Genomic DNA, 72,089 nt, shown 5'->3' with positions numbered 1-72,089 from the left:
GCGACCGCCGCTCTGGCCGGCGACCCGCCTCCTTCCTAAGGGGGCGGGTCGTGCGGCGTCATAGCGACGTCACATGGCAGGCGGCTAATAGCGGCGGAGGGGCGGAGATGAGCAGGATGTAAACATCCCGCCCACCTCCTTCCTTCCGTATAGCCGCTGGCGGCAGGTAAGGAGATGTTCCTCGCTCCTGCAGCTTCATACACAGCGATGTGTGCTGCCGCAGGAACGAGGAACAACATCGTACCTGTCGCGGCAGCGTAATTATGAAAAAGTCGGAGCCTGCACCGATGATACGATAACGACGCTTTTGCGCTCGTTAATCGTATCATCTAGGATTTACACACAACGATGTCGAAAGTGACGCCTGATGTGCGTCACTTTCGATTTGACCCCACCGACATCGCACGTGCGATGTTGCAACGTGCAAAGCCGCCCTAAGGGGAGCATGATACTTTGTGGCTAAATACCTGACCCAAGCGTGTCATGACATCTGACCCATATGTGATAGACTTAAGGGGATGATAACCTGAAGAAATGTTCTAATCTTCATCCTCTAAAAGGTGCTTTACACGCTGCGACATCACTACCGATATATCGTCGGGGTCACGTCGTTAGTGACGCACATCCGGCGCCGGTAGCGACATCGCAGCGTGTGACACCAAGGAGCGACGATCAACGATCGCAAACACGTCAAAAATCGTTGACACGTCGCTCCTTTCTATAATATCGTTGATGGTGCATGCCGCTGGTTGTTCGTCGTTCCTGCGGCAGCACACATCGTTATGTGTGACGCCGCAGGAACGAGGAAAATCTCCTTACCTGCGTCCACCGGCAATGAGGAAGGAAGGAGGTGGGTGGCATTTTCCGGCCGTTCATCTCTGCCCCTCCTCTGCTATTGGCGATTAGTGACGTCGCAGTGACGCCGAACGCACCTCCCCCTTGAAGGAGAGATTGTTCGGCAGTCACAGCGACGTCACTGAAAAGGTATGTGCGTGTGACGCTGCCGTAGCGATAGTGCTCTCTACGGCAGCGATCACCAAATGTCACACGGACGGGGGCGGGTACTATCGCGCTCGACATCACTAGCAATCGCTAGCGATGTCGCAGCATGTAAAGCACCCTTAGGCTATGTGTCCACGGGAGACTGTAGCTGCGGATTTTTCTGCATCAAAATCCGCAGCTTTCCCGCAAAATCCGCACCTTTTGAAAGGTGCGGATTTGCCGCGGATTTACCGTGGAATTGCCGCGGATTTTGGTGCGGATTTTTTTTTGTTTTCCCCAATTTTAAAGCCAAAATCCGGATGAAAATCCGCAACAATAATTGACATGTTGCAGATTTTTCCGGATCAAAATCCGCACGAAATCCGCTGCGGAAAAATCCGCAGCGTGGGCACAGCATTTCCAAAATGCCATAGAAATGGCTGGGAAGTGTCTGAGCTGCAGATTTTCGGGAAATCCGCGGTTTTTCCGTGAGAAATCCGCGGCAAAATCCGCGCATTTTCCGCAGTGTGGGCACATAGCCTTAAGATCATAGGTGGCCATACAGAGAAGAGATGTCAGTAACTGGCCTTAAAGGGAACCTGTCATCAGAAATTTTGCTTTAAACCTAAATGTTTCCCCCTCTGCATTTCCTGGGCTGCATTCTAGCAAGGTTCCTGTTGGTTTTTTGCTCCCTTTTAGACCAAATATAATACTTTATAAAGGTGTACCTTTTGGGATGCAAATTTTCTAAATCGTCCATGGGGGCGGGCTCTCTGGTGTCCGTTATGTCCATCCTGCCGATTTACGACGTCCCCCAACGAGATTATGGGCGGCGCTGTGATTATCATTGCAAGTGCCGACCCATAATCTAGTGCACGCGCTTTCCTCTCTGCCTCCAGCGTTCTGCGCAAGCGCTGGCCGTAACCGCTGGTATCCTGCTCCGATCCTCCCATCTATTTCCTGTTACAGGGAAAGAGGGGACGTGCGGTCATCTGGCCAGCGCTTGCGCAGAACGCTGGAGGCAGAGGGGAAAGCGCGGGCACTTGCGATGACAACACAGCGCCGCCCATTCTCGTGCCTGCGCAAACGTCACCAGCGGTCACACTGTGCACGCAGTGCACAGTCCCGCTACAGTGGCACTGCGCATGCGCCGGACCACGGGCTCACTGGGCGGCATCCTGGAAGTATGAAATGCTGCGTTGGGGGACGGCGTAAATCGGCAGGATGGACATAACGGACACCAGAGAGCCCGCCCCCATGGACGATTTAGAAAATTAGCATCCCAAAAGGTACAAGTTTATAAAGTATTATATTTGGTCTAAAAGGGAGCAAAAAACCAACAGGAACCTTGCTAGAATGCAGCCCAGGAGCTGCAGAGGGGGAAACATTTAGGTTTAAAGCAAAATTTCTGATGACAGGTTCCCTTTAATGAGTAATAGGGGTAATGACATTAACCCCTTCACGACCATGGACGGATATATCCGTCATGGAGCGTGTCCCGTTAACACCTGACATGTGTGCCTGCTAGCCGCGGGTGGAATCGCTTCCACACCTTAACCCCTTAAATCTTGCTGCCAAAGTCTGGCAGCAAGATCTATATGCGCGCGGCCATGTTTTTACTTACCGCCGCCCCCACCGGAAGTCACGTGCGTGATCACTTGACTATCGGTGGTTGCCAAAGTAGCACAGGGTCATGTGATGACACCTGCAGCTATGAAGTTTCACTTTCGTTTTCCCTCGGCCACGAGCAGAGAGAAACAGAAAGTGACTGAATCTGCTGTTTACAGCTGTATAGCTGTGATCAGCAGATAGTGCAGAGCGATCGGACTGCTGATTGCTATAGCCCCCTAGGGGGACTAGTAAAATATAAAAAAAAAAGTAAAAAAAAGTTTTAAAAAGTAAAAAAAAAAAACCAACAAAAAAACCTAAAAGTTCAAATCAACCCCCTTTCCCCATTGAAAATTAAAGGGTTAAAAAAATAAATAAATATACACATATTTGGTATCGCTGCGTTCAGAAATGCCCGATCTATCAAAATATAAAATCAATTAATCTGATTGGTAAACGGCGTAGTAGCAAAAAAATTCCAAACGCCAAAATTACGTTTTTTGGTCGCCGCAAGTTTTACGCAAAATGCAATAATAGGCGATCAAAACGTAGCATCTGCGCAAAAATGATACCATTAGAAACGTCAGCTCGAGACGCAAAAAATAAGCCGTCACTGAGCCATAGATCCCAAAAAATGAGAACGCTACGTGTTTCGTAAAATGGCGCAAAATGTGCGCCACTTTTATTGGACAGGCTTGTGAATTTTTTTTTAACCCCTTAGGTACAAATAAACCTATACATGTTTGGTGTCTACAAACTCGCACCGACCTCAGGCATCATACCCACACATCAGTTTTACCATATAGTGAACACCGTGAATAAAACATCCCAAAAACTAGTGTGCCATCACATTTTTTTTTTGCAATTTTTCCGCATTTGGAATTTTTTTTGCTGTTTTCCAGTACACCATATGGTAAAACTTATGGTTTCATTTAAAAGTACAGCTCGTCCCGCAAAAAACAAGCCCTCATATGGCAAGGTTGACGGAAAAATAAAAACGTTACGGCTCTCGGAAGAAGGGGAGCAAAAAACAAAAACGCAAAAACTGAAAGTGCCCTGGGGCTGAAGGGGTTAATAAAAAAAAAAACACCCCTCCTGTATCTCCCCCTCCAAATTTCCCCCTCACACACCTCGTGGATCAATGCAAACTGTTTAGAGACCGAGATGACCGTTACAACCTAAGAATTGCAAGAGGAGTGATGACATGAAGAAAAGCTCCTGTGCACCTCCCCGGAGATTGTAAAACGCTGTACATAGGGAAGGAGCTCAGTACTCAGCTCTGATTGATTACATAAATTAAAAAAAAATCTTGTTTCACCCCTCAGGGAACAGTGAAAGCTTTATAGGGAGAGCTGATACTAACAATCTATGAATTGTACAGGGGATGATAACATGAAGAAATGTTCTGATGCACGTTCTCTAAGGTCACAGGGATCTGCACAGGGAAGAAATGTCAGTGCCGTATTAGCCTTTAATGAGTAAGAGGGGTAATGGCATTAATAAAAAATCCTGTATCCCTCCCACCTCGGGGGTCAATACAAGCTGTACAGAGGCTGAGATGACCGTGACCACCTAATAATTGTATGTGGAGTGATAACATGAAGAAAAGCTCCTGTGCACCTCCCTGGAAATTGATAAACGCCGTACATCAAGAGGGATGTTAATACATGGCTGTGATTGTATGTATTAAAAAAAATAAATCTTGTGTTCCCCGTCAGGGATCAGTGAAAGCTTTTGGGCGTGCGATGTCGGTGGGGTCAAATCGAAAGTGACGCACATCCGGCGTCACTTTCGACATCGTTGTGTGTAAATTCTAGATGAAATGACGAACGAGCGCAAAAGCGTCGTTATCGTATCATCGTTACAAGCTCCGACTTTTCCATAATTTTGCTGCAGCGATGGTACGATGCTGTTCCTCGTTCCTGCGGCAGCACACATCGCTGTGTGTTAAGCCGCAGGAGCGAGGAACATCTCCTTACCTGCCGCCGGCGGCTCTACGGAAGGAAGGAGGTGGGCGGGATGTTTACATCCTGCTCATCTCCGCCCCTCCGCCGCTATTGTCCGCCTGCCGTGTGACGTCGCTATGACGCCGCACGACCCGCCCCCTTCGGAAGGAGGCGGGTCGCCGGCCAGAGCGATGGTCGCAGGGCAGGTGAGTGCATGTGAAGCTGGCGTAGCGATAATGTTCGCTACGCCAGCTATCACAAGATATCGTACCTGCGACGGGGGCGGGGACTATCGCGTGCGACATCGTAGCATCGGCTTGCGATGTCGCAATGTGCAAAGCCCGCCTTAGAGTGAAAAATTATGGTAACAACCTATGAATTGTACAGAGGATGATAACTTGAAGACAAGCTCCTGTACACCAGCCTTAAAGCCACGTCACACACAGAGATAAATCTTTGGCAGATCTGTGGTTGCAGTGAAATCATGGACATATTGTTCCATTTGTACACAGCCACAAACCTGGCACTGATTGTCCACAATTTCTCTGCAACCACAGATCTACCACAGATTTACCACAGATTTATCTCTGTGTGTGATAGGGCCTTTAGGGTTGAAAACTTGTTTTTTTTATTCTTTTTTCTGCATTAGTAGCCCTAACTTATTTATTGTTGCACTGATGCCCTTTAAGGAACAATTATGGCACATAATGAGCATTGTTAAAGAATAAATCTGAGGAAACCCTTGGGTGAGTTGAATAATTCTCACTTTCCGGTCAGTCGGTGCATTGTTACACCTCTGCTGGACCGCGGCCAGTCGGCTCTATCCAGCTCAGAGACTTTCTGTTTCTTCCCCTGAACATTCCATTCGGAATTCTTGTAGCTTAGAAATAATCTTAAGGCTCCTTGAATTTACAGTATCGCACTTAATGCAAAAGTAATTTTTAAGAGGACCGTAGGCGTCGAGATACCTTCCCGTAATTGGACGCACCGGGTCCTCCAGAGTTAGGCTAGCTTCACATTTCCGTTGTTTTGCATCAGTCACATGCGTTGCTTGACGCATGTGACTGATGCGTTGTACAACAGATGACAAAGAAAAGAAATCATTGTCGGACTCCGTTGTGTGCGGGGGTCGGAGCGCGAGGGGGGAGGAGCCGTGACGCTGAGGACGTCAGTGCCGCAGGGACTGCAGGGCTGGGGACAAGTGTGTGTGTGTGTGTGTGATCGTGTACACATGCAGAGTGCGGGAGGGGGCGGAGCTGAGAGGGAAGTGTCGGCCTCCTTGCATATGTGTCCAGGGTAAATATCGGGTAACTAAAAGCAAAGCTCTTTTTGCTTGGTTACCCGATATTTATCTTGGTTACCAGCATACACCGCTTAGCGCTGGCTCCCTGCACACGTAACCACTGTAAATATCGGGTAACTAACCAAAGCGCATTGCTTGGTTACCCGATGTGTATCCTGGTTACGTGTGCAGGGAGCCAGAGAGAGCATGCGCAGCAAAATCCTATGGATTGCGCTGCTCAAAAAACGTTACATGCTGCGTTGCTCCCGCCCGGCGGTCAGTTAAAAAACGACTGACCGCAACGCAGCATCATCAGTCGCAATCCGTCACTAATAGACGTCTATGGGGAAAAACTGGATTCCTGCAAAATATTTTGCAGGATACCGTAATTCCTCAAGGCTACGGATTGTGACTGATGCAAAACAACGGAAGTGTGAACTTAGCCTTAGAGATGCTCTATCTAATGGTTTTCTGATCTGATCTTTTTTTTTTACACTAGAGATCCCTTTTAGGTCTGTAAGAAATATAATTAGTTGTCAGATCCGTGTAAAAAAAAATAAATAAATCTCGAGTTTTGTTCATTTTTGACTATCTCCATCTTTCGTGGGATCACTGCATGTAATTGTCTATATTTGGATGATCATTTTTACGGCAGCTCCATAGAGCAAGATTACCAGTTACCACGGCCTCACCCAGTCTTTTATGGCAGTGACATGAATATAAGTTACTACAAAGTTTTGTTTCTTATATCTTTTCTAAGTCAATGAGGGCAAAAAATAATCTTCCGATCAGTGGTCTTTATTATGATGGTTCTTGTTATTTTGACCATTGCTTCTTCCTTTTTGACGATTATCTCTTGTTGCCTTATCATATTGTCAAAGTGCTGGGAATTAAAATTAAATTATTAAAGGACCAGTCCAGGCGGTGGTTTTTAATGCTGCCTCTACCAATCAGTAATCCATGTAAAGTGTGTGTATAATACAGGAGGTAACTCGGGATCAGTACAGGATAAGTAATGTATGTACACAGTGACTGCACCAGCAGAATAGTGAGTGCAGCTCTGGAGTATAATACAGGATGTAACGCAGGATCAGTACAGGATAAGTAATGTAATGTATGTACACAGTGACTGCACCAGCAGAATAGTGAGTGCAGCTCTGGAGTATAATACAGGAGGTAACTCAGGATCAGTACAGGATAAGTAATGTAATGTATGTACACACAGGGACTGCACCAGAAGAATAGTGAGTGCAGCTCTGGAGTATAATACAGGAGGTAACTCAGGATCAGTAATGTAATGTATGTACACAGGGACTGCACCAGCAGAATAGTGAGTGCAGCTCTGCAGTATAATACAGGAGGTAACTCAGGATCAGTAATGTATGTACACAGTGACTGCACCAGCAGAATAGTGAGTGCAGCTCTGGTGTATAATACAGGATGTAACTCAGGATCAGTAATATATGTACACAGTGACTGGAGCAGCAGAATAGTGAGTGCAGCTCTAGGGTATAATACAGGAGGTAACTCAGGATTAGCACAGGATCAGTAATGTAATGTATGTACACAGTGACTGCACCAGCTGAATAGTGAGTGCAGCTCTGGTGTATAATACAGGATGTAACTCAGGATCAGTAATATATGTACACAGTGACTGCACCAGCAGAATAGTGAGTGCAGCTCTGGAATATAACATGGGATGTAACTCAGGATCAGTACAGGATAAGTAATGTACAGTTGAAATCAGAAATTTCCTTCCACTCTCTATAAAGACACATCTGCAGGTTATTCCCCTCCGCGCTCTATAGAGACACATCTGCAGGTTTTTCTCACTATCCGACATGAAATCAGAATAAACCTTTCCTGTTTTAGGTCAATTAGGAACCAAAATTATTTATATTTGGCAAATGCCAGAATAATGAGAGAGAGAATGTTTTAAGGGTTTTAAGGCATAAATCCCCATTAGAAAGGAGTGACAGGGTGCGAATATGGCCTACGCTCTAATCATTCCCCATGGGACTGTAAGGTGGTGCTGGACTCATGCATCCCGCTCCTGAAGACCTCAGTTGCAAAGAATAATATACATAATGTTGATGTGTTTATGCTTATGATGCACATGTGGCCATCCAGTGGCTGGTTTTAGGTACTGCTCCATGGCAAGATATTGGAGATTGCCTAGTGACAGGAGTAGTAAGACAGTGACCAATTAAGAACACTGGCAGGAGTTTGGGACAATATATAGACAGGCAGGGGCAAAGTTTAGTAGAAGTAGTGTAAAGAGAAGTGTAAGAGAATTGTTAGTGTGCAAGCCATCAAGTGCCTAAGGTTCGGGGAATGGGTGTATGTGGCAAGACCCAAAGCCAGGAGCACAAATTGTAACGAAGGATGGAACATCGGGGTGCTTTACCCATCGTAGTGAGTACCAGACCCTAACCTGGGTAACCTCGGTCGCAACGGTGTCTAGCAGTACTAGTCCAATAGCGGAGGGCTGGCATAGACTTGGTCGAGACCCAGTGGACAAGCTGTGCCTGATGGCAGTGTAGGTCAGAAGACCGTTAGAAGGAACGGTGCCCTAGGGGCCGAAGGTGACCACTTTACCCCCTGCACTATGGTGCCAGATAGTGAGGAAGATGACAGTGTAACAGCAGCAGTAGTACCACGTGCTAAGTAACAGTTAGCAGTACAAGTATGCTTTGACGTAAAGTGTACTGTGCCTACAATGTTGAGGAGTTGTGCCCACAGTAATGATGTGACTGAAGTACTGTACGTAATGGTTAGTAAAAGACTGTTCAACAAGAAAACTTAATCTGTGTCCATGAATCCCTGGCGGGAATCTCCTGGATTGTTCGCGGACCTCTGTAGAGTTATGGCTTCCAAACACAAAGTCCACGCACTCCACCAGGAACCCCACACACCAGCCTTTTCCACTTGCTTTGTGGAGAGGACCAGTATCCTGGCCAAAGAGAGAGAAGGGCCGATTCACAGCGGAAGGATTGAGTCCGGCCTGCTACCCCTGCCGCCCCTCCACAGGGCTGCCAAGCACTGTGCTCGGCATTTTTTCATCATCTTCATAGGCAATGAATGGAGCGGCAGTCAGGAATCAGACCTACAACTCCATTTTGTTAAGGTGATAAAATTTGCTCAGTGGTCGGACCGGGTCATAAGTTATCACTCATCCCACCAATAGGTGATACCTTATTTTTACTGGACAATCTCTTTAAAGCTGCACATATTGCCTGATACTTTTTCATAGAAACTGCTTTTGGTGAGGTGGTCACATCTGGTGAGTGGTAAAAGCTTATTTAAAGGAGTTATCCCATAATTTTTTTTTTAGATTCCCTGTAGTCAAATAACCCCTCTAAAGTAGCCTGGCCATGTCTTCAGATTCTCTCTATCACTCACATATTTCCTCCATAACTGTGTCTCCCTGCTGAGAGGGAAGTGGGCGGTCCTTCAGTGCTGAGTGACTACCATGATCTACACACATTTCCCACAAACCCTTGCTTCTTCTCCAGACTATCCGCTCTCCCCCATCTAAAGCTAAGTTGGCTGCTCCTCCAAACTTCTCTGTGATCTGCTTATGGCCACCGGGCCGCAGACGACAGGAGACATGGTGGTGTGGATAGTTTCTAATACTATATTAATAAAATATAAATCTTGTGTTTCTATAACACCCTATATAAAGGTTTATCATCCTCTATCCTTCAATTTTGTATATGTTTTAGACATATTTCCCCTGTGCGTCTTCTCCTGGCTACAAAAACTGTATTTGTTGCCCATAGCAACCAATGACAGCGCAGTTTTCATTTTACCAGAGCGGTTTTCAAAATGAAAGCTGAGATGTGATTGGTTGCTGTGGGCAACCGAGACAGTCTCTCTTTTTAGACAGCATAGATAACGGCCCAGGGGGTTTTATGTTGTATGTATAAGTAGGAGGTGCCAATTTTATCAAGTCACGCTTAGTGAGTGGTGCTCTTGCTCATCTTCATGTATCACACAACCTAGCAGCAAAGTCGGCGAGCAGGCAGGCTGTTCCTCTTTTGACAGCAGTGCCCATGTCTGTCCTGTGCCATGAGGATACTGAAATCACAAAAGCCATCTCAGAGCAATGAAAGGTGGAGATACCCAAGATAGAAAAATAGCTGGCATCTACTGAGCATGTGCGACCTGTTATGAAAGATCTACAGGACGTATCCATGGGCAACCAGGTGTCACGGAGGCGACGGGGTAACTGGAACAGGGACCGCTAAACTGTCCCTCAGACTAGGGACCTTGGGCTGCTTCTTATCCCAGAGGTAGGCCTGATGGTACCCAGGTCCGGACCGCCAGTGTGACCCTAACTTGTGTCCCAACCCTGATCTAACACCACCCAGGAGACGGCCAGGAGTGGAGAAGCAAACACCACAAATACCACAGACAGGGGAAGAACCAAAACACATGCACACTTGAATCAGACACAAGGGAGAGAGAATACATGCCCAGGAAGAAATAAAACACAGGAAGAAATTATCTATCAACAGGAATCTTTCCATACCACACAGGAAAGCACCACCAGGCTTTGGATCACTACAATAGAGACCAGTATCGCTGAAGCAACGCTGAGCTATATTCGGCGAGGAGCGGCCGGATCCAGTACCTTAGGCCTAAGACACACGGCATGAAAATCGGAGTGAGTGGAATGCGATAAAACATCGCATTCCACTCGGACCAATATTAACCTATGTGCCAGCACTCATGAGCGATTATTTTCTCAGCCCTAATAGGACCGAGAAAACAATCGCAGTATGCTGCGAGTGTAATGCGATCCTTGTTTCTCTCGCACCCGTTTAAGTCTATGGGGCAAGAGAAAAAACGCACTGCTATTGCAGGGCACCGGTGAGCCGTGAGTGCAGGGCGAGAATGGCAATAGCCGGCTACGGAGAAGAGAGGGAGATAAATCCCTCCCTCTCCTCCGCAGCGCCAGCCCGCCCCTCCTCAATGCCGACATTCCCCCCCACCGCCCTCCCCGCAGCTGTAGTCCGATCGCATGATCGTACCTCAGTCGCAATGACACTCGGCTCCTGCTGTGCTGCCAGTGTGAGCCGAGTGTCATGCGAGGATCGCAGTAGTCCCCCGTGTGACCCCGGCCTTATAAAGAGTGAAGGTGGCTGTGACTGGTCAAAGCAGTCTGAGCTCCTAACAGCAATTCACAAAGACAGCAGTGAAGCTAAAACAGCCGACGTCCGAGTCAGGCTAAGCAACTAAGAGACCTCAGGTTGCATGTCAGACTCTGTGGTGTGAATAGAGTCCGATGCCACCATGACACCCAGAGAGTGCAAAACTGAACACCGCATGCCACCAGGGAGGCAAAAGCCTCTGACATGCCGATATTCAGGGAGCGATATCCGGAGCAGAGAGCACTTTTGGAAATTGATTGCATTGACATCTTCAATTATTTGAGGATTTTAGGCCACTGAGCTGTGATTCATATTGGGGGAATAACCCCTTTAATTTACATTTTCTTTTCGGGGCAGGAGCCTGGCACTGTAAGGGCTTGTATGTTAGGTTGAGTGTCTTTAGTACAGTGTGTTTACGACATGGGCACATCCACTAAACTATTTGCAGAATGTGGGAGAAATCGAGTGGAATTTTACAGCATTTTCTATCGGTGACAGAAGTGTCTGCAGCCAATAAGCGGAATAAATAACCACCTTTATCCGCATGGCAGGGATGAAACACTGGACATCTTCATCGGTGTCAGCCATACGGACCTCATAACAGAAGCAATTACACAGGGTTTTATATATACACATGTAGCCATCCACCACTCATGTAGAACTACAAGGTCAAGCATGTCGTACCAAACTGGCATGCTGTGAATTCTAGTTCTACAACACCTGCCGCGATCTCGACGCGGGCTGCACTGTAACGCCATGAATTGCTAGGCAATAGGAGACGAATCTAAGATGCTTGGAGCAGATCAGCTTCCTCCAGACCCCCTCCTCTTCTTATCAGGAGAGTGGAATTTTCCACCGTCTTTGTAAGTGGTGGAAAACAGTAGCAAAGACAGGAGGCTGCCGTGTGATACAATGGGCACATTTATAGCCGAAGAGCCTGGTCAATTCATATAGACAGTGGCGGCAGGATGCAATGACAGATTTATGTGCGGTAGTCTGATGTACCACCATATTAACATTCACCGTGCTGTATATATATAGAGATCGGATCCTAGGATATAAACTAGACTATCCATAGCAAAGTGTTCGGAATGTCAGTGCGTCTTATAAAGTATCGCGCCATTGTTGCCACACAGCACTTGTCAATACATTCGTGAGCGCAAAAATAAATAATTAGCTGTGCCATTAAAGCAACCCTCGACCCAGCAATTAAAATGTGACTATACATCCCTGGTACCCTCCATTGCCGTTCTGCTACCTCCTCGGCACAGATCTGTGTACCATTTCTCCTGCTTCTTGGCCGCCATGGCTGCAAGCGGAGTCCAATGTTACGTCTAAATCATGCCTTCCCTGTTGTAGGATACTAAAGGCCGGGGTGTTGTGGTTTACCCCTCCTGATTAGGGATGAGCATACTTGTGGTAGTACTTGTTCGCCAGGTTCTGTCGAAATTTAGTTAAAAATTTAGTTCGGAACTCGAACTTGACCCCATGTAAGTCAATGAGGACTTTTGTGCTGTAAAATGGTCGTAGTAAGGGCTAGGATTGCAAGAGAAATCAAAATGGGGCTAAGAGCAGGACAATTGACCTGCAAACAAATGTGGATAGGGAATAAATTAAAAAAAAACTAAAATAACGTGGGCTTCCCCCTATTTTTACTAACTAGGGCAAGTAAAGCAGACAACTGAGGGCTGCAACCCTCAGCTGATTGCTTTACCTTGACTTGTTATCAAAAATAGAGGGGATCCCAAGCCATTTTTTTAAATTATTTAAATAATTTTAAACAAATGGCATGGGTTCCCCCCATTTTTGATAATTAGTCAAGTTAAAGCAGACAGCTGGAGACTGTTATTATCAGGCTGGGAAGGTCCATGGTTATTTGGTCCTTCCCAGGCTAAAAAGAGCAGCCTGCAGCCACGCCAGAAGTCGTGCATCCATTAGATGCACCAATTCTGGCGACTAGGCTGGCTCTTCCCAATTGCCCTGGTGCGGTGGAAATTGGGGTAATACTTTTGGTGTTGAAGTCAGCTGTGAATTCTGTGAATTGGCAGCAAGCCAAGTGGTTATCAATTGAGAGGCGTCTATCAGCCATATCCGCATTGTAAGATGCACCTTCACTTTACCCCCAGTTTTTTGGGGAAAAAAGTGCGTCTTACAATCCAGAAAATATGGCATATCAATATCACCTCTTACTTTTCTAACAATTTTACCCATGCAGTTATCGTTAATACCGCGCCCGTCCTCAATAGCTCCAGTCATTTATTGACGGCCATGTTCCCGATGATGGAGTTGCAGATTTTCCCTCAATTACTGATTGTTTTCAGCTAAGGAGAAGGGGAAAACTATTGACTTATCCAATTATTTTGCTATACTCCTGTTTATTTTTAGGCTTTGATAATCATTGTATTTTCTCTTCTAAAGGTAAGGAGTCAAATGAAAGGAACCACTTCACTAATAATTTGCAAAGAATATATAATAGAATAAGCTAAAATAAGGAACAAGAGGCTGAGGTTTATTCTTAAAGGGTTTGTACATCTTGGCAACCTTTATTTTTTTATCTTAAGGCCCCGTTACAGGCAAGGACGTATAACGATATATCACCGGGGTCACGGATTCCGTAACGCACATCCGGCATCGTTAGCGACGTCGTTGCGTGTGACACCAACGAGTGGCCGTTAACGATGGAAAAATCGTCCATCGTTGACACGTCGTTCATTTTCATAAAATCGTTGGTTGTTGAGGACGCAGGTTGTTCGTCGTTCCTGCGGCAGCACACATCGCTACGTGTGACACATCATGAACGACGAACTACAGCTTACCTGCGGCCGCCGGCAATGAGGAAGGAAGGTGGTAGGCGGGATGTTTGTCCCGCTCATCTCCGCCCCTCCGCTTCTATTGGGCGGCCGCATAGTGACGCCGCATGAACCGCCCCCTTAGAAAGGAGGCGGTTCGCCGGCCACAGCGACGTCGCTAGTCAGGTAAGTCAGTGTGACGGCTCCTAACGATATTGTGCGCCACGGGCAGTGATTTGCCCGTGAAGCACAAACGACGGGGGCGGGTACCCTCGCTAGCGATATCGCTGCGTGTAAAGCCCCCTTTAAAGATGGGTATGATGGCCGATCGCTCTGCACTTCTCTCGTTTGCTTTTGTTTAGCCTGAGATTTATTTCACTTTAAGGTGTTGATTAACCCAGTCTTTTTCTATACTGCCAACCTTTGCATTTTTCATACAAAAAGATTCATTTTTTTGGGTGTAGCCACAAATGCTTTATGGGGGACCATGAACTTCCATGTCCATTTCGTGTCGTAGATTTGCCTTCTCTTCCGACATTTCAAGACATCCTCTCTTTTTCTTTTGGGAGCCTCTAAGATGTTCCAGTAGAATTGTCGATAATAGAATCTTTCAAAATTTGAATTTGGAAGTTTTGCCGAATTTTTCGTCAAAATTCAATTTGCAGCTAATCAGTTTACCGTGGCTCAAAGGCACTGCAATTCCTTCAGTTGCCTTGAAAAGACGTGTATGACGCTCTGTGGTCTTGTAGGACCTTATCCAACCACATTCAAGCTCTTTAATTTAAACACAATCTTCAAGTGACCTCAATACAGTATACAGTATATGAATATGGATAAACAGTAGTAACCAACAGCCAGATCTTCACACTAATCTTCACTTCTAGGCTGTCACACACTACCAGTACAGTTTGTTCAGTATTGTTTTGGCTTTCTCTTGCTGTATCAATAGTTAAAGGGAATCTGTCACCAGGTTTTTGCTCCCCCATCTGAGAGCAGCATAATGTATAGACAGAGATCCTGATTCCAGCTATGTGTCACTTACTGAGCTGCTTGCTGTCATTTTGATAAAATTAGAGTTTTCTCTGCTGCAGATAAAGCAGCTATACAGAGCTCATGAATATACTGGACTACCTGCAGCTTGCCAAGTAGTCTTGTAATGATAATCTACTGCTGATTAAACAGTGATTTTATCAATACTACACTAATCAGCTCAATAAGTGACACATCGCTGCAATCAGGATCTCTGCACCTACATTTTGCTGCTCTCAGATTAGACTCCTCACTTGACTCAGGGCACGTCAGAGACTATGTTTTGAGGGGAAAATTTAACCCCGCGTTTTACAGTTATTCACCAAAAAATTTGCTTACATTAAAGTCAATGGGGCTGGGAGCTAGAGGTCATTATTAGGAGCTATGATTGGTTGCTATAGGCAATGAAGGACATTCTTAGTATAAGAAGCTTATGTGTGAGGTAATATGATATTGTGCCGCCCTGCCACCCCCATGCCAGCAGCCGGGCTCGGATCCGGATCCGTGGTGGCTCAACGGGTCTCCGGACCCGGTGGTCACGCGGCCACTCGAATGAAAAGGGGGGGTATGTACAGGGGATTAGGAAAGTCCGTGACGCCACCCACAGTGTGTGGTAATGTGAGGGACCACCACTGCCGCTGGGGAGCCCGGTGAGGATGATGTGGCAGCCTGATGTTTAACCCCTCCGTGCGTAGGGGGTTTGTGTCCCGGGGCCTGTTGATGGTGAGATGGTAGTTGGGTACCGTTGGGGATAGGAACAGGGGTCTTCAGTGTACTCACTCAGTCCTGGAATAACTTCACCGATAGCTTTTAAACCAGAATTCTGAGTACCACTGTAGCTTGTAGGGAGCACGCTTGGGTCCGTGCCCTTGGTGTTGCTGTTAGTCTGTGGCCCTGTCCTTGGCACCTTCGTCTCTGTTGGACCCGTGGGTATAAAACTGTTCGGGTCCCGCACACCCGTATGGCTAACGGAGTGAGCTTGCTCTCAGGGTTCACGCGTAGGATTTCTTTGGACTGTATTGGGAAAGTCCTATCCAATCGGTGCGTTAGTACCCCGATTTTGGAGCGGGTTGGGGATGACACTTGAAGTCTTCACCCCCGTCGGGTAAATTACCGGAACGCGTGAAGCTACTTTCCGGCCTGGGGTCCACGTACCCCGTTGTGCCCTGGCTCCTGCCCGGTGATAGCTCAAGGCCGCCGGCCGCCCTCCTTGGCAGTCCGTGCCCCTTGACACGATCCCCTGCGACCAGGGTTCCAGCTGACCAACGTCTGCCACCTAGTACACAGGAGCTCTCCTCCGTGACCTCTCCCTCTCGGAGAGTCACTTCACCTCCTCTCCTTTCACTCTACTCGACTCTCCCAACTCAACTGTCACTTTCCTCATTTTCCCCTCACCAACCCCCCATGTGGGTGGCCCTATTCCCTTCAGGCCCCCCAATGGTGTGTCTTATAGGTTAAAGTGGGAAGTGTTCCTAGGATTTTGATTGGCTCAGCTGTTAGCAACACCAAAGGACCAGGACCCGTAACCAAGGAGGGTGGATACTGTGCAGAAGGGCAGATTGCACAATACCCTGTGACGACCAGATAGGCCAGGGCGTCACAATATCAGTAGAGACAGACAGAGACACACAGAGCCAGAAACACACAGAGAGACACAAACACACAGAGACACAGACACACAGAGACACACACAGATAGAGAAAGAGGCAGACAGAGAGCGAAACAGACAGTCAGAGTGGGAGAGAGTGAGAGAGGTACTTAGTTACTATCCCGGGCAACGCCGGGTGCTACAGCTAGTAAAAAATAAAATGAAAGATAAACTGATAAACATAGCAAAAAGGCAAAGGTATTAACCAGCCAAGGTCATAGAAAGAAATATACAGATTGGATGTGTGCCACCCCCATGTCAGCAGCCGGGCTGCTCGGATCCGGATCCGCGGTGGCTCAAGGGGTGTCCGGACCCGGGGGTCACGCGGCCACTCGAAGGAAGGGGGGTATTTACAAGGGATGGTGTATTGAGATTTCGTGACGCCACCCGTGGTGTGTGGTAAGGTAGAGTACCACCGCTGGGAGTACCCGTTGGCGATGGAGTGGGCAGCCAGGTGTTTAACCCCTCCACGGGTAGGGTGGATGCCCCGGGACTCGGTGATTGTGACAGGGATGTGCTGTTGGGGAGGTAAGGGTCACTTGCGTACTCACTCAGTCCAATAACTCTGACACAGACAAATTTAGTAAACCAAAGTTCTGGACACCGCTGCCGCTGAGGGGGGACCACGCCTGGGTCCCGTTTCTGCTGGTGTTGCCTGTTGATCTGTGACCTTTCCCTTGGCACCTTGTTCTCTTCTAGTTGGTCCCTATAGCATGAAACTAATCGGGTCCCGCTCCTCAGTGTGGCTAACTGAGGGAGCTTGCTCTCAGCGTTCATGCTTGGGATTTTGTGGACCGTTTTAGTGGAAAGTCCTATCCCCCTCGTTGCGCTAGTACCCCGATTTTGGAGCGGGTGGAGAGCGGATCTTGAAGGCTCCGTTCTCATTGGGTAAATTGTTAGGTTGCCTGAAGCTACTCCCTGACCTAGAGTCCACGTACCCCGTCGTGCCCTGGTCCCAGCCCGGTGATGGTACAAGGCCGCCGGCTGTCCTCCACGACAATGCCATGCCCCTTGTCATGATCCCCTGCGACCGGGGTCCAGCTCCTACCAGGCCCAGACCACCGCCTGCTACCTACTACTTCCAAGGAGCCCAGGTCTTGACCTCCTCTCTCCTTCACCTCAAACATTACACTCTCCTTTCTTCTGTCTGACTCCTGACCTCCCCTTAACCAACCCCCCACGTGGGTGACCCTATTCCACTCAGGCCGTCCACTGGTGTGTCTGGTGGGTGTGGCGCAGAGTGTTCCAGGATTTTGATTAGATAGTTTTGGCAACACCAATTGGTTAGGGAATTGTAACCAAGGAGGAGGTGGATACTGCAGAGAAGGGCAGACTGCACAATACCCTGTGACGACCTGATAGGCCAGGGCGTCACAGATGCAGCAGTAAAGTAGGTAACACAGGTGCAAAATACTGGTGAAACAACCACTCCCAATCTACAAGTTCATGGAGGGGGTGATCGCCCAGTAAGTAAAATCTCCATAAGCCGCACACAATCTGTAAGACATGGTCATGGTCGGAACTGGATTTTTATTGCACATTACAAATGATGATGTATAATTGCTCCGGGTGGATTCTATGTTGTCATCTTTTGCTCTTTCTTTGGCTGCTATTCATTTACTTAGATGCTTCAGTGATTTGTGTCTTGTTTCCAATAAACTTAAAGGCAAGAAAGTTTTATGTAATATTTTGCAATATATGAAATAGTTTCGTTAGGAATGTCTTAAAAGAAATATTTGTGATACGATATTCTATATGAACTCTATCACATGATACAATATAAGAAAATAAGGATAGAAGTACAAGCTGCGATAGAGAATTCAATCAAATCACTCATTGTTAACTTTCCACATGTCCTATAGTCCACAATATCTGATAAGCCAGAATATTCCATGATTTTAAGCAATATAGTTATATTTAGTGGGGAACTGGGGCTCCTAAGCTGTCCCTCAAGCTAGGGGGTTCTATGCTATCCCTAATCTCAGGGATACTCCTGATGGTGGAGAGGCCTGAGACTCCTTCCTGACCCTGCTCCTGACAACTACTGATCTGATTCCCCCTCCCCTCAGGAAGAGACGGGACAGGAGTTGTGATGAAAACCAGAGATAATGACAGACAAGGGACAACGAAAATTGTCACACATCACGCACACAAGACAATAAGAGATTCAGGATGAAAAATAAGAGCAGGAGGGAAGCTACTAAACAGAGGTAAGCTCCACAACCTCACCAAGCAAAAGGCATAACTTTCTCCAGAGAGTCTGGAGTCTGGACACCACACCTCACAGGCAATAATAGACAAACTATAACTGGCATGGGTGGAAAGATACAACCAGCATAAAAAGGAGGGGAGCAGATATGATTGGCTTTCCTACAACATGTGATCAAATGAGCAAGCAGAGATTAACTCTTGCTTGTCTGCCTATGACACAGCACACAGCAGGTCAATGTTCAAGTTTGCCTGTGTTGCTCCCAGTCACCAGCGAAACCATCAGGCGGAGTGTCAGAATCTGGAATTTGAACAGAGCCTGACGCTGCCATGACAGTCAGCTAAGTTTGTGCAAAACTCTGTATGACAGTCACTTCCCATTTTGATGTAGTTTTTGTTGTTACCAAGTATGAAGGGGAATCTGTTATAAGGTTGTTGGTGCCCCATCTCAGAGTAGTGAAATGTGGAGGCAGAAACCCTGATACCAGCAATGTGTCACTTACTTCACTAGACTGCTTGCTGTAGTTTTGATAAAAATCACTGTTTTATCTGCTTTAGGTCTACCAGTTCTCTGAATCCTGAGCTCTATATAATTCCACCCATATCACTGATTGGCAGCTGTCACGCCGGTGCGAGGGAATGCCCTGCATGCAGCACAACACACAAGAGAAAAACTAGGGAAGATGAAGAGGAAGGCTGTGGCGACAGGGAAGAGGGGTCACCACCTCACTTTCACCTGAACTCCCTAACATTCCTAGATGGGTCCTTCCCCCCGTGCGTCGTCACATACCTAGGCCCTCACTGACCCTGACCTTGCTCTGACTAGTGAGTAGGTCAGTGTGACATTAGTCGCAATCTAATATATAAAGCTGAATGTGTATGTGTGTGTATGTCCGGGATTGGCATCTGCACCGTCGCAGCTACAGCCACAAAAGTTTGCACACTCACACGTCTGGACCCCAAGAGCGTCATAGGCTATGTTTTGAGGGGAAATTTTAACCCCACAATTTACAGTTATTCGCCAAAAAACCTGCCTCCATTAAAGCGAATGGAGCTGGGAGCCACAGTGTAGCCAGAACTTCAGAAGAATGCGCAGCCACGCCCTTATATGGAATGTTGGTGTGTCACAATGCAGCCAGGGAAAGAGACAGACACAGACAGGGAAAGAGGCAGACACAGACAGGGTAAGAAACAGACATAGACAGGGTAAGAGACAGACACAAAGAGAAAGACACAGACAAAGAGACAGACTGACAGGGAAAGAGACAGACACAAAGAGACAGAGACAAACACAGGGAAACAGACAGACAGGGAAAGAAAGGGAAAGAGACAGACAGGGTAAGAGACAGACAAAGACAGGTAAAGAGACCGACAAAGAGGCAGACACAGGGAAAGAGACAGAGGGAAAGAGGGAAAGAGACAGACAGGGAAAGAGAGGGAAAGAGACAGACAGGGAAAGTGACAGAGATAGATAGACAGACAGGGAAAGAGATAGATAGACAGACAGGACAAGAGATTGAGACAGACGGAGAAAGAAACAGGGACAGTCAGAGACAGACAGGGAAAGAGACAGACAGACAAAGAGATAGAGAGAGAGACAGAGAGATATATAGAGGGGGAGACAGATATTATAATTACATTTTTATCTATTTGTTTTGTGGTTTTTGTGTGCAGAATACATTTTTGTTAATACATTCTCTTTTGTTAACAACAGTTATTAACCCGGGCGAAGCCAGGTAGTACAGCTAGTACTACAATAAAACAACACAAGGAATGTAAAGCAAATGGAGTGGGGAAAGACACAACAAATAACACTCCTTGGTTTCTTCATCAGGAAACTTCACAGCTGCAATTGAAACAACCCCTCAGCTACTCCTGAGACAGGCTCTTTTAAAATGGTCAGTATATCAGATCTATCACCGGCATGGAGTAAAGCCAGGAGTTGATAAATATAGCAGGAGGGTGTAATGACAATATGCTGCAGCTTTGATAAATGTTATGAGTAATCTCAGACAGAAAGGAGAGAGTCCTTAATCCTTTTAGAATCAAATGAAAGTAAATCTACTCCAACATAAGCTGAAACCTATGGATGCAACACACTCATGATAGCAACTTTTTATACACTGTGCATAGGCAGAAAACTACCAAATAGTGGTAGCATGTGGTTGGACTACCTGACAGCAGGTTTACTAGTTTTGAGGCATTTCTGCTTGGAAAACAAAAAGTTTCAAATTTGTCCACTGAAACAATAAGAAGCAAAACTTCCATCTTCAGGCAAAAACAGCATAAAAAACGGTGTTAAAAAAAAAAGCACCAAAAGCACTTCAGGTTTCTGAGGCAGATTTTCTGGTGGAAAAAAATCTTCATCAGCGAAGTCTCTGTAAACATCCTGATCCTAAAACATTCAACTGATGTTCCACAATTAATGCAAGTGAGTGAGAAGAAGGTCTAATAATAAGAAGTTACATGTTATTAAAGGAGTTGAAAGAGCAAGTAACAAAGAGGCAATTGGGTATGTTTGGCACCAAACCACTCTTGCAGAAAGTCTGTAGTGGTAGATCCTCCTGGTTGCGACAGCTCTCTCTGCTTCTCTTCACTTCTCTCAGTGTTAAAGATAACAGAAGGCAGGGAGCTATACACTGATCGGCAGAAACAGTCTATAGATAAATAGGGAAGCACATGAAGAGGAAATTGATGTTACAGCACTGTTTCTTTCCTGCACATCTAAGAAGGTAAAAAGAGTAGCTCCCTGGATACACACAGAGCTTATACCCAGCCTATATTACTGGAAGAGACACTCAGATACCACATCCAGCCTATATTACTAGGAGAGACACACAGACCTCACATCCAGCCTATATTACTGGGAGAGACACATAGACCTCACATCCAGCCTATATTACTGAGACAGACAGAGCTCACATCCAGCCTATATTACTAGGAGAGACAGACCTCAAATCCAGCCTATATTATTAGGAAACAGACAGACCTCACAGCCATCCTATATTACTGGGAGTAACACAGAAACCTCACATCCAGCCTATATTACTGGGAGAGACACACAGAGCTCACATCCAGCCTATATTACTGGGAGAGACACAGACCTGACATCCAGCCTATATTACTGGGAGAGATACACAGACCTCACATCCAGCCAATATTACTGGGAGAGACACAGACCTCACATCCAGCCTATATTACTGGGAGAGACACAGACCTCACATCCAGCCTATATTACTGGGAGAGACACAGACCTCACATCCAGCCTATATTACTGGGAGAGACACAGACCTCACATCCAGCCTATATTACTGGGAGAGACACAGAGCTCACATCCAGCCTATATTACTGGGAGAGATACACAGAGCTCACATCCAGCCTATATTACTGGGAGAGACACAGACCTCACATCTAGCCTATATTACTGGGAGAGACACACAAAGCTCACATCCAGCCTATTTTACTGGGAGACACACAGACCTCACATCCAGCCTATATTACTGGGAGACACACAGAGCTCATATCCAGCCTATATTACTGGGAGAGACACAGAGCTCACATCCAGCCTATATTACTGGGAGAGACACAGACCTCACATCCAGCCTATATTACTGGGAGAGACACAGAGCTCACATCCAGCCTATATTACTTGGAGAGACACAGAGCTCACATCCAGCCTATATTACTGGGAGAGATACACAGAGCTCACATCCAGCCTATATTACTGGGAGAGACACAGACCTCACATCCAGCCTATATTACTGGGAGAGACACACAAAGCTCACATCCAGCCTATTTTACTGGGAGACACACAGACCTCACATCCAGCCTATATTACTGGGAGACACACAGAGCTCTCATCCAGCTTATATTACTGGGAGACACACACAGAGCTCACATCCAGCCTATATTACTGGGAGACACACAGAGCTCTCATCCAGCCTATATTACTGTGAGACACACAGAGCTCTCATCCAGCCTATATTACTGGGAGACACACACAGACCTCACATCCAGCCTACATTACTGGGAGAGACACATAGACCTCACATCCAGCCTAAATTACTGGAAGAGACACATAGACCTCACATCCAGCCTGTATTACTGGGAGAGACACACAGAGCTCACATCCAGCCTATATTACAGGGAGAGACACACAGAGCTCACATCCAACCTATATTACTGGGAGAGACACACAGAGCTCAGATCCAGCCTATATTACTGGGAGAGACACACAGAGCTCACATCCAACCTATATTACTGGGAGAGACACACAGAGCTCAGATCCAGCCTATATTACTGGGAGAGACACACAGAGCTCACATCCAGCCTATATTACTGGGAGAGACACAAAGACCTCACATCCAGCCTATATAACAGGGAGAGGATACACAGACCTCACATCCAGCCTATATTACTGGGAGAGACACATAGAGCTCACATCCAACCTATATTACTGGGAGAGACACAAAGAGCTCACATCCAGCCTATATTACTGGGAGAGACACTAAGACCTCACATCCAGCCTATATAACAGGGAGAGGATACACAGACCTCACATCCAGCCTATATTACTGGGAGAGACACACAGAACTCACATCCAGCCTATATTACTGGGAGACACACACACCTCACATCCAGCCTATATTACTGGGAGACACACATACCTCACATCCATCGTTTATTATTAGGATAGACACACCAACCCCAAATCTAGCCTAAATTGCTTAGAGGGTCGCACAGTCCTCACATCCAGCATATATTACTGGGAGGGACACTCCCACAAGAGAAAAATATATACTCGGATCAGGCAAACTGCATATCAGGGGGTGTAAAAATGAACAAAGGAATGACGTTTGCAGACTGAAACCTACTGCAAATTTATTAACCACTATTGAGTAAACATGTTTTTTTCCATGTCAAAGGTGTCCATAGTCTAAGTAAAATAGTTTTACAAGATTATTTTTTACGCTCCATTATTAGGCTCCAGAAATTGTTCTACACCTTGGGGATAACGGTGATAAAATCATTTGTTTTCCATGGCACTTACCCTATTAAATAACAATGAGGCTACTATATATTAAAGACAAGAGGAAAACGAGAATGGAATAAACATGTTCATTATCTTCCTGTACATGCAGAGCCATGTGTTTTCTATCTGTACTGATTGCTGCTGCTTCGCTTTACAATATAAACCTATAGAAATACGAGTCAAAAATCCACCAAAAAGTTATATGCAAAAATTCAATTTATTGGACATACTGTATATCATAAATAGTAAACAGTACAAAACAACACAAATAGGTGCTCAGTAAGTGAACCAAGTAAGGAGGGGCACAGCATTGCAGGATAAAGATACATATATAGGCTGGGTATAAAGTGCAGGTGCATAGTAGCAGCAGAACAGTACTTAGGTTCAGCAAATTCAGAAAATTCCAAGCCCACCGCTAAAAATAAAGTGCCAGTGCAGAAACATAGCTAGAGGGCTGAATATGTCAATATGACAAAGCACTTACCCATAGTCCCCAAAATCCAGCAATACAGAGTCCCTCCAAGACCCCTACGCGCGTTTCGCGTGGGCTTCTTCCATGGGGTATCCACTGAGGAGTTATTCTTGTGTTAGTGGAAAGTGTATAATATACAAGTATCCGGGTGCTCAGACTTCAGATAATATTGGTGGTCTGTAGTCTGACACATGAGACAGGTATGAGAAGGGAGAAAGGAGTTATTTATTAAGTAAAGTCATCTATATTTGGCCAAGCTTTTCTTTTTCTTTTCATCTCTCTGACATCTCAGCTTTGCATTGGTTTTATAAACTTTGGATATACTTGGTCACATACAGTGGATATAAAAAGTCTACACACCCCTTGTAAAAAAAAAAATCATACAAAGAATCATTTCAAAACATGTTCAACCTGTAATGTAAACAAGAATCTCTAGAAATCCTTTGAAAAATATACAGAAATCTTTTCTGGTAGAAAGAAAAAAGAAAATAATGTGGTTGCATAAATATGCACACCCGTAATCTAATACTTTGTTGAAGTACCCTTCAAATCAGCGTGGCACATCTAGAAGTGGCAATATTTGCCCACTGTTCAAATCTGTTGTGGATTCTACTATTGGCATCTGCTGCCTCTCAGACCTCTTGGTTAACCCATCCTTTGCTGTAAGCATTATGAACTGGTATTAGAGTCTGTTCAGATTATGCTACACTGTGCTGTCGATGCTGCAACTTTCATCTAAGTTTCTACAAATCCATTGAAAAATATACAGAAATCTTTTCAGGTAGAAAGAAAAGAGAAAACAATGTGGTTGCATAAATATCCACATCCTTAAACTAATACTTTGTTGAAGTACTCTTCAAATCAGCATGGCATATCTAGAAGTGGCAATATTTTCCCACTTTTCAAATCTGCTGTTGATTTTACAACTTGAATCTACTGCCTCTCAGACCTCTTGGTTAACCTATCTTTTGCTGTATGCATTATGAACTGCTATTGGAGTCTGTTCAGATTACGCTACACTGTGCTGTGGATTATGCAACTTACATCTAAGTTTCTACAAATCCATTGACAGATATACTGAAATATTTTTGGGTGGGAATAGAAAAAATAAAATAACGTGGTTGCACAAATATGTACACCCTTAAATTAATTCTTTGGTGAAGTACCCTTCAAATTTATTACAGCATTCAGTCTTATTGAGTAGAAATCTGTCAGCATGGCACACATATTTGCCCTCTCTTCAAATCTGCAGTGGATTCTACAAATTGCATTTACTGCCTTTCAGACCTCTTGGTTAGCCTATCTTTTGCTGTATGCATTACAAATTGCTTTTAGAATCTGTTCCGATTACGCTACACTGTGCTGTGGATTCTACAACTTGCATCTAAGTTTTTACAAATCCATTAAAAAATGTACTGAAATCTTTTCGTATGGAAAAAGAAAAAAAGAAAATAATATGCTTGCATAAATAGGCACACCCTTAAACTAATACTTTGTTGAAGTACCCTTCAAATTTATGACAGCATTCATATTATCTGGTCGAAATCTATCAGCATGTCACATCTAGAAGTAGCAATATTTGTCCACTCTTCAAATCTGCTGTGGATTCTACATTTTTAATCTACTGCCTCTCAGACCTCTTGGTTAACCCATCCTTTACTGTAAGCATTACAAACTGATATAGAAGTCTGTTCAGTGTACGCTACACTATGCTGTGGATTCTATAACTTACATCTAAAGGCCGCTTTACACGCTGCGATATCGTTACCGATATCGCTAGCGTGTGTGCCCGCCCCCATCGGATGTGCGTCACGGGCAAATCGCTGCCCGTGGCGCACAACTTCGCTAGGAACAGTCACACTATTTACCTGCCAAGCGACGTCGCTGTGACCGGCGAACCGCCTCCTTTCTAAGGGGGCGGTTCGTTTTGCGTCACAGCGACGTCACTAAGCGGTCGCCCAATAGAAGCGGAGGGGCGGAGATGAGCGGGACGAACATTCCGCCCACCTCCTTCCTTCCTCATTGCGTGTGGCCGCAGGTAAGGAGAGGTTCACTGCGGTGTCACACATAGCGATGTGTGCTGCCGCAGGAACGAAGAACAACATCGTACCTGTAGCAGCAGCGATATTTGGGAATAGAGCAGCGTGTTAACGAGCGACGATATGGTGAGTATTATCGCTCGTTAACGGTCGCTCCTGCATGTCACACTCAACGACGTCGCTAGCGAGGCCGGATGTGCGTCACGAATTCCGTGACCCCAACGACATCTCTTTAGCGATGTCGTTTATGTAAAGCGGCCTTTAGTTTATACAAATCCATTGAAAGATATACTGACATCTTTTTGGGTGGGTATAGAAAAAAATAAAATAATGTGGTTGCACAAATATGTACACCCTTAAATTAATTCTTTGATGAAGTACCCTTCAAATTTATGACAGCATTCAGTCTTATTGAGTAGAAATCTATCAGCATGGCACACATATTTGCCTAGTCTTCATATCTGCTGTGGATTCTACATTTTGCATCTACTACCTCTTGAACCTGTTGGTTAACCCATCCTTTGCTGTAAGCATTACAAACTGGTATTAGACTGGAGACTGTCCACGTTATGATACACTGTGCTGTGGACTCTACAACTTACATCTAAGTTCTGCTTCTGATCTGCCATTTTATTCATATGCCTTCCTGGTTCTGTGATTTTTGGTGTGTCCTGCCTCACTTATGTGTTTCCGGTGAAGCATACCCAGTTATCCGGGTCTTTGCTATTCCACAAGTCTTCCAGCCTTCTGTACCAATGTGATGCCCTGGACTAGCCAGGTAGTCACAGGTAGGCCCTTGCACAAACACCCATCCCCTAAGAAGGTAACAACAGCCAACCTAAAAAACCCTGAGTCACCCCTCTCAGGTCTTGACGTTCACACCAGGTGGGCGGAGCCAGGTGGTTGGCCACGCACACCAAGGAGTTCGGATAGCCTGAGGCGGGAAAAACACAGGAGACGAGATCTGTTAGGAGAGTGGAGTAGTTGGAAAGTAGTAAACGTCTGAAAGGGATCTGGGTCGTAGCCCGGATACCCTGTGACCAGGAGGCAGACGGTGGTTGCCGCCTACAGGAGTCGGGAAGACGGCTGGTGGAACCGTAAGGGACCGGGACAGGGTAGTGGCCCGCCGGTACCGAACCAGGGAACCAACTGGAGCACCAGGAGGGGTACTCAGACCCAGAACGAGGTCCAGAAGCCACTGGACCACGTTGAATTTACTGATTGAGGTCTGGACCTTAGGTCCTTTCCCGTCCCAAGACCCGAAAGACGGCAACAGCCCACCGAGGGGGATAGAAAGCCACCGCACAGGCAGAGAGATCCCACGGGCCAGCGCCTGCGGACAAACGGGTTCACCGACACACATAAAGCTGGGGAGTGGACTACCGTCGCTGAGGCGTAGGTGTGGCGCCCTGGACAAGCCAGGTCGTCACAGCACAACACCTACACACCCCACACTCCCGGTCAGGCACACCAAAGTCAGACAAAAACCCTTGTTGCCTTCCTCCAGGGGCTGATGTTCACACCAGGGGGTGGGCCAGGCGGTTGGCCCCGCCCACGAGGAGTTCACAGTCCTGGAGGCAGGAAAAGTAGGGCAGATTAGTGTTGGAAGTGAAAGTGGAAGGAGGGAAGTGGCAGAAGAGAAGCCTGAAGTTGGTCCAGGTGTGTGGCCCGGACGGATCAGCAAGGTTGGCAGACGGTGGTGACCGTCTGCAGGAGTGGCCTATTGGAGCTAACCGTAAGGACCGTGGACGGACGGTGGCCCGGCGGTACCGGACCGGTATGCAAAGAGAAGCCAGCACCATCCGGCAGGGGCTTACGGACCCCGGCAAGGCTAGGAGTCGCTGTGAATTTGCCAAATCCGTTAGCGAAGGGAACCTCCTGAGCTTCCCAGCAGCCAAGTCCCGTCAGAAGGCAACAGTCCAACCGAGAGAGGGAAACACAGTCACCGCCAAGGCTAAAGTTCCCAGGGCCAGAGCCTGCGGGCAAAAGGGGCTCCTTCAGCACCCATCCAAGCTGGGGAGCGGGTTACCGGTGGGAACCCATTGGAACCGTACACGTTACACAGGTGCAGGGAAAGGCAGTCACCATCAACCTGCCGGGAGGAGAAACACCGCAGCCGTCTGTGGGACCCGTCCATCCAGCCGTGTGTTTTACCGAGAACTGTGTCCTCATCATTGGCTGAGTGAGTACCACCGTGCCGTGCGGCACAGCGCTGCCCCCGCGACCCTGCACCTCACCAGGCCCCGTAACCCGCCTGTCATCCATCCCTACCCCATCACCGGGCCCCGGGACAACCAACCCCCTACCCACGGAGGGGAGAACTAACATCCAGGTTGCTCCCAGTCATCGCTCCCGGGATCCCCGTCCAGAGCAGCGGTGGTGTCACCAATATCACCACAACCGTGGGTGGCGTCACGGACAATAACCAAATCCCCCACCATCCAATCCCCACCCTTTTCACTCACGGGCGAGGAGCGCCGCTCGAGTCCCCGGGATCCGGCCCACCGCTCGAGCCACCACCGAGCAGCAGCAGCCGCAGCAGCAGCGGCCGGACCCGAGCAGTGGGAGAGCGCAGCGTCCCCTCCTCCGCCCACGACAACTTGGCGTCACGAACAGGATCTTACCACTCTGCTGTCTGGTAGAGGTGCGCCTTGTTACCGCCGGAGGTGTCCGGCCGAAATATTGGCGAAGCCGCCATCTTGGGCGCGAAAAATTCCCGCTCGAGCGTCTCCTCGAGTAGTGGAGGCCCGAAGGCCGAAACCCCGCCCCTGTAGAGGAGGAGCCGGAAAGAGACTAAGGGGGACTGATGGCGTCTTGCCGCATGTAGCCCGCGGATATAAAAGCAGGGACGCCAGGACCTTGCGGCCATCTCGTTGCTGGTTCCTGGAAGAGGCCGCCAGAGCCATGTTTATGCCGTCCCGCAACACCGTAGCCCCCGCGCCTGGAACCGTGGCGTGGGTGGAGATCCGGACCGCGCAGCTCCAACAACGGCTGCAGGTCAAGATGCAGCTCCTCCTGGAGGAGTGGGAGGCCAACATGGCGGAGGTTGTAGCGACCGTGCGGAGACGCGAGGAAGAGGGAGCTTTGGAAGGGAGGGTGAGTGACCCACGCCCCTGTGCCCCTAGTGGGTCGGTCATCGCGGCCGAGGGACCCGGTCCACGCCCGCTCGCCCTGCTACCTCCCCCGCTACCCGTACCGGCCGCCGCGGCCCCGCCACTAGGCCCGCTACCCCCGCAACCGGTAGCGGTACCCCGCATGTCCGCCCAGGCGGATCGGCCTGTAGCTGGAGCCCGTGACCGACCAGAGTCGCTACCCTGGAAGGTGCAGAAGCCTGAGCCGGAGGCATCCCCAGAAACTTCCTCCGAGCCGGAGCCGACAGACCACTCCGTGCAGGAGGCCCGGAGGAAGAGGACCCCTGTGCCCATCCCCCACACCTCGGCTGAGGTTGCGCCGGGTTGCCGCTGCAAGGCAGCACCCCAGGCCAAGTCACCGCGGGACCTTCCACCCAGATCACCAGTGGTGGGCAGTGTCCAGAAGGTCTCGCGGGGCCCGACCCGTGCGCCGGAGCTCGCAGCAGGACGGTACTGGGATAGGGAGCCGACACCGCTTGGCCCACAGATTGCTGAGAGAGAGAGGAAGAAGGCGGAGTTGGTGGCCCGTACGATCCGGGAGAAAGAGCCTCCGTCAAGCGACCTTCCGAGTCCGGGGCCCGCTGTATGAAGGATAGGTGAGGCGGTTTGATGTCCGCCGGGGCTATGGTTTCATCTACGAGCCGGGCCTGGAGGCCGAAGTCTTTGTAGCCCGGCGGGATGTCAACGCCCACCTGCCGCAGGAGCACCCTGGCCGTAACTTGATGCTGGGAGACCTAGTTCAGTATACCCGGCACTGCGGGGAGAGGGGGTGGTTCGCGAGGGGCAGCCAAGAGGCCCGAGTGTCCACCACGCCTCCTCCCCCAGCCGACACCAAAGAATCGGAGTGATCGCAGCGGAGTCCCGTTGCAAGTGTCCCCCGTTGGGACCACCAGTGTGCTGTTTAAAGTTTCTTCGAATGATAAGTAAATAATTGAGGAGAAGTCACCTGATTTGAAGCCTTGATTTAAACCGGTCGTTGCCGGCAACTGGTCCCCGTTGAGACCCCCTTTACCAAATACGTAGGAACTGCTACGGACAAGCCTGAGAACTGGCAGGGCAACCACGAACTTGTGGTATGTAAATAAAAATGATGTTTTAAGGCTATACCGTAACCGCCTCCAGAGAGGCTGATTTGGAGGATGGGCCTGGAGGGAAGTGATGGCCCAGGCCCGCCACTACCGCAACCGGTGGCAATCCTCTGGGGGTTTCAGGGGCTCCCCATGGACGTGGGTCCCCTGAAAAGGACAGAACCTGCTCGGGTAGCTTGTGCTGGACTGGGGTCAAGGGATGCTGCCTGTTTGCTTAGGGGCAGCATCAGGGCCAGGTTACTTGGGTGGGAGAGAGCGGAAGCCGTAACCGTTTTGCAACGTTTAAGTAAGAGTACCTCCCGATGTGGGAAGATGTTATTATAATTGTAACTTGTTTTACCGTTTATCGTTCCAGTTTGGGAAAATAAAATTGGTGATGGACAGGCAGCCCGCGGACGGTCTGCATTTTACTAAGGGGGAATGTGGCACCCTGGACAAGCCAGGTCGTCACAGCACAACACCTACACACCCCACACTCCTGGTCAGGCACACCAAAGTCAGACAAAAACCCTTGTTGCCTTCCTCCAGGGGCTGATGTTCACACCAGGGGGTGGGCCAGGCGGTTGGCCCCACCCACCGAGGAGTTCACAGTCCTGGAGGCGGGAAAAGTAGGGCAGATTAGTGTTGGAAGTGAAAGTGGAAGGAGGGAAGTGGCAGAAGAGAAGCCTGAAGTTGGTCCGGGTGTGTGGCCCGGACGGATCAGCAAGGTTGGCAGACGGTGGTGACTGTCTGTAGGAGTGGCCTATTGGAGCTAACCGTAAGGACCGTGGATGGGCGGTGGCCCGGTGGTACCGGACCGGTACGCAAAGAGAAGCCAGCACCATCCGGCAGGGGCTTACGGACCCCGGCAAGGCTAGGAGTCGCTGTGAATTTGTCAAATCCGTTAGCGAAGGGAACCTCCTGGGTTTCCCAGCAGCCAAGTCCCGTCAGAAGGCAACAGTCCAACCGAGAGAGGGAAACACAGTCACCGCCAAGGCTAAAGTTCCCAGGGCCAGAGCCTGCGGGCAAAAGGGGCTCCTTTAGCACCCATCCAAGCTGGGGAGCGGATTACCGGTGGGAACCCATTGGAACCGTACATGTTACACAGGTGCAGGAAAAGGCAGTCACCATCAACCTTCCGGGAGGAGAAACACCGCAGCCGTCTGTGGGACCCGTCCATCCAGCCGTGTGTTTTACCGAGAACTGTGTCCTCATCATTGGCTGAGTGAGTACCACCGTGCCGTGCGGCACAGCGCTGCCCCCGCGACCCTGCACCACGCCAGGCCCCGTAACCCGCCTGTCATCCATCCCTACCCCATCACCAGGCCCCGGGACAACCAACCCCCTACCCACGGAGGGGAGAAATAACATCCAGGCTTCTCCCAGTCATCGCTCCCGGGATCCCCGTCCAGAGCAGCGGTGGTGTCACCAATATCACCACAACCGTGGGTGGCGTCAGGGACAATAACCAAATCCCCCACCATCCAATCCCCACCCTTTTCACTCACGGGCGAGGAGCGCCGCTCGAGTCCCCAGGATCCGGCCCACCACTCGAGCCACCACCGAGCAGCAGCAGCCGCAGCAGCAGCGGCCGGACCCAAGCAGTGGGAGAGCGCAGCGTCCCCTCCTCCGCCCGCGACATAGGCAGTCAAAAATCTACAAAAGCAAGGTGCAGTAGAAAGGTGGGAACCACTGAACCGGGTGGGGGACCAGACGCAGCCGGCTGCAGGCACCGACCACCATCCTTTTGGTTTACCAGAGACTCCGGTGTATCTGTCATAGTGAGTACAACAGTGCCCTCGGGCTGCGCACCGCATCGCACCGCACCAACACGCCCGCACCTCGCAACCACCGGGCCCCGGGACCATCACCCCCTGCCCACAGAGGGGTCAACACCAGGCTGCACAACACCGTCCCCGGGAGCCTAGTTAACAGCAGCGGTGGTGTCCACACTCACCACAACCCGTGGGTGGCGTCACGAACTTACATCGCTAAACACCACGGCCTCGGCCGTGAACCTCTCCACCGAAATCCCCTCACGAAGCGCCAGCCTCCCTTCAGAGCGACGTGACCCCCGGGTCCGGGGATGCTCGAGCCACCAACCAAACGAGCCCGGACCCGAGCAGCTCGGCTGCAGCCGAGCGCGTGGTGGTACACCAACAACCTGGGTCCATGTCTCCACCTTGACCTGCTGCTTCGTGAATCCACCTTACCAGATTCGAAGTAACAACCAGATACAGTATAGTGATGAGGCTGGCTTAATTCTAATCCTGAACAACCTCAAGTTTCATTGATTTGCATGATCTGCTTGCGCCTCTCGGTGTAAAACCTTCTTTGTCTGAGATGATTGGCTGAGATGGAAATAACCTTTTCAATTTTGGAGTTAACTTCACACTAGGTGCCCCTAAATCTAATAGAGTTCTTGTTCTTTAAATGTTAAATCTCCAGATCTCAGACAGCATTTACCCGACAGAACAGCCTTAGGGGTACTTTGCACGCTGCAACATCGCAAGCCGATGCTGCGATGTCGAGTGCGATAGTCCCCGCCCCCGTCGCAGCAGCGATATCTTGTAATTGCTGGCGTAGTGAACATTATCGCTACGCCAGCTTCACATGCACTCACCTGTCCTGCGACGTCGCTCTGGCCGGTGACCCGCCTCCTTCCTAAGGGGGCGGGTCGTGCGGCGTCACAGCGATGTCACACGGCAGGCGGCCAATAGCAGCGGAGGGGCGGAGATGAGCAGGATGTAAACATCCCGCCCACCTCCTTCCTTCCGCATTGCAGCCGGGACGCAGGTAAGCAGATGTTCCTCGCTCCTGCGGCTTCACACACAGCGATGTGTACTGCCGCAGGAACGAGGAACAACATCGTACCTGTCGCTGCACCGGCATTATGGAAATGTATGTCGAACCCTACACCAATGATACGATAACGACACTTTTGCGCTCGTTAATCGTATCAAAAAGGATTTGCACATTACGATATCGACTGCGACGCCGGATGTGCGTCACTTTCGATTTGAACACACCGACATCGCACCTGCAATGTCATAGTGTGCAAAGCCCGCCTGTTGGGGGTCACGGAATTTGTGACGCAGATCCGGCCGCTGTAGCGATGCCGTTGCATGTGACACCTATGAGCGATTTTGCAAAAACATGCAAAATCGCTCATCGGTGACATGGGTGTCCATTCTCAAATATCGTTACTGCAGCAGTAACGAAGTTGTTCCTCGTTCCTGCGGCAGCACACATCGCTCCGTGTGACACCGCAGGAACGAAGAAGCTCTTCTTACCTGCCTCCCAGCCACAATGCGGAAGGAAGGAGGTGGGCGGGATGTTCGTCCCGCTCATCTCCGCCCCTCCGCTTCTATTGGGCGGCGGTTCAGTGACGCTGCTGTGACGTCGCTGTGACGCTGAACGAACTGCCCCCTTAGAAAGGAGGCGGTTCGCCGGTCACAGCGACGTCGCAGGGAAGGTACGCCTAGTTTCACACTTGCGTTGAACGGCATCCGTTGCATTGCGTTGTGTGACGGATGCAACGGATGTGTTGCATATAGTGGCACAACGGATGCAACGGATGCTGCAAAAGAACGCAATTTGTTTGGTTTTTTTTTACAGTTTTACCGTCGGCAGACTATTGTGAACGATCAGCTGATCACTAACAGTAGCCGGCCACCAGGTGATCAGCCGCTCACTCACAGTAGCCGGCCACCGGGTGATCAGCTGATCACTCACAGTAGCCGGCCGCCGGGTGATCAGCTGATCGTTCGGTCGCCGACAATGTGTGCGGGGGGCGTGAGCGGGGGACGGAGTGCGGTGGGTGGAGCCGAGCAGGGCCATGGCTGAGGACGTCAGTGCCGTGGGGACTGCATCGCTGGGGGACAGGTGAGTGAGTGTGAGAGTGTGTGTGTGTGTGTATGTGTGTATGTGTGTATGTGTGTGTGTGTGTGTGCGTGTGATTGTGTGTGTGTGTGTGCGTGCGTGCGATTGTGTGTGTGTGTATACATACGGAGTGCGGGGAGGGGGCGGAGCTGAGCAGGGAAGTGTCGGGCTCCCGGCACACGTAACCAGGGTTCCTTGGTTACCCGATGTGTACCCTGGTTACGGGTGGAGGGAGCCAGAGAGAGCATGCGCAGTGAAATCCAAAGGATTCCGCTGCTCAAAAAAAGTTACATGCTGCGTTCCTTCCGCCCGACGCAGCGTCAAAATAACGACGCTGCGTCATCCGGCGGATGCAACGCTGACACTTGCATTACAGTGCGTCATCCATACAAGTCTATGGAGAATAGCGCAGTGCGTTAACGGACTGCGCTATTCTCCATAGTGACGGACTCCGCTGAACGCAAGTGTGAAACTAGCCTAAGTAGTGTGACAGGTCCGGGCGATGTTGTGCAACAAGGGCAGAGATTTGCCCGTGTCGCACAACCGATGGGGGCGGGTACGCACGCTAGCGATATCGGTACCGATATCGCAGTGTGTAAAGCGGCCTTTAGAGTATATTTCAATGTCATTTCACAATCCATATAAAGTCCCATGCTTACTCGCTATATGGGGTGATAAATGATATATCTAATTCTTTCGTGCTGGTTCCTCCCTGCCAACACCTTTTCTTTTTTGCCGACTGAAATTTCCTCTTTCGGTTCTAAATATTTGTTCCCTTTTATTTTTATAAACTTTTCTATTAATTTTTCTGATGTTACTCTGTGTCATGCCTCCAGCCGCAGGTCCGACCCCTATTGGGCAGGGGAGGTTGGAGCCCAGCACATGGCTCTGTACGGTCTGCCCACCCCGCTGTCTTTCCTTCTATACAGGGTACTCACTTGCATCGCAGTCCTGGATCTTCCACCAACTATTCGCCTGTGGCCTCTTCTTCCAGAAGCATGCGTGCACTGAACAGGTCTTCCAGGACCTTCCTTAGACGACGTCCTTCGCATCCTGCTGGGATTTAAAGGGTCAGTACGCCTTAATCTGGAAGTGCTTCCCTGCCTATCATAGAGAGGCTCTGGGCATATAAGGCATTCTCCCCTTCTGGGAGGTGCCCGAGCAATATCTTCCTGTCCCTTAGTGTGGCGTTGATTCCCGTCACGTCCCTGTTTCTTGCCTTTTCTGTTTAACCTTGCTCCTGTTCCTAATCTCTGCACCTTCCCTCCGCACAGAGATGGCTGTGCCTGTCTGCTGCTCCAGTCCACGGAGTCCATACCTGTCCAGCTGTGAATACTCCGCTTCAGCCCAATGGATCGGATCAAGCACCGCCAGAGGAGGTCCTCACTGAGTCGTCTGTGTCAATATCCTTCCTACTACTGGATGAAGGCCTGGGTGGGTGTTACCATCTACCTCCACTTTGGACTGGACTTCGCTGGCACTCAGGTGGTACCTGCTGTGCATTGCTACTCGGACATACCTACAGGTATTTGAACTATTCATGTGCTGGCTGTACTTGCACTCTGGACTCTACTCTAGGACCTTTGTTGTTTGGCACCAGTTGCACTCTGATCATTAAAGTCCTTTCCGTCCCTCAAGCTTTGTCCGAGTCCATCTCTGGGGTCATCTGCCACAGTCCTCTGTGGTCCTGTGGGTTCACTACCTCGCACCCCATGGGTAGCGCAACACACTAGAGTAAATAAGTTATTGTTTTGATTTAAGGTGTTCCTCTTTGGTCACTGGGCTAGCTGAGCTCTCAGTCACGTAATTGTGCAGGGAATTTATGAAAGAAAAACAGTGAGTTCTTAAAATAGTTGGGTCCCCAAAGGTCGGACCACCAGACGTGAAAATGATCATTGCCATGACATTATAAGATGGGACTACCCCTTTAAGTGCTATCTTTAAATATGTAGATATTCAGATGTCTATATTCAATATATATCTACACACAAGAAGATCAATTGAAAAAATACCCTGGAGACAGGGAAAATTAGAAAGAGACAAACGCGTCGCCAATCTGAGTGTAGTCAGTTTTTTTTTATATATATATATATATATATATATATATATATATAAAGGTGGTGAAATAGTGGAACTCTCACCTGGTTCAGAGGTTAGAAAGCCTGGAATAATCCAAGAGGAGTTGATCCACTTTCCAATGGGATTATGGTGCAGTATGCAGCAATCGCACTGGATACTACAGAGGACCCCTCCAGCAGGTTCACTTAGTGAAAAAACTTCCAAAGGCAGTTACCAGTCTTTCCGTGCTCCTGCTACCAATGGTGGAACATATTGGATGATTTTTGGTCATATGACTAGACCAATATACAAATAAGTAAAGAGATATTTTATTTGTACATTAAAATATGGTTAATTATACAACGCGTTTCGGCTCAGATGTTTTATCCTTCAGCCTTCTTCAGGTCTAATTGAGATAAAAAAGATGTATATATAAAGATGGTATACATCTTTTTTCTCTAAATTAGACCTGAAGAAGGCTGAAGGATAAAACATCCGAGCCGAAACGCGTTGTATAATTAACCATATTTTAATGTACAAATAAAATATCTCTACTTATTTGTATATTGGTCCAGTCATATGACCAAAAATCATCCAATATGTTTAATATGTTCAACCATTGGTAGCAGGAGCGCCGCAAGACTGGTAATTGCCTTTGGAACAAGAAGATAAATATCAGTTTTATATAAAATCATATATTAACACTGCACTTAAAGAGGATCTGTCACTAGTAAAATAAAAATTAAGCTGAATGCTTTGAAAGAATTCCTGAGCCCCCCCTGATTCTGATACTTTTTTAGCTGTGCCGCACCATTGCAGAGATATTCACATTTATTAGGCGGCTTTCACACTACGTTTTTTTAACATGCGTCATGAACTTTTTTTAACACAAAAACGGATCCAGTGCAAATGAGTTTTCATTTCAATGCATTTGCAATGGACTCGCGTCAACATGTGTTCACCTGCGTTTGCGTGCGTTATAGTGAGGATCCAGCGGCTTGCAGTTTTTTAACTTTTTTCAAAAACGCTACTTGTAGCGTTTTTGAGCTGCGTCCAAATACTGCAAATTGCTGGACCCTGACTATACTGCATGCAAACGCATGTGAATGCTGATAGACAGGATCCTGCTTGCTCTACTGAGCATGCCCAGAAACCAACCTCGCGTGATCAGTCTCTCTCTTCCCTCCCTCCCCCTCCCTCTCTCTCCTCTCTCCCCCGCCTGAGAGCGGAGGACGCTCGTAACCAAGGTAAATATCAGGTAACCGTGGGCTTAGTTACCCGATGTTTACCTTGGTTACGTGTGCAGGGAGCAGGCAGCCCTGCTCCTAGCAGCTGCAGACGCTCGTAACCAAGGTAAATATCGGGTATCCAAGCAAGTTACCCAATGTTAACCTTGGTTACGAGCCTCCGCAGCTGTCAGATGTCGGCTCCCAGTCTTTCACGTTCAGTTCCCCTCACTCCCGATCACATGACTACAATGCCCGCCCATAAACTTAAAGTGACAGGATCCTGCAAAATAACACATGCGTTTGCATGCATTTTTCTTTGCAAAAACAGGATCCGCTTTTGCAGCAAAAAAACGTTCATGACGCATGGTAAAAAAACATAGTGTGAAAGCCGCCTTACTTCTACATCGCATTATGAGAAAACTCTGCTTTTTTCTTTTCTGGGGGCGTGCACTTTCACCCCTCTTTCCCAGACACTGCCAATCACAGCTCGGCGCATCTGAAACTGCTAGCTCAGCTGCTGAGATGTGATTGGCCTCTTGCTACACATGAAACAAGGGGACGGCGTTTCTTACTGCCCATGCGCACAGGCAAACGTCATAACATTGTCATTTTAATTCTATAGTGATTGACTCCCAAGAGAAAATTATTGTGATTTGCTAATTAATTGTATTTAGGAATGTTATTTGTAAGTTTTTTTTTGTTTTTTTTGTTCCTGGATAACCCCTTTAATTACAGACACACCAGGAGAGCAAAATGAGTGTATGACCATGGTGGATCTTTTGGTTGTACAGCTTATTCAAAGATAAGGGTAGAGTTACCTTTTAGTAAAGGACAACCCTGCCAGTATTTTGAGACATATCACAGAGATGTGATATGAGTGATTTATTTTATGTACATTCATACGCTACTTCCAATATAAATGTCCCTTTCACATGGGCTATAAATAGGCAGCGAGAGAAGGTTATAAAAGCAGCATTTATGATACGTGACAATAACTCCCGTTATTCTGTCGACATGGGAAATAAATAAACTTCTGATCACAGTGTTTGGTGTGTCTTATACTGCGGGACATCAAAGCTATCGTCTGCTCAGATGAATGTAGAATATCGCCCCGCCACATTCCCTCCAGTGCATCCTCCTTATCTGTCGCTTATATATAACATCTGGGTGATCTGTGAATCAGGCCATTGTGCTGATATACAGGAAGATGAGATACCCCTTTATGAGGTGTATGTGTGTTGGATGGGGGGTGCCCCGATCTGTGACTTGTTAAAAAAAAAATGTCAAAATGAAGTACAAATTTTGGACATTTCACTTACAATTTGTAAAAAAATAGTAAACTCTATTTCTGTCGTGTCTTCAGGCCCCTCTGCACTTGATTAGGCCTCAAAACTTCATGAAATTACATTTTGAGGCATATATAAGCCATATATTAACCAAAGATGCTGGGGTGCAGTAGACCAGACTCTAGTGGACTTCTGAAGACCAGACTGAAATAGGCTCCTGAAGATCTGAGTGGAGCGTACTCCTGAAGAGAAGACACCTGAAGACCAGACTGCAGCTGACTCTTGAAGATCAGACTAGAGCAGACTCCTGAAGAGCAGGCTGGAGCAGACTCCTGAAGACCGGACTGCAGCAGATTCCTTGAGACCAGACTGGAGTGGACTCCTGAAGACCGGACTGGAGTGTACTCCTGAAGACCGGACTGGAGTGTACTCCTGAAGACCGGACTGGGGTGTACTCTTTAAGACTGGAACTGGAGTGGACTCCTGGAAACTGGACTGGAGTGGCCAACTGAAGAATGGACTGAAGCAGACTCCCTAAAACCAGACTGGAGTGGATTCCTGAAGACCAGAGTGGAGTAAATTCCTGAAGACCGGACAGGATGGGACTCCTGAAGACCGGACTGGAACAGACTCCTAAAGACCGAACAGAGATGGACTCCCTAAGACCAGACTGGAGCAGATTAATAAAGACCTCACTGGAGCGGACTCCTGAAGACCAGACTGAAGGGTACTCCTGACGACCTTTCTGAAATGGACTCCTTAAGACCAAACTGCAGCAAACTTTTTAAAACAAGATTAGAGTGTAGAGGGGCTGTGCAGCTGGAAGAGCGGACTCCTGAAGACCAGACTGGAGTGGACTCCTGACGACCCTACTGAAATGGACTCCTTAAGACCAAACTGCAGCAAACTTTTTAAAACCAGATTAGAGTGTAGAGGGGCTGTGCAGCTGGAAGAGCGGAATCCTGAAGTCTGGACTCCTGAAGACCGGACTGCAGCGGACTCCTTAAGACCAGACTGGAGTGAACTACTTAAGAGCAGATTCCTAAACACCAGACTGAAGGTGAGTTTCTGAAGACTGTACTGGGGCGTACTTCTGAAGACCGGACTGGAGTGCATTCCTGAAGACTGGACTGAAGTGGATTCCTGAAAACTGGACTGAAGTCGACTCCCTAAGACCAGAATGGAGTGGACTCCTGAAGACCAGACTGGAGCAGACTTCTGAAGACCAGACTGGAACAGACTCCTTAAGATCAGACTGGAACAGACTTCTGAAGACCAGACTGAAGGGGACTCCTAACGACCTGACTGAAGTGGACTCCTTAAGAACTGCAGCAAACTCTTTGAGGCCGGACTGGAGTGGACTACGTAAGAGCAGATTCCTGAAGACCAGACTGGAGGGGAGTTTCTGAAGACTGGACTGGGGCAAACACCTGAAGACTGGACTGGAGCAGACTCCTGAAAATCAGACTGAAGTAGACTCCTGAAGACTGGACTAGAGCAGACTCCTTAAGACCAAACTGGAGTGGACACCTTAAGACCAAACTGGAGTGGACACCTTAAGAGTGGCCTCTTGAAGACCAGACAGGAGGGTAGTTTCTGAAGTCTGGACTGGGGCGTATTCCTAAAGACTGGATTGGAGGGGATTCCTGAAGATGGAACTGGAGTGGACTCTTGAAGACCAGACTGAAGTGGACTCCATAAGACCAGACTGGAGCGGACTCCTGAAGTCTGGACTCGAGTGGATTCCTGAAGACTGGACTGGAGCAGACTCCCTAAGACCAGCTTGAAGTCAACTCCTGAAATCCAGACTGAAGCAAACTCCTGAAGACCAGATTGGAGCAGACTCCTGAAGATCGGACTGAAAGGGACTCCTGACGACCTAACTGAAAAGGACTCCTTAAGACCAAACTGCAGCAAACTCTTTAAGACTGGACCAGAGTGGAGAGGGACTGTGCTGCTGGACAGGTTTAAGACTAAAATGAGGTGAATATCATTTTTTACATTTTTTAACCCAATTCGACCCTTCATAATCAAGTTACATTTTGATAGATTCTAATATTCCTTAAAATTGCTTTAAGCTTTTCTTAATAACTGAAACCAAATCGCCCAAAAAAAATCAAATTCACCTAAATCCACAAATTTTGGGAAATCCTAAACAAATTTGATTAGTTTAGAATCAACATGTTTGTCTCTCGTATCCGTGCCTCGTATAGTTCACATTCTCATACACATTGACCATTATGGAGTACCTCCTAGAAGCCACCACAATGATCCTTTGTATGTCAAGGGTACTCTGCACGTTGCGACATCGCTAGCATCGGCTAGCGAAGCCGAGCGCGATAGTACCCGCCCCCCGCCGCACATACGATATCTTGTGATAGCTGCCGTAGCGAACATTATCGCTACGGCAGCTTCACACGCACTTACCTGCCCTGCGACGTCGCTCTGGCCGGCGAACCGCCTCCTTCCTAAGGGGGCGGGTCGTGCGGCATCTCAGCGACGTCACACGGCAGGCGGCCAATAGAAGCGGAGGGGCGGAGATGAGCGGGACATAAACATCCCGCCCACCTCCTTCCTTCCGCATAGCCGGTGGAGGCAGGTAAGTTGATGTTCCTCGCTCCTGCAGCTTCACACACAGCGATGTGTGCTGCCGCAGGAACGAGGAACAACATCGTATCTCCTATTGATGCGACATTATGAAAATAACCGACGCTACACAGATCACCGATTTACGACACTTTTGCGATCGTTTATCGGCGCATCTAGGCTTTACACGTTGCGATGTCATTACCGGCACCGGATGAGCGTCACTTTCGATTTGACCCCGACGATATAGCAGTAGCGGTGTCGCAACGTGCAAAGTACCCCTCAGTCTCTCCCTTGGTAAATAAGATTAAAAACTAGCCCTACATAAAGAGTCTCATATCTGTGAAATTGCATGGCAGATTTAAAAAACAAAATAATAATTATAATAATGAACAACAAACAACAGTGTCAAGAATAAAATCAGCAAAAAATTGGTTACTTTTAACCTGTTGACAGGTCCTCTTTATAGGCTTCTGGTAGATTCCACAAGGAGGAGCCAGCTACATGAGTCTTTATATTCTTGATAAGGACTGTGATAGTTGCTGTATATTTACAAACACAGTGAGCTCCCCCTTGTGGTGACCGCAACCATTAGGAATATTAGCATTTGATTCTATGATGGGAAAGACAATGGATAGAACCTACTATTTAGTAAATACTTGTATTTCTTAAATAACAATTACGAGCAACTATGTTAGTACTGTTTATAGGGTACTCTATGGGACCACCTTTCTGCCAATGATTATAGGGGGGCATTTTCTGGCACTGTTTATGTAGTGCATTTCTCTCACATTGATAATCAGGACCATTTTTCTGAGACTGTTGGTGGGGGGCACTTTTCTAGCATTGTCTATAGGGGGCATTTTCTGGCATTGTCTATAGGGGGCATTTTCTGGCACTGTTGGTGGGGGGCACTTTTCTAGCATTGTCTATAGGGGGCATTTTCTGGCACTGTTGGTGGGGGGCACTTTTCTAGCATTGTCTATAGAGGGCATTTTCTGGCACTGTTTCTGGGGGGCACTTTTCTAGCATTGTCTATAGGGGGCATTTTCTGGCACTGTTTATGGGGGGCAGTTTTCCAGCATTGTCTGTAGGGGGCATTATTCTGGCACTTTTTATGTACTGCTCCTTAATAGACTGAAATTGCAAGTATACATAGCTACAATTATAAAGTTACTGCATTGGGCATGAGGTGGAGGATTTTTCCATAGCTTTTCCCTGGATTAGTTTTCTAACAAAACACATCTGTGATTCCCGCAGAGCGGCTGCCAGGCTTATAGAGCGGTAATAGCAGCCACTTGATGTAATTGAAAATAGTAGCACATAATGAAGCCAGGGACGAAAACACGATGCCAGTACATGTCTACTGCTTTCTGCAAGACGTCTCACGCCAAATGCGTAATACTCCTGCCTTACTGGTAATCAGACGCACATTGCACAATGCACCAGCAGATATTCCCTAATTCCATTTTGCTCATCCTCGGCACAGACAGTCTTTGACAAACATATGGGGTGTAGTGTCTAAGTCCATTTCATGAATAATGAATTATTTTATATAATACTAGCTGTAGTACCCGGCGTTGCCCAGAATTGTAACTATCTCTCGGTCTCTCTCCCAGTCTCTGTCTCTGTGTCGCTCTCTGTCTATTTCTCTTTCCTTGTCTGTCTGTGTCTATGTCTCTGTCTGTCTGTCTCTATCTCTGTGTCTGTCTGTCTCTCTATCTCTCTGTGTCTGTCTGTATCTATCTCTGTGTCTGTCTCTCTCTTTCCCCGTCTGTCTCTTGCCCCGTCTGTCTCTTGCCCTGTCTGTCTCTTTCCAAGTCTGTCTCTTTCCAAGTCTGTCTCTTTCCAAGTCTGTCTCTTTCCAAGTCTGTCTCTTTCCAGGTCTGTCTCTTTCCAGGTCTGTCTCTTTCAAGGTCTGTCTCTTTCCAGGTCTGTTTCTTTCCAGGTCTGTCTCTTTCCCCATCTGTCTCTATCCCCTTCTGTCTTTGTTTGTCTCTTTGTCTGTCTCTTTCCCCGTCTCTCTCTTTCCCTGTCTGTCTCCTTCCAGGTCTGTCTCTTTCCTGGTCTGTCTCTTTCCCACCTACTTCTTTCCCCATCTATCTCTGTCTGTCTCTTTCCAGGTCTGTCTCTCTCCCCGTCTGTCTCTGTCTGTCTCTTTCACCGTCTGTCTCTGTCTCTTTCACTATCTGTCTGTCTGTCTTTATCTCTGTCTCTTTCCCTGTCTGTCTCTCTCTGTCTGTGTCTCTGTCTTTCTTTGTCTCTTTCTCCCTCTATCCGTCTCCCCACCGACATCATATTACCTCACACATAAGCTTCTTATACTAACAATGTCTTTTGTTCCTATAGCAACCAATCACAGCTGCTATTAAAACCATTAGTTCCAGGCTCTATTTACTTTAATGGAAGCATGAATTTTGGAGAGTAACTGTAAAGTGCAGGGTTAAATTTTCCTGTGAAAACATAGTCTACGGTCACATGAGGCATCTGTGCAATATTTCGTGATTGTAAATCCGACAGTGCTTATTCCTTTAGTGGACATACACACACATACGTACACTGAGCTTTATATATTAGATTGTATATCATATGATATCTTAATTTATATAGAATACTAGCTGTATTACCCGGTGTTGCCCGGGATAGTAACTGTCTCTCTCCCAGTCTCTGTCTGTCTCTTTCCCTGACTGTCTCTCTCTCTATATATCTTTGTCTGTCTGTCTCTCTCTTTCCCTGTCTGTCTATCTCTTTCCCTGTCTGTCTCTTCCCCTGTCTGTCTCTCTATCTCTTTCCCTCTTTGTCTCTGTCTGTCTCTTTCCTTGTCTGTCTCTTTCCCTGTCTGTCTGTCTCTTTCCTTGTCTGTCTCTTTCCCTGACTGCCCTGTCTCTTTCATTGTCTGCCTCTTTCCCTTTCTGTCTCTTTCCCTGACTGTCTATTTCCCTGACTGTCTCTTTCCCTGACTGTCTCTTTCCCTGACTGTCTCTTTCATTGTCTGTCTCTTTCCCTGTCTGTCTCTTTCCCTGTCTGTCTCTTTCCCTGTCTGTCTCTTTCCCTGACTGCCCTGTCTCTTTCATTGTCTGTCTCTTTCCCTTTCTGTCTCTTTCCCTGACTGTCTATTTCCCTGACTGTCTATTTCCCTGACTGTCTCTTTCACTGACTGTCTCTCTCTGTCTCTATCCTTGTCTGTTTCTTTCCCTTTCTGTCTCTTTCCCTGTCTGTCTCTTTCCTTGTCTGTCTCTTTCCCTTCCTGTCTCTTTCCCTGTCTTTATGTGTCTGTCTGTCTCTTTGTCTGTCTCTGTCTGTTTCTGTCAGTCTCTGTCTGTCTGTCTCTGTCTCTGTCTGTCAGTCTCTGTCTCTGTCTGCCTGTCTCTTTCCCTGGCTGCATTGTGACACGCCAACATTCTTCTGAAGTTCTGGCTGCATTGTGGCTCACAGCTCCATTGACTTTAATGTAAGCAGGTTTTTTTGGCAAATAACTGTAAAGCGCGGGGTTAAAATTTCCCCTCAAAAAATAGTCTATGACATTTTCTGAGTCAAATTGCATGTCTCTGCAAAATGTCGTGATTGTACATACAAATCAGAGTGAAGAGGGGGTTAATGCCGCGCATCAGCCAAAATGAAGATGTAGCACGATGTTATAAACGTATTCTTTTATTCCATCGGTCTACGCGTTTCGAGGATATACCTCTTCTTTAGGACCAGTGCATCAACATAGTATAGCATAAATGAAGTTGTCAGACATATATATACAGCTGATAACAGAGAGCACCGCCCATTAGATGAAAAAAAAAACAAAAAAACAACAACAGTGGGAGGAACCACTAATTCAGTGACATAACAGATATTTAGTAGAACTCAAATTCACATATAGACTAATAGATAATAATGAATAACGAATATAAAAGTTATAGGAGTGACAAATTATTTTGAAAAGAAAAAAAGATAACAGAAATTATTATATAAAGAAAAAAACCTTTTCTAGGTGTGAACATTACACTAGAACCCACATAGGGTGGATTTCTTAAAACCTCAAAGTCAGTGTTATTAGTGAAACTGGCTATTCCATATTCCGTGAAAGATGTGTAGGAAATAAAAGAATCAAATGTGAAAACAAAAGAGGAGTGTATGGTATGAGATCTATGTGTATTAAAAGGATAGGGTCTATGTGTATTAAAAAACCTAAAGTGACATTCACAATTAATAAAAAATAGCGCTGACCGGAAAAAACATTAAAAATAGGTAAAAACCTTTATTAAGATCAATAAAAAATGTTAAAACTTGGAGAAACATCACCACAGAGAAAAAGGAAAATTCGTGTTATATTCAGGGCTCAGGAGCGAGTAGCATAACAGAGCGCTGATAGAAGACAGGTCAAGAAAGTTCAGACCGTGGGAAATAATGCTTATGCGCATGTCCTGCAAGGTAACTGCAGTGCAGATGCTAGTCAATTGCATATCTAGGGGGCCCATAGGAGAGATGCTGCATAGAGGAGAAAAATATATATATATATATATAAGTACAAGAAAAAAAACAAAAAGTGCAGTAGATCACAGGAGTATATTCATAGTAGATCAGGGAAGGGATTTATAAATAAATAAAACCAAAAATTGTATCGGCAGTAAGAGGAAGCCCACCTGATATTAGTACTAAACCCCAAAAAGGAAAGTCTGTATTGTTTACAGCCCCCAATAGTAGTACAAAACAGTGCTACATAAATAAATACTGCAAAAATGAAAAAAATAACACAAAAAAAAATATAAAATAAAAGTTAACATTAAAATCATTAAAATTGTTACAACAAGCATCACAAATATGACCATGTTCTTGAAGTAAGAGGATTTATAAGATCAATAAAATAAATCAGTTACTTCGTTGAGACCCAAAGGCTTCAACGTATTCAGTTTATAAATCCAAAAGGTTTCCTTTTTACTCAACATTTCATGTCTATTGGAGATGTTGCTGGAAATCTGTTCTATAGGAGTAATAGTAAAATTTATCTTTTTGTCATGCACCATCGTACAATGACGTGAAAGACCATGAAGCAGGAAACCTTTTTTGATATTATGCATGTAGGAATTTAAACGATTATGTAATGCCTGTGTGGTCCTGCCTATGTATTGCTTCCCACACAGGCAGTCAATCAGATACACCACAAAATCTGATTGACAGGTCATGTGTCCCTTAATGGAGTAAAGTTCTGGCTCTCCCCTTGGGCCAAAACTCTTTCTCCTATGTTTAATTATATTGCAACATAAGCATTTATTTGAGAAGCATTTGGACGCACCCATAGGAAGATCAGCCATTCTCTTATAATCATTATTAAGGATTCTTAGGGGCACTTTGCACACTGCGACATCGCAGGTGCGATGTCGGTGGGGTCAAATTGAAAATGACGCACTTCCGGCATCGCATGCGACATCGCAGTGTGTAAAGGCTGGATAATACGATTAACGAGCGCAAAAGCGTCGTAATCGTATCATCGCTGCAGCGTCGGCGTAATCCATGATTACGCTGACGCGACGGTCCGATGTTGTTCCTCGCTCCTGCGGCAGCACACATCGCTGTGTGTGAAGTCGCAGGAGCGAGGAAAGTCTCCTACCGGCCTCACTGCGGCTTCCGTAGGATATGCGGAAGGAAGGAGGTGGGCAGGATGTTTACATCCTGCTCATCTCCGCCCCTCCGCTCTGATTGGCCGCCTGCCGTGTGACGTCGCAGTGACGCCGCACGACCCGCCCCCTTAACAAGGAGGCGGGTCGCCAGCCACAGGGACGTCGCACGGCAGGTGAGTGTGTGTGTGAAGCTGGCGTAGCGATAACTTTCGCTACGCCAGCTATCACCACATATCGCTGCTGCGACGGGGGCGGGCACTATCGCACTCGGCATCGCAGCATCGGCCTGCGATGTCGTAGTGTGCAAAGCCCGCCTTAGTCTGCTGGGTGCCACAACATTGCGAATAGTGGGTGCCCTTCTAAAGGTCATGCCAGGGTGGTCAGGAATATTACTACTCAAAACCAGATCATTTTTGAGAATGTTCCAATGTTTGGATAGTATTCTTTTTATGGACCCATTGTCCTCACTAAAAGTGGTAATGAAATTTGATATAAAATTATTCTCTGTTGTTGATACAGATTTTTCTGCGTTGGATAAAATTAAGTCCTCCTGTTTCAGACCCCGGGTCTCATTAAAGGCATTTTTTAAAATTTTTTTGGGGTATTCTTTCTCTAAAAACCGATTTAATTACCGATTTAATAATAAAATAGTCTATGACATTTTCTGAGTCAAATTGGATGTCTCTGCAAAATGTCGTGATTGTACATGCATAGTGTGGATTACTTTAGTGGACATACAGACACATACATACACACATTATATACAGTGCCTACAAGTAGTATTCAACCCCCTGCAGATTTAGCAGGTTTACACATTCGGAATTAACTTGCCATTGTGACATTTGGACTGTAGATCAGCCTGGAAGTGTGAAATGCAGCAAAAAAGAATGTTATTTCTTTTTTTTTCTTTTTTTTTTTAAATTGTGAAAAGTTTATTCAGAGGGTCATTTATTATTCAACCCCTCAAACCACAAGAATTCTGTTTGGTTCCCCTAAAGTATTAAGAAGTATTTCAGGCACAAAGAACAATGAGCTTCACATGTTTGGATTAATTATCTCTTTTTCCAGCCTTTTCTGACTAATTAAGACCCTCCCCAAACTTGTGAACAGCACTCATACTTGGTCAACATGGGAAAGACAAAGGTGCATTCCAAGGCCATCAGAGACAAGATCGTGGAGGGTCACAAGGCTGGCAAGGGGTACAGAACCCTTTCCAAGGAGTTGGGCCTACCTGTCTCCACTGTTGTGAGCATCATCTGGAAGTGGAAGGCTTATGGAACTACTGTTAGCCTTCCACGGCCTAGACAGCCTTTGAAAGTTTCCACCCGTGCCGAGGCCAGGCTTGTCCGAAGAGTCAAGGCTAACCCAAGGACAACAAGGAAAGAGCTCTGGGGAGATCTCATGGCAGTGGGGACATTGGTTTCAGTCAATACCATAAGTAACGTACTCCACCACAATGGTCTCCGTTCCAGACGAGCCCCTAAGGTACCTTTACTTTCAAAGCGTCATGTCAAGGCTCGTCTACAGTTTGCTCATGATCACTTGGAGGACTCTGAGACAGACTGGTTCAAGGTTCTCTAGTCTGATGAGACCAAGATCGAGATCTTTGGTGCCAACCACACACGTGACGTTTGGAGACTGGATGGCACTGCATACGACCCCAAGAATACCATCCCTACAGTCAAGCATGGTGGTGGCAGCATCATGCTGTGGGGCTGTTTCTCAGCCAAGGGGCTTGGCCATTTGGTCCGCATCCATGGGAAGATGGATAGCATGGCCTACCTGGAGATTATGGCCAAGAACCTCCACTCCTCCATCAAGGATCTTAAGATGGGTGATCATTTCATCTTCCAACAAGACAACGACCCAAAGCACACAGCCAAGAAAACCAAGGCCTGGTTCAAGAGGGAAAAAATCAAGGTGTTGCAGTGGCCTAGTCAGTCTCCTGACCTTAACCCAATTGAAAACTTGTGGAAGGAGCTCAAGATTAATGTCCACATGAGCCACCCAAAGAACCTAGATAACTTGGAGAAGATCTGCATGGAGGAGTGGGCCAAGATAACTCCAGAGACCTGTGCTGGCCTGATCAGGTCTTATAAAAGACGATTATTAGCTGTAATTGCAAACAAGGGTTATTCCACAAAATATTAAACCTAGGGGTTGAATAATAATTGACCCACACTTTTATGTTGAAAATTTATTAAAATTTAACTGAGCAACATAAGTTGTTGGTTTGTAAGATTTATGCATCTGTTAATAAATCCTGCTCTTGTTTGAAGTTTGAAAAACCACAAAGAACTATATAAAAAAACACCAAAAAGGAGCCAAGACAAATGATATGTGCACACACAGAATGTGATGAGCTTTCCTCATAAAGATGGCTGCAGCCGAGGTGCAAGATGCTGATGTCACAGCCACTCAACCTCCACACTAGGGGGCAGGGGCGGCTGCTTAGCATAAGACATGCACACTAATAAGGCTTGCACTGGGAGCCCATCATATAATGAGTGAAATGCACAGTGTCTGAACTGTAACCTATAAATGACGCCAGAAACCCAGGTCAGGCGGGTTAGTTAGCACTATGAGTACATAACACATTACAGGCTCACCATTTAACCACCTGAATTCAAAAGGTCCACACACATCCTGCAAAAATGGATAAAATGTGCCATACCTCAAATAGTGAGATATTAGTTTATATTTTGGCCCAAAATATGTAAGCTCGCAATCCGTTCGTCAAGGATTCTCACACTTGCGAGTCCCTACACTGAATTATGATGGGCTCCCAGTGCAAGCCTTATTAGTGTGCATGTCTTATGCTAAGCAGCCGCCCCTCCCCCCTAGTGTGGAGGTTGAGTGGCTGTGACATCAGCATCTTGCACCTCGGCTGCAGCCATCTTTATGAGGAAGGCTCACCACATTCTGTGTGTGCACATATCATTTGTCTTGGCTCCTTTTTGGTGTTTTTTTTATATAGTTCTTTGTGTTTTTTCTAACTAATTCAGTGTAGGGACTCGCAAGTGTGAGAATCCTTGACGAACGGATTGCGAGCTTACATATTTTGGGCCAAAATATAAACTAATATCTCACTATTTGAGGTATGGCACATTTTATCCATTTTTGCAGGATGTGTGTGGACCTTTTGAATTCAGGTGGTTAAATGGTGAGCCTGTCATGTGTTATGTACTCATATAGTGCTAACTGACCCGCCTGGACCTGGTGTTGTGCGTCATTTATAGGCCATTATTCAGACACTGTGCGTCTCGTGTATCCGTGCGAGATGCACCTATATAGTGCTGTTTAGCCCGCCTGACCTGGGTTTCTGGCGTCATTTATAGGTTACAGTTCAGACACTGTGCATTTCACTCATTATATGATGGGCTCCCAGTGCAAGCGCTACTGCCGACAGCTCCTGTTCCCTCCCATAGTGTTTGGAGGAGAAGTCATCTGCACTTCCTATTACTGTATATACAGCATTTGTGTAGTGCTGTATATACAGCGATGGAGACGGCACAAACGGTAATAAATTGTCTGTCTCTTATAATTGTGGACTCTGGACGTCTCTGCTATTTTAGAAGATCATTGCAGAGCAGGAGCAAGACTGTCGGACGTTGAATGTTTACGGTTGGTTCCAAAGTAGTTAATGAAGGGCATCGCTGGAGTACAATACCCCAAACTCGTTATGAGGTGCATGCCACTTAATGAATTTGGTGCATCTTTTCGGTGGCGTCTGCCTCGCCAAAAACGGTACTCAAGTCAGGAACTGATGTAGCATTTCTGGTGTAAGAATTGCTGGGACTTTTTGCTAAATTTGACGTGCGGGCGTATCCACAGCTTGGTTCTTCCCCAACCTCATCCAATTTTCTGGAACCGCTTCAAATTGTTGAGAAAATTACAGATTGAGCCAAAATTTTGCATCTTTCAAAGCGTTTTGCCACAGTTTTCTGGCATAAAAGCTTTGATGAATCAGATCGTTTTAAGTTTCACCCTTTCTTCTAACAATTCCTCCAGTGCAGCCACCCCTTACCCTACAACCATTTAACTTATACTTGTCTACTGAAAGAATTGTAGACCTTATGAACGCCTATAAAAGTTGGCACTTTTCTCTGTGGCCAAATTCTTCCAAATCTGCCCGAGTATCAGTGTTTCTGAAAAGTTTCTTCAATGAACAGATGTGGAAGAAGCGTAAGGATGGCGGTTTCTGCAAAGAATATGGGTGCAAGTTGTTGGCTGCGGTCTAAAGACTATTGGACCAACGGATGAAGGACGCAGTCCATGGCTGTGAGGGATGCAGACTTTTTACAGCATAGAGCGCTGGTTACATTGATCACGTTGTTCTCATTTGTGTGTTTTATTAGATATTTTCTTGCTTTTTAGTTTAAAGCACACAGAAGGCCAGGCATAAGATTGGTAATTAGAGTAAAGTAATTATTCCATTACTCTCGTTAGTGTCAAAGGGGCCTCAATTAAGCCACTAATACCACTATGTGAATGGTGATAGTAGACCCAGTGGAGCTGTCACCACAGGGGGTCTAACATGCAATCCCAGGTGAGGGGCTCGGCCTCAGGAAAATACCTCCACCAATGCACAGTTAGCATTGGGGGGTCTTTCCTGGTGGTTGGATTCGAACTTTCTGACAGTGAGGACAGTCAGGGAGTGGAACAGGCTACCACGAGAGGTAGTGAGCTCTCCATCAATGGAAATATTCAAGTGGAAATTGGATAAACATATAGCTGGGTTGATTTAGGAAAACCTGCACTCGCAGGGGGTTGGACCCGATGGCCCTTGAGGTCCCTTTCATCTCTACCATTCTATGATTCTATGAACCTGGAGGGCGGCTTAGTGTACATAGGACATGGATGAGGGGGTTGGGTCTTGTTGCCGTCTGGAGCTTTATACACAAACTACTGTCATGGAGGAGCATAGACTCCTCTGTCGTCTGTAGGAGCATAGACTGTGACTGCAGACTACACTCATGGGAGATACAAAAGCTGTGGGCCAATCAAATATTAGGAGAGAATGGTTATCACCTAGTACGGGGGCAGTGGAACTACCAGTCTTAGATTGGGATCTTGTTGACTGGGAACATCTCGTTGTGGCCATCGACCCGGAGTTGCTATAAGACATGGATGGAACAATAAAAATAATTGCATAATTAACCTGCCTAGTTGATAAATGCAACCTACAATCTCAGATCTTCACAATGGGCATTAAAATAAAGAAAGAGTTGGGTCTTTTTTGCTTATTTTCCTCCCAAGTCCTCCATTCTTGCCACTACTTATGAACATATTTAGCCAACATGTTATAATTTCTACGAAATGTGTGAGGATCTCTCGCTAAGAAGGCAAACATTCTGGACTCCTGCAAGAGTCAACAAATCTCCAAGGGCTGTTGTATTGTCCAGAAACCTGCCAAAAAGCAGTGTGTGAAAGTGGAGTAAAGGGTGTGTGTCCTAATAACAATTCAGGGATCAGAATAAAGAAAGAATTTGGCTTTTTTTCTCCAAACCTTTTTCATTCTTTGTCAATTAAAAAGTTTTCATATTTCGACCTTCGTTACACCATCAGAGATTCTACGATAGATAGATAGGATATATTAGGCAGCAAGTGATCACTTAGTTCCCATAGTTGTGTTGTTAGCTCGAAAAATGAACAAACGTAAGAATCTGAGTGATTTTGAAAATGTACAAATTGTGATGGATGAACAACTCGATCAGAGGATGTCCAAAACAGCAGGTCTTGTGGGTTGATACTAAGACGAAATGGTTAGTACCTACCAAAAATGATACAAGGAAGGACAACCGGTGAACGAGTAGGAGATCATGGGCGCATAAGGCTCATAGATTTGATGATGGAGTAAAGGTTAGTACACAAAGACCAATTCAATGAGAGACCGACTGTAGTAAATATTGCAAAAACTGAATGTTCACTATAATAGATGCATTGACCACACGCAGAGCATCACAGCATTGTCCTAGTCCGGTCAGAAGGTCCATGTTGACTGGCATCCGACATTGAAAGCACCCATAATGATCACATGAGATTAATAACTGGACCATGGACTGTGATGAATAGTATTTACTAATAAATCATGTGGATGGAAGAGTGCGTCCTTTACCTGACGAACAGATATACAGAGGAGTACTGCCAATGGCAGCAGCTCACGCGGCCGCTATGGTGTCCGTGAGTCAGGGAGAGAAGTGACAGTGAAGGATGTTACGGAAGCCGGGACGTGACAGCTCCGCACTCCTTCACCATCTAATCTACCTCTGCTCTTGCCTGACCGCTAGGTGTCGTCAGCTGCTACACGGTCCCGGCTCTGTTACATCGGGGACCCACACTTCACTAGCAGAAGTGATTTTATCAAATACATTTTCAACATACTTGGTATCTAAAACAAATTATGTTTACAATACAGACAAATAGCATAAAACAGTAGGGTGAGGGGCTCGACCACCTCCTATTACAATATGGAGGACTATGGGAGTACGTTATAATATATGAAGGACAATGGGGTGCATTATGACATATGGAGGACTATGGGATGCATTATAATATATGGAGGATTAGGGGGGGTACATTTTAATATATGGAGGGCTATGGGGTGTATTATAATATATGGAGGACTATGGGGTGTATTATAATATATGGAGGACTATGGGGTGTATTATAATATATGGAGGACTATGGGGTGCATTATAATATATGGAGGACTATGGGGTGAATTATAATATATGGAGGACTATGGGGTGAATTATATGGAGGACTACTTGGTGCATTATATGATATAGAGGACTCTGGGGGAGCAAATCTTCATGATTAAGGGTGGAAACACACCAGAAACGCGTTGATACATAAGCCATTATAGCGGCTTTCTCATGAAAATTTTGATGTCCCGTGTACTTGAAATTTTCAAGAAATAAAAAAGAAACTGTTCATTTGAGCTGGACTTTCCTGTGTTACTTATTATGAGACAGACCCCATATTTTTTTTTGTGCATCTTATAAAACAAAAAATACGGTACTTTGTAAGGGATGCAATGTTGTGAGATTTGTTCTTATGTGACTCGGCCAAATATTATTAATATTTGTTGGTGGGGGCCCATTTAGAAATCCTGCAATGAGCCCCATGATTTCTATGTACGCTCCTGCAGATGTAGTAATGGCAAGAAGACAAGCCGGCACCTGTGCATGTTCTGTGCAGATGGAGGCTCCGAAATCATCTCTCCTGGTGAAGCCTAAGAAATCAAAGTCTAAAACAACACAAGCTCAAGCCATTCCCCGGCAGCACGTTCTACCCCATCGTCCCATACAAGCTAACCATTGAAACAATGAGGTCCCACTCACATTACTTGCACTTGAGAATACCGTAAATTGCAAGGTCAAACAGAATTAACTAAATTATATGGATCGCTAGAAGCTAAATGGAAAAAAACAGTACACTATATGAAGGAAGGGCCTGGTTCAACATTTGCGGGGGATTTTGTCCCTTTTTGGGGGAAGGGTTCACTTAAGTTTATTTTTTTTTACAAATTTATCAAAATAGTGCACGCAATTCATGAATTTTGCACAAAGCCCAAAATTGTCTTGACTTTCTGTCTCTAACTGGGTTTGCAACGTTTTTTTGTGGGAAAATTCGCAAGAGAAATGCACCAAAAATAACTGGCATACCTAAAATCACTTTAGGGGAAAAGGAACAAAATTGTACTAATTTTTTTGCAGCTTAAAAAAGTTGCATTTCATGAATCTGACAAATCTGGATAAGCCCCATTGGCGAAAAAATCTGAAAACAAACTAAGCAACATAAGACAAAGTGAAAATGGGACAAATTGTTTAATGATCTTTTCACAAGTGAAAAAGTCACTGAGAGTTAAGCGGGCTTTACACGCTACGATTTCGCTACAGCGATCTCGTTGGGGTCACGGATTTTGTGACGCACATCCGGCCGCTGTAGCGATCTCGTTGTGTGTGACTTCTAGGAGCGATTTTGGATCGTTGCAAAAACGTCTAAAATTGCTCCTCATTCACATGGGGGTCCGCTCCCAATTATCACTGCTGTCGCGTGGGCGAAGTTGATCCTCATCTCTGCGGCAGCATAAATCGCTACGTGTGACACCACAGGAACGAGGAACCTCTCCTTACCTGCCACACGCCAGCAATGAGGAAGGAAGAAGGTGGGCGGGATGTTCGTCCCGCTCATCTCCGCCCCTCCGCTTTGAATTGGCGGCCGCTTAGTGACGTCGCTGTGAATCCGAGCGAACCGACCCCTTAGAAAGGAGGCAGTTCACCGGTCACAGCGACGCCGCCGAGCAGGTAAGTACGTGTGACTCTGCCGTAGCGATAATGTTCGCTACGGCAGCGATCTTCACATATCGGCATAACGATAGGGGCGGGTGCTATCACGCTCGCCATCGCTAGCATCGGCTAGCGATGTCGCAGCGTGTAAAGCCACCCTTATTCACTTATTTACTCCATCCAAATTCCTGGCACCTTTTGTCTATAATGCTTTACTGAAACCATTAAATGATGGACCCCGATGATTTCTATTGGATCTCTTTAGGGTTCCACCATGGTTCACATCAGAGGAAAGCTGGATATAGTATTTTTTATGTCATCAAATATGACCAAATTACCAATGGAATGTAATACGCATATGAGAGCGGAGGCTTATTGGTTAGGAAGGGTCAGGAAAATATTTCTCCATGGTTATCGTGCTGCATACATATCAACCACACATAAGCCTTGTTTTTTGTGGGGCCCAAAAGCCACAAAATCCCCTACCAGTATTATAAATATTTGTGCCCCTACATTGCATTCATGCGCATGCGCACGTTTCTCTGCCCTGCTGAGGGCAGACCAAACTATTGTACTGCACATGCGCGGGCCATCTTTCACCTTTCCCTGCACCTGCGCATTACAGTACTTTGCTCTGCGCGCAGCAGGTCATGGGGAAGTGCACAGGAGCGCAATGGAAGACACTGTGTGAATGACGTAGGACCCGTCATCCACATGAAGCAGGGAAGGAGGACGGAGATCGCAAGCAGAGAGGAGGTGCCAAGCAAGTCAAGTTACGCCCATTGGACCCGCCTGACTCACAGGTGGGTATAATAAAAGGTCATTTTTACGTTCTACAGATCGGCCTGGGCTCTTATATACAGTTGTCACGCTGTACAAAGGGCTGATGAGAAGTAGTACAGCGTATTCCCCACTAGGTGGCAGCAGTGTAGTGAAGGAGAGTCAAAGTAACACTGCAATAGAAGGGAGGCTGAAGTATAGCAGAGTAACTTCAGGAGGCAGTTCACAGGGGAACCACCAGGGGGCAATAGAGTAGTCAAGCAGTCAGGGTCTACCCGGGAAGTCAAGTCAGCGCAGAGGGAGGATCAAGATCAGGTCAGAAAATAGAACCGAGGTCGGATGTCGGGAGATCAGGTATGCAGAGGAAAACACAAAGAGCACAGGGAACATTAGACAAGACCGGAGGGTAAGGAGACACAAACACGGGAAGAGCATGAACCAGGATGGGTAAACAACTGACAGGAGCGGGAAGTCAGGGACTGTGGCAGACAAATGAATGGGGGAGGGTACAGGTCAGGGCACGGTAACTAGGATAGGAGTCAGATCAAACAGGACATCTCATCAGAGCCAGTCACAGGTTGCAGATCAAAACTATAACCAGCGTTGGAATGCTGGTGCAGTGCCCAGGTATAGTGTCTCCTACAACTGCAACTAGGCCGATGAGAGTTAACCCCTTAGATGACCAGGTCAGATCTGGGAATCTCTGGAGCGGGAAATACCGGTCCTGGATCATGACAAAAGTATTCTAGAACGCTGTATATAAGAGCTCACTGGTGGTGGCTGCAGCTTATAGGGGACAAATCTGGTGACAGATTCTCTTTAAAAGGGAACCTGTCTGGTCCTCTATGCCCCCCAACCCAGCAGCATTCATGGCTGTATGTCCAAATTCCCTCCCTAACCAGCCCTGGAAACGATATTCACTAATATGAATGTTGAAAAGAACGACTTATAAACCTCACTGTTCCTATGCTAATTAGGGCTTGACTAGTCAAAGGGGCATTGTTTCCCCAGACTAGTAGACCCTCTTTTCTTATAATCAAGCCCCTGTGGGGATGATAAAATGATTTCCAAGAGCCGACGACACCACTAGCTCATAGAAATCTTGCGCATGTGCGTGGCTCATTTCGGCCAAATCAGGCAGATGTATGCTTCATGGCTACATTAGGTGTACTGCACATGACCGGAAGTTCAGAAGATGGCTCATGTGCACAGGATTGGTATCTGAAATGCACTAACCAAGCATGCTTTTCCATACTTCATGTATAGATTTTATGGCATTTTCTAATAAAGAAGAGGGATTTTCTTTTTCATTTACTAAGGACTTTAGTGCGGGATCAACCTTTTCTTTAGGATTCATTTGTAATGGGTCTGAAGGTCTTGGACCTCCTGATAGTCCCCCTATCTGTCATGTTTATACATCTATGTGTCACAGGAGTATCGAGGTAACTAAAGCAGGGACCTCTAAACTATCCTTCAGGCGAGAGATCCTGCGCTGTCCCTTATCCCAGAGGTAGGCTTAATGGTAGCCAGGTCTCGACCGCCAGTGATACCCTATCTCCTGTCCAAACGCTGATCTAACACCCCACTCATAAAACTTAAAATCACCTTACTTCTCCCACATTATTCAAATTAAAAAATATTTGCGTACAAAATTGTCCAAATGAATAAGAAATTATTATATTTATTCCCCCAGACCTGTACAAATAAATAACTATCCCATAGGCTCACTCATGAATGCACAGACAGATTTCTTTACTTTAATGTCCTCTGCATGTCTTAGGTAATAATATTTGGAATCCTGCATGAAACGTTCATTGTAAGGACTCAGCTGAAATCTATTTTAGATGTGGCAGACCAAAAAAAAAAATACATTGTAGAGATTAACTTATGTAAGGTAAATCTGAGAGTGGAAATGTACTGAGATGGAGCTGAAAGACCCCAGGGGAAGAGGGACTGAGGGAGCTTGTGGTGAAGCTTCAGATCAGCTCAGAAGCTTCACCGTTTGTCAGGGCTGAGACGCATTTTGTCTCATCTCCTGGAAGCCACATCCATCAGGAAGGAGGAGGAGGAGGCACTCAACTTTCTCAGTCACAAGAATGTCAAATCTGCTTTATGATATAATGGCACTCTAATGGAGGCCCTCACTTATCATTTTTAGAAGGCCCTCATAACTATTAGAGTACCATCAGGTAGCTCTCAATCATAAATACTAGATGTCCATCAGGCAGCCCTCACATAATTTTTAGAGGGCTATCAGGCAACCACTACTCAAAATGATTAGAGGGCCATCAGGCCGCCTTGAGTCATAATTTTTAGAGGGCCATCAGGCGGCCTACAGTCAAATTTTTTTAGATGAATGTCAGGAAAAGAAGGGTTAAATATCTGCGCTGCTGATGGAGAAGATCACGGGGTGAGAAGAGGACAAGTCAGGTAAGTATAATCCAAGTAGTTTATTGTGTATACACGTTTCGAAGTGTAAAATGTCTTCTTCAGGACAGAAACTATTTTAACTGTCCTGAACAACATAACTAAAGCCTGATTTACACGTTGCAATTAGGTGTGCGATCTCGTTTGCGATGTGACAGGCCCAGGTCGCATATTGAATGAGATTGCACGTAGGTCGTTCATTTGCTGTCACACGTGCGTTAGTAGTCTATGTTTAATTGATCAATTTTGTGTGCGATCTTTTAGATCATGTGTTCTGTGACGTATGCATTGGGCACCCTTTTTTTTTTTTATTTATTGACTTGCCAAGCGTGTGTAATGCGTAGGGATCCGTTTTTACTATGTCATCTGCCATTCAGCTCTGCTACATGGCCGCTAACAGCAGACACAGACAGCCATGTAGCAGAGCTGAATGGCAGATGACAGCAGACACAGACAGAGCCGCACAATCAGAATGAACTCGGGTTAACTTCACCCGACTTCATTGTCATGCTGCGGCTCTGTCTGTGTCGCGCCCTGATTAGCGGTCACCTGTGAAGGACTCACCGGTGACCGCTAAACTCCTGAGTAACTGAAGTGAGCAGCCCTCTCTCATATACTCAGATCTATATAGATATATCCCCGATCTCCGGCGCGGCGCTGCACGGCATTCACACTGCTCCGGCGGCTTTTACTATTTTGAAAAAGGCGGCCGTTCATTAAACAATCTCGTATTCCCTGCTTTCCACGCCCACCGGCGTCTATGATTGGTTGCAGTGAGACACGCCCCCACGCTGAGTGACAGGTGTCTCACTGCAACCAATCACAGCAGCCGGTGGGCGTGTCTATACTGTGCAGTGAAATAAATAATTAAATAATTAAAAAAAACGACGTGCGGTCCCCCCCAATTTTAAAACCAGCCAGATAAAGCCATACGGCTGAAGGCTGGTATTCTCAGGATGGGGAGCTCCACGTTATGGGGAGCCCCCCAGCCTAACAATATCAGCCAGCAGCCGCCCAGAATTGCCGCATACATTAGATGCGACAGTTCTGGGACTGTACCCGGCTCTTCCCGATTTGCCCTGGTGCGTTGGCAATCGGGGTAATAAGGAGTTATTGGCAGCCCATAGCTGCCAATAACTCCTAGATTAATCATGTCAGGTGTCTCCCCGAGATACCTTCCATTTTTAATCTGTAAGTGACAGTAAATAAACACACACACACAAAAAAATCCTTTATTAGAAATAAAAAACACAAACATATACCCTCGTTCACCACTTTAATAAGCCCGAAAAAGCCCTCCATGTCTGGCGTAATCCAGGATGGTCCAGCGTCGCTTCCAGCTCTGCTGCATGAAGGTAAATTGGAGAGAAGCTCTGCATCACCGATATATAGGTGCTCAGGGGAAAAATCACAATATGATATGACATGTCTCTACCTCACTATGATGTCATTGATATATTATCATTTTGTTGTTGGAAACTGTACTACATTTTGTCAATCTTGTATATATGATATTGATTTTTGTTTCTGTTATCATGTTCAGATAAAGTCCAGTCTGACGAAGGCCCACAGCCGAAACGTCGACTTTTTTGGACGAATCATACTTCATAATTTACAGCACAACTTGATCAATAAAAAGAAATTTGCATATGAACAGTCGCATGATTTTTCTTTTTTGTTGGGAGTAATAGTGTGCCGGGGTATTCTCTATAATAACTGCTGCATGAAGGTGACCGGAGCTGCAGAAGACACAGCCGCTCCTGTCAGCTCCACGCAGCAACTGAAGACAGCCGCGTGATCAGCTGAGCTGTCACTGAGGTTACCCGCGGCCACCGCTGTATCCAGTGACAGTGGGTAGCCTCAGTGACAGCTCAGCTGATCGCGCTATTCCCTTCATTAGCTGCGTGGAGCTGACAGGAGTGGCGGTGTCTTCTGCAGCTCCGGTCACCTTCATGCAGCAGAGCTGGAAGCGACGCTGGACCATCCTGGATTACGCATCTAATGTATGCGGCAATTCTGGGCGGCTGCTGGCTGATATTGTTAGGCTGGGGGGCTCCCCATAACGTGGAGCTCCCTATCCTGAGAATACCAGCCTTCAGCCGTATGGCTTTATCTCGCTGGTTTTAAAATTGGGGGGGACCGCACGTCGGTTTTTTAATTATTTAATTATTTATTTCACTGCACAGTATAGACACGCCCACCGGCTGCTGTGATTGGTTGCAGTGAGACACCTGTCACTCAGCGTGGGGGCATATCTCACTGCAACCAATCATAGGCGCCGGTGGGCGTGGAAAGCAGGGAATACAAGATTGTTTAATGAGCGACCGGCTTTTTCAAAATAGTAAAAGCCGCCGGAGCAGTGTGAACGCCGCGTCGGTGATCGGGGATCGGTGAGTATGAGAGAGGGGTAAGAGGGATAGACTGACATGGACAGAGAGAGAGGGACAGAGATAGTGACGGACTGACAGAGATTAGTGAATGACAGACATTGTGAGGCGCTTCAGAACGCAGCTTTTCAGCTGCGCTCTGAAGCGGACCTTTTTTAAGCTGCGGTGCAGAGCGCACACCTGCGCACATAGCCTCAGACATCAATATCGTATGAGGGATGTCACACGTTTCAATTGACTAGGTTCGTGCAACAAAACGTTCAATTCTAGACAAAGATACGATGTGTTTGCGATCAACGGTTTTGCGTTCAATCCTGATCGCACGTAGATGTCACACGCAGATACCTCACAAACGATGCCGGATGTGCGTCACTTACAACTTGACCCCAACGACGGATTGTGAGATATATTGAAGCGTGTAAAGCGGGCTTAAGACCTGCAGAGGATTGCAGACCCTAGTTATGTCAGGATTTACTCCACCTCTGGCACCAGTTCCTGCAGCCCCTCCTCCTCATCCTCCATCTCCGAATTGTCATCTCGGAGAATGTCGTAAATATCAGTGGCAAAAATGGAAGCTCTGCAACACTACCTCGTTGAGGAGGCAACAGTCTATGGTGAAACTAGTTTGTTTAGGTGACAAACAGCACATCACCACAGAGTTGTTGAACGGTATAACAGACCAGATAGATCTGGGGCTCTCGCCGCAGAACCTACAACCAGGCATGGTTGTGTGTGATAATAGCTGTAAACTGGTAGTGGCTCTGAAGCTTGACAAGCTTGCTCACGTACTATGTATTACCCACGCGCTCAACTAGGTGGTCCAGCAGTTTCTGAAAACCTACCCAGATGTGCCTGAGCTACTTGTGAAGGTACGCCCATTTCCGCTAAAGTCAACTACAACTGCCACCAGTCTGGCTGTGCTGCATCAGTGCCTGCAAGTGCCATCTCACAGTCTCAGCTGCCTTACACCAGCACGTGTTCCATAACATCACCTATGCCCTTACCAACAAAGTTAGAGTGCAACAGCAGTGTTGCTATAGAAGAATTGTAAAGCCATAAACCTTGTGTATATTCCTCTAATCCAATACTATCCCTCCTCCAGCAGCTATAGCTACACTGAAGGCAGCTAACATAGGTATTAATAGGGAATAGAATAGATGTAGGCCTGAAAAGGACTTTTGGATTTAGGTTGCAGCAGCAAGGACTGTAAGGCAATAAACCCTTCCTATATGCCTCTAATATAAAATGATCCCTTCTTCAGCAACTCTCACTACACTAAATGCAGTTAACAGTAGTTTTAATAGGAGATGTAATCTTCATAAGGACTTTTAGTTTTAGATTGTAGGAGCAAGGGTTGTGGGGCATATAGGCAGGGTTTATTGCCTTAAACGCAAAACTATCCCTCCTCCAGCACCTATCCGTACTCTAAATGCAGTTAAGAGAGGTATTATTAGGAAATAGAATACAATAGATGTAACCCTAATAAAGACTTATGGTTTTAGGTTGCAGCAAGGACTGTAATGCTTCTCCAGAAGCGAGCTCTACACTTAATGCAGCTAAGAGCAGTATAATTGGAAAATATAATAGATTTTTTTTGTTGTAGCAGCAAGGACTGTAAGGTAATAATCCCTGCCTAGATGCCTCTAATATACTTTCCCTTGTCCAGCAGCTCTCTCTACACCAATTGCAGGTAAGAGTGGTAGTATTAGAGAATAGAATTGATTTTTAACGTAGCTGTAGCAAGTTCTGTAAAGCTAGAATCCTTGACTACATGTCTCCAATACACTATCCCGGTTAGAATCCCTGCCTACTTGCCTCTAACACACTATCCCTTTTCCAGCAGCTTGCCCTACATTAAATGCAGAAATAAGCAGTATTATTAGAAAATAAAATATATTTGAATTAGCTCTGAAAAGGACTTTTGGGTTAATGTAGCAACTGCAAGGACTGTCAGGCTACAATCCCTGCCTACTTGCCTCTAATACTATACTCCAGCAGCTTGCCCTACACTAAATGCAGAGAAGAGTGGTATTTTAGAGAAGAGAAAAGAGTTTTTAAGTAGCAAAAGCAAGGTCTGTAAGGCTAAAATCCGTGTCGTCGTATCTCTAATACACTATCACTTCTCCAGCAGCTCTCCCTACTCAAATTGCAGCTAAGACCGATATTATTAGAGACGAGAATATATTTGAATTAGCCCTGAAAAGGACTTTTGGGTTAACGTAACAGCAGCAAGGTCTGTACGGGTAGAATCCTTGCCTACATGCCTCTAAAACACTATCCCTTCTCCAACAGCTTGTCAAACATTAAACGCAGATAAGAGTGGTATTGTTATAGAATAGATTTTTTAAGTAGCAGCAATATCTGTAAGGCTAGTGTACCGCCCTGAGAGGGGCCCGGCCACTTCCTCCGCTTGCTCGGGCCGAGCCGCTCGAGGTCCGGGCTCGGGTTGTCAGTGGCACGAGCGCCTCCGGACTGGGGGCCATGTCACTCTGTTAGAGGGGAGAGGTAGCGGGGTGGTGGTGGTGGTGTTGGACGAGGCGCGCAGCCGGGGAGGGCCACGCAGTCGTCCAACGGGTCATGACGCCACCCACGGGTCGTGGTGACAGGATGCACCACCGCTGCGGCTGGAGTGAAGGCGGGCTCGTCCAGGATCGGTGTTGCGGCCGCAGCCTAGATGTTAGCCCCTCCGTGGGTAGGGGCGGTGTGTCCCGGGGCCCCGGTGCGGTTGGGGACTGGAGCGCTGATCTTCTTATCGGGGTGCAGGGTGCCGTGCCACGGTGTAGTGTCGTGCCCGGATGGCACTGGTGTACTCACGATTGATTCACACTCAGAGTCACTGGTAAACCAAAGTTCGGATGTGGTCGGTTCCCGCTGCCGGCTGCTGATGTCCCCTGTGGGGTTGATGGTGGCCCCTTTTCCCGTGCACCTCTGGATGTTGTGTTTCGGCTCCCCTGCCTGAGCAGTGGTAGCCCGCTCCCCGGCGTTGAGCTGCCGGAGGAGCCCTCAGTTGCCCGCAGGCGCTGGCCCTTGGCGGTGGCGCTCAACCGGTCTCGGTGGGCTTTTGCATTCTTTCGGGACTTTGGGTGTGGATGAACCCATGAGGTCCAGCCAGAAATCAGTCAATTTGCCTAAACTCTGTGGCTTCTAAGCTAAGATGAAGTCTGAGTACCCGGTTTCTGGTGCTCCGGTACACGGTTGACTCCCCGGTTCGGGACCGGCGGGCTCCAACCCAGGCCCGGTCCGTACGGTTCTGCCGGTTGCTGTACCGGTACTCCTGCAGACGGCCACCACCGTCTGCCTGCCTGACGTTTTCAAAGGGGCCCAGGCTCCTACCCGGGTCCCTGACAGTTGCTCCACTACCACTCACTGTCAGCTCTAAAGCTTAACTGTTTGAACTTCCTGCCCCAGGACAGTAGTCTCCTCGGTGGGCGTGTCTTTCCACCTGACTCCGCCCACCTTGTGTGCTCTACTGGCCCTGAGGGAGGTATCAGATCTCCCTTTCGGGTGACATGTGTGTAACCTCACAGGGGATGGGGGTGTGTGTGTATGTGGTTGATGTAATTACCTGTGACCCCTGGGGTCCAGGGCGTCACATACCCACTTGGTTTAATGCAGACCGTCCGCGGGCTGCCCGACCAACTCCGGTTTATTTTTATTTTTCAACTGTAAAAAAACCCGGGAAAAAACGGGAAAACACTTACAATTATAATAACATTTATACTATGGTTTCTGAAGGCCTTCCCATAACGGGAGACATTTTACTTTAACGTTTCAAACTTTATTTAACGGATCGGGTTCATGTCCTTCCGCCTTTCCCACCCAAACAACCGAGCCTTGATGCTGCCCCTAAGAAATGGGCAGAACCCCTTTTCCCCAGTCCGGAAACAGGAACATGGCAGGTCACCCAGGCAGGAACGGGTACGGTGCGGCGCACCTGGCAGTTGTCAAAGGCTCCCTGGAGGATGGTCACCAGTCCCGGTGGTGACCGGACCCCAGCCTGCTCTGCTGCGGGTCCTACCTCCAATCTGCCTCTCCGGAGGCCAACGAAACGGGAAGACATGTTAAAGGGGGGATAGGGCAACATTTACAAGCCCAAAAGTTTTTGGATGGCCGGCAAGTCCACGGCCTTGTCCATGAGCAGTCACTCACGCAACAGGGTAAACGGGGTTTCCAAACACAAGTCCCAACGGGGATGGGTCCTTTTTAGTTAATCAGGTTACTCCAGCTCTTCCTCTGACGCGGATCCACCCTCCGCCTCAAACATCTCCAGCACGCAACAGGCCTGGTGGGAAAGGGCCATCTGGTATCCATTTCCCCTGCATCACGGGATGTACGTGGCCGTCGGAGCACTACCATCAAGGAGACTTTCGTCGGCCTCCTCCGACCCTGAGACCGGCTCTGTATCGGGACCGGAATCGCTACTATCGGTCCCCGCTCAGCTGGGCCTCACTTCTCTCTGGGCCGGGTGTGCTGTCGGGGCCATCTCTTCCTCGGCGTCCGGCGGATTGCCGTCAGCTGCCAAAACCTCCCGACCGTCTGCTCCTTCCACCACCGTGACCTTCGGGCCTTCCGGAATGGGCGCTTCGGGCTCCGCCGCCATGGCAGGGGGCAGCGGGCCGGGCAGATCAGCAGTGGCGGGTCCCACGGGCGACGGCAGAGACCGTATAAGGGCCAGGGGTAGACCGGGTCTCTCAGCCATAGCGGCCGGTCCATGCGGGACATAGAGGCGTGGGTCACTCACCAGCTCCTCCAACTCGACCTCCATCTCGTGCACCCGGGCGATCGCAGCCAGCGCTTCCACCTCTGCGGTCCACCGCTCCATCAAGAGGCGTATCTGACTCCGGTGGTGCTGACAAATCTCCGCCGTGCTGACTCTCATCCATGCCGCGGTTTCAGGCGCGGGCTCTGGATCCTTGGGCTGCTCGAAGGGGGCGGACATGTTGCTTCTGCACCGTCGGGGTCCAGGAACGGTACGGATGCAGGGTCCTGGAGTCCCTGCCTTTTTATCTGCTCGGTTACATCAGGCAGCCTTCTCGCCCGCCTCCCCCTTGGTTTTCTCTTTGCACTCCTCCTTTGGGGGCGGGGCTTCACTTTCGTGCCTTCACTGCTCGGGGAAGACGACTCGAGCGGGAAACTTTCGCGCCAAGATGGCAGGACTTCAACTTTTTCGACAGGACGCCGCTGACGGAAACTTCTAAGGCGCACTTTCCACAGGTGAGTGGACTGTCCGAATCCTGTTCGTGATGCCAGAAGAGTCGATGTGTACCACCCTGAGAGGGGCCCGGCCGCTTCCTCCGCTTGCTCGGGCCGAACCGCTCGAGGTACGGGCTCGGGTTGTCGGTGGCACGAGCGCCTCCGGACCGGCGGCCACGTCGCTCTGTTAGAGGGGAGAGGTAGCGGGGTGGTGGTGGTGGTGTGGGACGAGGCGCGCAGCCGGGGAGGGCCACGCTGTCGCCCAACGGGTCATGATGCCAACCACGGGTCGTGGTGACGGGATGCACCACCGCTGCGGCTGGAGTGAAGGCGGGCTCGTCCGGGATCGGTGTTGCGGCCGCAGCCTAGATGTTAGCCCCTCCGTGGGTAGGGGCGGTGTGTCCCGGGGCCCCGGTGCGGTTGGGGACTGGAGCGCTGATGTTGTTAATGGGGTGCAGGGTGCCGTGCCACGGTGTAGTGTCGTGCCCGGATGGCACTTGTGTACTCACGATTGATTCACACTCAGAGTCACTGGTAAACCAAAGTTCGGATGTGGTCGGTTCCCGCGGCCGGCTGCTGATGTCCCCTGTGGGGTTGATGGTGGCCCCTTTTCCCTTGCACCTCTGGATGTTGTGTTTCGGCTCCCCTGCCTGAGCAGTGGTAGCCCGCTCCCCGGCGATGAGCTGCCGGAGGAGCCCTCAGTTGCCCTCAGGCGCTGGCCCGTCGGGTGTTTGGCCTTTGGCGGTGGCGCTCACCCGGTCTCGGTGGGCTTTTGCCTTCTTTCGGGACTTTGGGTGTGGATGAACCCTTGAGGTCCAGCCAGCCATCAGTCAATTTGCCTAAACTCAGTGGCTTCTAAGCTAGGACGGGGTCTGAGTACCCGGTTTCTGGTGCTCCGGTACACGGTTGACTCCCCGGTTCGGGACCGGCGGGCTCAACCCAGGCCCAGTCTGTAAATTACAGAAAGGAATTTAAAGCAATAATCACTGCCACTATCCCTTTTTTTGCAACTTTCCCTACACTAATTGCAGCTAAGAGACATAGACAATAGAATATATTTAAATTAGCCCTGAAAACGGCTTTTGGGTTAACGTACCAGCTGCTAGCAGTAAAGCAATAATCACTGCCTACATACTAGTAATACATTATCCCTTCGCCACTAGCTGTCCCGACACTAATTGCAGCTAAGAGAGTATTATTAGAGAATAGAATATATTTGAACTAACCCTGAAAATGACTTTTGTGTTAACATAGCAGGAGCAAAGAATGTAAGGCAATAATAAATCTAATACACTATCCCTTCTCCAGCAGCTCTCCCTATACTAATTGCAGCTAAGAGCAGTATTATTAGAGTAGAATATATTTGAATTAACCCTGAAAATGACTTTTGTGTTAACATAGTAGGAGCAAAGAATGTAAGGCAATAATCACTCCAATACACTATCCCTTCTCCAGCAGCTCTCCCTACACTAATTGCAGCGAAAAGCAATATTATTAGAGAATAGAATATATTTGAATTAACCCTGAAAAGGACTTTTGTGTTAACATAGCAGGATAATGGTAAAAAGTGCCGTATGCTCCACCAATTCACATATTTATAGCCGAGCAGAAAGGTATAGAAACTGTGGTAACAATTAAAATATAACCTTTAATAATTATCGTTTTTAAAAGTATATAAACCACACAACATAAATGGTTGTAAAACCAACCCAGATAGGAGCAGATGTTTATTGCTCCTGATAATGCGAATACAGGACAATTTACGCTGGTGGTGGGCATCGCCATGTATCTTCTGATCACGTGACCTCCTGGAGTGCCACATGACCGGGCACACGTGGTCCGCACATCTGGTCGGCAACTGCAATTGCCGCGTGACCGGAAGTGCGTGCACTTGGGAAGTACTGATGATTTACTATACGTCACGGCTGGGGGCGGTGAAAAGTCTCCGCCCTAGCTTGTTTTAGACGGGCGGCATGTGAGCATGGCTACGTCAGTGAGGGAGGTGTCATCCCTCCCACACACTCTGGGCTCCTTATCCTGGGAGTTCTGCCCAGTTGGGGGTGTGCACCTCACCTCATTGGGCTAGGTTTGGCCACCCCCATGTATTCCTATGACATTTAAGGGCGGTTTTTTGAAAGCTCTGTGCTTAATGCCAGGCCCAGACACACCCGGCTGGAGGTCCATTACATTAAAGGTAAAGACAACGTTCTTTTACAATATGCGCTAGATTCTTTATACAAGTTCAGTTACTACCCTGACTACTTTTGCTCATTTTTACAGCTCCCTCATGACCATAATCCCTTGAGGAATAAGCAAATTATGAAACGCGTTGGGAGGTCTTGGAGCATCTAAGGTCAGATGGTTACCAATTGAGGGGTAATGTGTGGCTATAATTTTGGCTCCCCCCTTATATATATTGGATAACAGTATTTTGGTTCCCTCTTTTTTAGAGAGGTATCAGTACGTTTTTTGTCTATATGACCCCGCTGAACAATTGTGATTGTGTCTGACAACGTGTTTTGTGTTGTCTATATAATTATCACTGCGGAGGGAGCTCTCCTCACACTATTCCCTTGATACAGTGCGCTGACAATGGTGTCACTGGGTCTAGTATAGACCCAATAACGCAATGTGGCCGTACAATCAGTAATGCCCTTAGCCAACTTGAGCGCCAGTGATAATGCTCAGGCATACTCAGTCAAGTTTCGAGAGTGCCGAGTACCCGAATACTTGAATGAGTACTGAGCAGTTCCGATCACGTTCGCTCATCACTAGTGCTGACTCATCACTGCCATCATCTGTACTCCAAATGTGTACATTCTGATATCAATGCAGCAGAATGCAGCCAGATAGACTGTGGAAAACACTGATACAGGAGAGAGGACCGTGCCCTTAAAGGCTTACAATCTAGAAGACAATGGGGAGGGAGTGAGTAGTTCAGAGGTTTTTGCAGCAGCCACAGTGGTAGTGGGATGACAGTGGGATCATTGTTGGCTATAGGCAAAGATCCTAAACTTTCCACGCATAAAAATATAATTTAACAAAATTAAAGTTTAGTTACTCTGACTTTTTTTTAAAACTAATAGTTTAAGGAAATGCTATCAATATTAAAATTCTGGAAAACCCATTTAATATATGTAACAAGCAGTCTGGCTCTGACCCTGGAGGTACGAGGTCCATGTATCAGTTTTGCATGGCGTATGTGCTCTTTTAAGAAACCCGGGTTTCCATCAAGTTCTGTTTTCAGATCCAACACAAATGTTATGTATCCCTGTGAGGGTAGGCTCACATCATCAGTGAAAAATGAAAGGCCTTGTTCTTTGTTTCCTGTACTGATAAAAACGACATGGTACAAAACAATTCACGTCAGGCGTAGCTACTTCTACTGAGGCTCAAGGGTGGAAAATTACAAGTGGCTTAGTGCCGTATTGAAGTCAACACGATTATTCTATCAGACGCTTCCAGCCGGGGTGAGATATGTGACTGGCATTCACCACTAAATGGGAAATTCCTGTACAGAGAGCCTCCGACTTCCCACCATAAAATAACAGCATTCTTCAGCAGCCAAACATGGGGCCTTATAATAACAGACTTATGGACTTCTATGGTCTATGTCAGAATCATGGATCGCAGCGTTCATCAATACAGACGGCATCCATTGTCCTGCCCCGTATGGAAACTTATTTGGGTTTTATTGAACCCATTGGAAGACGCGTTGGGTTTTCTCATCGTCTGGTCGTTGTTTGTGGAATTAGCAGATGTGTCAATTGACTTCCACCAGCAAATGTTCCCAAGAGAACGATAGGATAGAAAATAACAGCTGAAATATAGATGAGATACACAACAGGAATGTAGACCTTAAAAAGATCCTATCACTTTCCATAAGTATATATTTTTTCAAACCTGATGTAAATGCCGCTGTTCTCCTGAATCCGGCGTTGCCTTTCTTTTGTTCCTGCGCCTCTCCATTCCTGATATATGGTCCATCTTCTCTGTATATAAAGCAAGCATTGTTAGTCAAGTGGGAGTGGTTCTCAACAGCGCTCTTTAGGCATCTTCTTGAGTATCACACCCACTTGACTAAAAAAAGCAGAATTATAAGCCAGGAAGAAGGAGCCATATCTCAGTAATGGAGAGGAGCAGGAACATAAGAAAACAACGCCGGATTCAGGAGAACAGAGGTATTTACATCAGGTAAATGACAGGCAGGTCCTGTTACACTAGGTAAATGACAGACAGGTCCTGTTACACCAGGTAAATGACAGGCAGGTCCTGTTACACCAGGTAAATGACAGACAGGTCCTGTTACACCAGGTAAATGACAGGCAGGTCCTGTTACACCAGGTACATGACAGGCAGGTCCTGTTACACCAGGTAAATGACAGGCAGGTCCTGTTACACCAGGTAAATGACAGGCAGGTCCTGTTACACCAGGTAAATGACAGACAGGTCCTGTTACACCAGGTAAATGACAGGCAGGTCCTGTTACACCAGGTAAATGACAGGCAGGTCCTGTTACACCAGGTATATGACAGGCAGGTCCTGTTACACCAGGTATATGACAGGCAGGTCCTGTTACACCAGGTAAATGACAGACAGGTCCTGTTACACCAGGTAAATGACAGGCAGGTCCTGTTACACCAGGTAAATGACAGGCAGGTCCTGTTACACCAGGTATATGACAGGCAGGTCCTGTTACACCAGGTATATGACAGGCAGGTCCTGTTACACCAGGTAAATGACAGGCAGGTCCTGTTACACCAGGTAAATGACAGACAGGTCCTGTTACACCAGGTAAATGACAGGCAAGTCCTGTCACACCATGTAAATGACAGGCAGGTCCTGTTACACCAGGTAAATGACAGACAGGTCCTGTTACACTAGGTAAATGACAGGCAGGTCCTGTTACACCAGGTAAATGACAGGCAGGTCCTGTTACACCAGGTAAATGACAGGCAGGTCCTGTTACACCAGGTAAATGACAGGCAGGTCCTGTTACACCAGGTAAATGACAGGCAGGTCCTGTTACACCAGGTAAATGACAGGCAGGTCCTGTTACACCAGGTAAATGACAGGCAGGTCCTGTTACGCCAGGTAAATGACAGGCAGGTCCTGTTACACCAGGTAAATGACAGGCAGGTCCTGTTACACCAGGTAAATGACAGGCACGTCCTCTTTAAAGTGATTCTCTAGAACAGTGTTCCTCATCTCCAGTCCTCAAGACCCACCAACAGTGCATGTTTTTAGGATTTCTTTAGCAATGCATAAGTGGTGGAATTATCACCTATGCAAGTGATTAAATTATCATCTGTGCAATACTAAGGAAATTCTGAAAGCATGAATTGTTGGTGGGTCTTGAGGACTGTAGTTGAGGAACACTGCTCAAGAACATAATCATTAGGGAGTTATCCATAGAGTGGGCAACATTAACTGGCACTGAAGCTCTTCAGACAATGAAATATTGATGATGTATTGGAATATGATGCCCAGCGCTCGTGAGAAATTCCATTCCTGCAGTGACCTATGAAGCCTTATTCTGAGAATGTTCTAAGAACAAAGCACCATAGGAATCGATGTACTTCTGGGGACATTACTCCATTGGATTATGTTGGAAATTCCAGGATTTATTTTGAATTCATAAATTGGTGAATGAGGGCATGTAGGGGAGTGTTTATTCAAATAAACTTTTTTTTCCCTGTATGTCTGTGTGCTTTCTAACTCCATACTTCTTAGAAATGGGGGTGTCTGATAGACATCTCTCTATTACTAACCCCTGGGCTTAAAGCCAGCTGTCAATTCACAGTTGACATCAACCCCACAAGTATTACCTTCATTGCCAATGAACCAGAGCAATCAGGAAGAGGCGGGTAAAGTGCCAGAATTGGCTCATTTAATGGATACACCACTTCTGGGATGGCTGCGGGCTGCTATTTGTACACTTTGAAAGGCCAAATAAACATGAGCCTTCCC

The sequence above is a fragment of the Anomaloglossus baeobatrachus genome, chromosome 2 (genome assembly GCF_048569485.1).
Source record: "Anomaloglossus baeobatrachus isolate aAnoBae1 chromosome 2, aAnoBae1.hap1, whole genome shotgun sequence".
NCBI lineage: Eukaryota > Metazoa > Chordata > Amphibia > Anura > Aromobatidae > Anomaloglossus > Anomaloglossus baeobatrachus.
The sequence above is the reverse complement of the archived record's forward strand: the minus strand, read 5'-3'. Positions refer to the sequence as shown.